The sequence below is a fragment of the Camarhynchus parvulus genome, chromosome 2 (assembly GCF_901933205.1).
Source record: "Camarhynchus parvulus chromosome 2, STF_HiC, whole genome shotgun sequence".
NCBI lineage: Eukaryota > Metazoa > Chordata > Aves > Passeriformes > Thraupidae > Camarhynchus > Camarhynchus parvulus.
Genome location: NC_044572.1, coordinates 121,615,003 through 121,687,091, shown reverse-complemented (window position 1 = coordinate 121,687,091; position 72,089 = coordinate 121,615,003). Strand labels below are relative to the sequence as shown.

General features: G+C 37.1%; 1 protein-coding gene across 3 annotated transcripts; it reads left to right on the top strand.

The window, feature by feature from the left end:
- Positions 1-27,590: 27,590 nt before the first annotated feature.
- Positions 27,591-50,710, top strand: PEX2 (peroxisomal biogenesis factor 2). Of its 3 annotated transcripts, XM_030971454.1 has the most exons (3): positions 27,591-27,837; positions 45,705-45,771; positions 46,237-50,710. In XM_030971454.1, exon 3 carries the CDS (start codon positions 46,256-46,258, stop codon positions 47,168-47,170), a length of 915 nt encoding a protein of 304 aa, XP_030827314.1. In that variant the 5' UTR covers positions 27,591-27,837; positions 45,705-45,771; positions 46,237-46,255; the 3' UTR covers positions 47,171-50,710. The 3 variants fall into 3 exon arrangements, with proteins under 3 accessions (XP_030827314.1, XP_030827312.1, XP_030827315.1); XM_030971452.1 differs by lacking the exon at positions 45,705-45,771; XM_030971455.1 differs by lacking the exons at positions 27,591-27,837; positions 45,705-45,771 and adding an exon at positions 27,848-28,350.
- Positions 50,711-72,089: the final 21,379 nt, after the last annotated feature.

Below are 72,089 nucleotides of genomic sequence, written 5' to 3'. Positions count from 1 at the left end.
TGGATATAATATATATATTATTTTCCAGAAAGCATTTTTAGAAATCCAACTTGCAGCAAGTCCATACAGAATCAAGAAGAGTCAAGGGTTAAGCAGGCCATAACCGGCTCAGAGGACTTTGAACCAAGAAACAGCTCACATGCACATGCAAAATGGCTCGTCTGGAAAGTAGATCATCACATTAGAAAAAAGGCAGGGGCATGCATAGATCTGGAAAATTTTGTCTATAAAGATTAATTATTTGTGATTGCTGAGGTTCTTATTTGTGGTAGCTTTTTTTAACTTTTCTTTGAGGAGCACCCTGTACTGGAGGCAGCTTCAGACATTACAACATGTAGGTTTTGACACTGTGCTAGCAACTAAGAAGTGTAAGTAAAAGTTCCAAAGCCAAGCTATGTTATTGAGTAAGGAGGCTGAGAAGCTGGATATTCTTTGCAAATTTTTGGCCCAAAGAGAACAAGTTCAGGATTCCCATTAAATTATAGACAGGCTGCTAGAGACAGCCAAACACTCCCAGTCGAGTAAGGCAGGGGGAACAAGAAGAAGAAGAAGCCTCCAAGAACAGTCAGTCACGGGCAGAAAAAAAGCTTCTGTTGAATGTTGTTGAGTATACTGAAGGGTAATAATATTATTCTAGAACAAGATATAAGTGACAATTTGGTAACATACTACCTTCCCCCAGGTTTGAATCCCACTGCTTGCATTTCTACAAAATATGCATGCAACAGTCAAGCTGCAAATGCACAATAGATTCACTGAGTCCAGACAATATTTGATTTGTAAATTTCAACTGTATTCCATGTGCATAGTAAACATCTAATCCTTTCTATAACTGAGGAGTATACAAAAAAGTAGGTAAGAGCAGAATGCCTTTCTCAAAATAATTAATTCATACCACAGCTAATTTTGGGCTGGCATCTTGACAACCTACCAAATTTCAGCAGCGGATGCAAGGTAGAGGAATAACACTGGTGACAGCACTAACCCTTTCCATCACTCCTCCACGTAGCCATTCCCACTGTGCTTCATAGGAGATAACTGAAAACAAACTACAAAGCAATGCAGCTGTATGGACATGTTGGACACAAATCAGTTTTGAAGGTGAAGCACCATGACACAGGTGGACCATTTTCCTTCCCTTGCTTTCAACTTCGAGCACTTCTGACCAAGAATCACATATTGGGTTTATATTTGTGCATCAGCTTCAGAACATAAATCTGATCCATGACCACTATTACTGTGGTTACTAGGTAGTAACCCACACCAATAATTTATTGTCATTGCTGAGAAGAGATCTCCCTTCCTGCTGATCTGGGGAGTGGGAGAGGATTACTTCAGTACTGCTAAAGAGCTAAGCTAATTAGCATTACAACTTCTCAGTCCTACCCAATGTATTACTTCCTATCACTTCAGTCAAGCTCTCTTGAAAGAATACTGCCTTTCCCAGATAGTAAGGAAGTGCTGGTGCGCTTTAATCTGTCAGAGTTTATGTTGGAAACCCCTACAAATGTTGCCCATGGCAAAACTAACATGTTCCAAGGCTACACTAAGATTTTACTTTGTATGGTTATTTTGTTAATAGCTGCCTAAAGCAACTTGAATTCTGTGAAGAGATCTTCAGTGTTAATTTCCTTTTGTATCCATAATCACCAAAATTTCTGCTTTTGCTTGGAAAGATCTACCAGTAAAAAAACAATTAACATGTAAAACACTGGGTATGTATCATCTTTCCAATGTGGAAATGTTTTAACTTAGACAGAACAATTACTAATAACAATTCACCATCAGTCAAAAGGACATATAGGTGTTCAATATTCACTAAATACTTATCAAATCCAGTAACCTTGTTGAAGAAAATGATAAAGATTTATACTTTAAACAGTGAAAGGTCAAATTATTTTTTCTGTTTTTCATCTCTCGATATAAATGCATACTTACAAGAAATATATTTTATGAGGGGAAAAAACAAACAAACCAAAAAGCAAAACACAAAAACGAGCCAAAAATCACACACACACACACAAAACCCAGAAAAACAAACAAAACAAGCAAAAAAAAAAAAAAAAAAAAACCACAAAAACCAGCACCCCAGCAGCAATTGAAACTTGCAGAGAAATTACCCTACAGATTCCTTCACCAAACCATGCTAAAATAACTCTTTTAACTTTTACAGCAACCATCAGCCATTAACAACTGTAGCAACAGTAAGGAAAATCTGTCAAAACATTGTATATTAATCAGTTTTTAAGCCACAGGTGCTTATGTATCCTAAGTCATCATTTTTGAAAATACTAGCAGTCTTTGTAAACATAAGAAATTCCAGTTTCATTTTCATGTTCATCTGCTGAGAACTAGCTCTGTAAAGTTCCACCCTTGGTAAAAGATACCAAGATATACTAAAATCAGCAATGAATGATGTGAACAGCACAGGTATAAAAAAGATGTGTTGAGAAAGTTCTCCCTAGTAAAAAAAGGAATTTGACAGTTAGATGTGAAAGATGATAATTCAATGCAAATATATACAAAATCTCTCTTTTTGGCATATTTTCTGTACTTAATAACAAAATTTTTAACAGGAGATCAAGAATCTAAATTATGTAAATAGCACCACCACATACCTGAGAATTTTGCTAAATGGAGTTTAGCCACTGGGTTCGAGTACATTTCAGTCTCCAGGGTAGGGACTGTAAGCTGCAACCAGGATACCAGGTTATTTCACTCTTTTTCATATAGAGGTTTAACACTTTTCCATTAGACTGAAAAGGTAAATATATATATATATATATATACACTTCAGTAAACACTATGAAGCTTTTCTCTCCCTCTGGCCTTCAATTCAGATAAAGTAAAAAGACAATATCCAAAGGATGCTGGATATATTAGCCAAGGTGAGGAGGAAGGACAGTATGTGGGGCAGTATTTTGGCATGTATAACAATGAGTAGGACTTCTGCCTACAGATTTTAGGTGCCTGATACCAAGAACGGAGACTGTGATTTCCATAGAAATTGATTATTTTTTTTAAATCAAGCACAGGAATCCCTCTAAGACCCCCAACAACCACAGCATGTAAAAGCCTTGTATTTGCTGATGTACATAGTCAGGGATGTCAGCTCCATTGGCCCAAGACTTCAGATTATATTATGGAAAGCAAACACATATAAGATTCCCAAATCTTAATATATTTGAGGGGGACCAAAACCACATAGAATACTTGGGTTTACTTGCCTTGCAATTATAATTTATAATTAGTGTTTTCATCTCATGTCTAAATGGGGCACAGAAGAATTGTGAAGACGTGGTTGAATGTAACCTGCAACAGACTATTAAGCAAAGCAAACAGAGGCAAAATGAAGCAAAATGAATTCAGAGGCACCTGCTGCAATTAATAGCTAGTTGGGTGGTTGGGTGTTTTTCTCAAAATCAAAAAGGATAAACTCTGTAGGAGGGGGCACACTGAGAATATGCATATGGCAGATTAAGACAGCCCAAAGATGGGCTGCCTTAAAAAAGCCCACAATGCTCATGTTCTAGAAGTGGTTTCAGAAAGTCCTTGTGCTGTAGCAGTCACCTTGTGCCCACATGAACAATATTGATTTTCATTTTCCTGGACCTTTAGCCTGAAAAGAAAGGTGCGCAGTATTACTGTGTAGATGGGAAGGACAGCAAGCAACATTTTAAGCTAACTATGAAATTACACCCAGAAATTGCTTTCCTTATTGTTACAGAAAATAGTCCTGCTGTTTACAGCAGACCTCTGTCTGCAGATGAAGAAAAAGAATCCACACATGTGACACAAATATTTTGCACTGGACATTACTATTCTACAGTTCCATGACTGTGTTAAATTGGAAAGAGATGGAATCAGCTGAAGCCTTAGATAAAGCACAAGACCACCATAAAGAAGGATCATAGTTCATGCAGGACCACAAATCGGGTCCATCATGACATGGATCATTGAGGCAGAATTGCACTTGAGCATAATTAAGGACTAAAAGGATGATTACAGCTAGTAATTCTGCCCCATTAAATAAGAACTGACAGACAGAGAGGTCTTGCGGCAAATGCCTGACATTTGAATCTGGCAGCTTGCAATTCACTCAGAAGGAACACAGAGTGGATGTGAGAAGCTAGAGAGTCCTAACAGGAAAAGGCAAAATTGCAAAAGAAAAAGTGCAACCATAGCTCAAAGCAGGATTGACAGTTTTGACTGTTGCATCTTGAAAGATTTTTTAAAGCTTGTAGTATAAAAAGGTAATGCATCATACTTAGAATTATGGAATATGCAGGGCTGAAAGGAACCCACAAGGATCAACTTCGAGTCCAATGTCTGGCCCTATAAAAGGGTCATACCATGTGCCTGTGAGCATTGTCCAAACACTTCTTGACCTCTGTCAGGCTTGATATTGTGACCACTTCTCTTGGGAGCTCCTTCTAGTGCCCAAACACCCTCTGGATGAAAAATCTCTTCCTGATACCTAGCCTAACCCTCCCTTCACTCAACTTCATGCTCTTTCCTTAAGTCCTGCCACTGGTCACTGGAGTGAAAAGCTCAGTTTTCTCAGTTTTTTGAAAAATTTTTCCCAACTTAGGACATTTATTTGAGGGCAGTTCTCACAAAAAGTGTCACTCTGGCCCTCTTACATCCCGGTTGTTCACAGAAACTGTTGGTAGCAAGTCCACTCACACCTCTGTAAGTTTTTCCTTAGAATTTTAAGGGTGGTGGGTTTTTTGGTGGTGGGCTGGTTTTTTGTTTGTTTGTTTTTTGAGTTTGTTTGGTTGTGGTTGGGTTTTCAGTTTGTGTTTGTTTGTTTGTTTTGGGTTTTTATTTTTTTTGTTTTTGTTTCATGGGTGGTTTTTTTTTTGTGAGAGGTTTCTTAGGTTTGTTTTGGTTTTATTATCTTTGAAACAAGAGTCACGTGACCTGGACTCAGAAAGTGGGTCTGCTTCAAAGAACACATTATAATTAGCAGTTTTTGAGTGGGTTTGAGATCAGACAGCTAAGTAAAATCAAGTCACTCATGGCCACAACAGAAATCTAAAAGGACAACATGAAGGCTTGGTCCAGAACTTTATATATTTAGGAATAACTGAATATATGTGGTCAACAAGAAAATCAGGATGATGGTTTTTTGAAGACAAAGTAGATAAGAAAGCACCACTGGAGCAGCTGCAGTGCATTCAAATATGAATTCATCATATGGAACTAAAACTTGACTGAGGCAAAATGAAAACATATTTGGAAACAGAAAGAAACATGAGAAACAAATGCCAAATTGCATGAATAAACAAGTAGTTTACAAAAGAACACCTTCCTTTCAGACCAGGCTCTGGAAAACAGTTTTGCAAGAACAGAATCTAAAATGTTATAAAGGAGATGGATTCTTCATTCTTCCAGTCTTTTTTTTTTAAGAAGTTAAATACCAGGATTTTCTAGTTTCAGCAGATTGTATTTTCTTTCACTGCCATTCTTTCTTGTGACTTGTACAAAAAGGCTTGTTAAGTCTCAATTTTACCTGACCACTACTCCCCAGTGATGCCTCACACCAAAACATGTTACAGTTCTTAATGTCAGAGAACAGTCAACAGTATCTAAAAACAGCTGATAAAACTCCTAATGGAGCCTAATTAATTAATCACCTCCCCATATAATAAACACATGTGGGAATTAATGTCTGTACAAAGTTTGAAAACAAGACACAGCTACTCTCTTTCAAGAATTATCATGCTTGACACTGGCATTACAAAAAAAAAAAAGTGCGGGAAAAGAGCTAACAGGAAATATTTGATCCCCAAATAAATGCCACAAAATCAGTTTGTAAGTATCTGTAACAGTGACAACCTACATCTAATCTTACAACTGTAAAGATTATATCTGAAGCTATTCAGCAACAAGTCATTTCTGCATTCAGGAGTTACTTGCACATTGCTGTTACAGAGGAATGTCACCAATGTACACACGACCTACTCCTTCCCTCTGTTGTACTGTCATTGCAAATCCTTGAAAAAACTAGAAACTCTAATCTTAGGTCCACACCAATGCACTCAAAATATTTCCTAGCATTTCATTTGGCCACCAGGAAATCATAAAAGTTCACTTGGAAGGTCTGTTCACACATGCACTCATTAAGTAAGTGTAAGTAAATAAGTGTACTCAGAAGGCCAATGGAAGTGATTGGAGAGTCAGCAATATAGACATGTAAAGAAAAACATTTGAAAATTAAAAATATCATTTCACAGCAGAGGATTAAGTGACATCACGGACAGCCACTGGGATACTAACAATTACACATAATATTTATATGACTGATTTTTGTAATTATTAAAGAATTTTAAATTAATTTTAAAAGGAGTAACAATAATAATTGTTATTTTTTTAAAAAGTAGAGAAAAGACTGTGTCTGAATATCATGAAACACTGGCAATAAGACCAGCAAAGCAGCACAAAAGCATCCCAGGGGAAGTAGTGGAATCTCCATTATTTAGGATATTTAAAACCAAACTGAACAAAATGTTGGAAAATGTTCTGTAGGGAATAGTCCTGAATTTGTAAGGAGACAGACTGGATGACCTAACAGGTCTCTTTCCATCTGTAATGTCTATTACTCTGCAATTGTCTCATGTCCTCAATCCACACATTAAGCAATCCTCACATAACTACAGAGCCAAATGATTTGGTTCCAAAGCTCCCACTTTCTTTACTCATCATTTAAGACTAGCAGAGCAGATGCTACTTAGCAATGAAAATGTCCATAGCAAGATCAACAACGAGGAATAAAATACAATTCTGAGGCCCAACCATGTAATTTCTCTCACGCCAGCAGTTCTCAAGCTGTGTTAGTGCATACAACGTAACAGGGTACCATTAGGGGAATGCGAACAGCTGGAAAATGGTTTGGAGCTCACCTCAGTGTTCTGCATTTTTGGTATGACTTGGATTTGTGAAATCAGCATTGTTAAATCCTGTTGCAAACTACTGTGCATCTCAGAAACTGATGAAAAATAGTTCTGTAAAATCTCAACCCCATTGTCTCAAGCTCTACATCAACAACAGTTTCTTTCAGCTACAATAATAATCTAAGCAGTATCTACCTCTGGCTTATTCTCATCACTCAATCTTGGCTGTGTTTATAAATCTTATTTACATACTGCAAGCAGCAGCAGGAAGAGAGAGGACATTCATTATTACAGACCTTACCCCTGAAGTTCCTTTCTACAACTCCATAATCTGCAGTATTACTTAAATTGGGAAAAATCAGAAAAAGCATTCTTTGATCAGGGATTGCTATTCTGTTTTCATAATGGAGAAACACATCAGGTTCCACACTTACTAATGAATGTGTTTCTGAGCATGAGTTTGCAAACTGTGAGAAAAACTCATATTTCTATCCCTCAACACAGAGAGGAAGGTTTATAGCACTGAGATAAACAGCAGAGTCACACCTTGCTTTTTACCAGAGGTGGGGCTTTAAATTTTTAAGGGCCCTGTTAGTCCCATGATAGCTCTATTTTGTTGCTTATCATAAGGAACATGCCATATGTAGAACATCTTAAAGTTAGAATTTTATTTGTTTTGAACTACATTTTATTTAATAAGAGATTAAATATATAGATTTGACTGGTTTCAGTTCTCTAAATATGAAAGCTTTACTTTGAAAAGTTTTCAAAATATTCAATTAAGTACTGTACAATCGAGTAATAACTTAATTATTTCTTTATTTGGAAATCACATAAAATTAAAAAAAATTTGATGGCTTTTACTTTTTATAACAATGTTAACATGCTTTTATACATTGTTTTTGACTTTGCTTCTTTTTATATTCACACAGGGACAATTAATTCATTAGCACAGCGAACTTGAATTCCTTCCTGGCACAGCATATGGGAGTTTGCACACAGCTCAGGTACCTCAAATCGTTTACATAATGTAATTTTGAATTTATACCACTAGAAGTTTATCTATGGCCATGTTTATTCCAGAATAAAAATATCCATACATAGACCCATAAAGATATGTATTAGTTATAAATTTAGGATATAACATTTTCTTGTATAGCCACAATCTGCATTGTATCTGGTCTAAATTGCACATTTTTAAAACAGGGATATTTCCATACAATGAGAGGATCCCAGAATGGTTTGTGTGGTGTTATGATCCACTCTAATCACAGAAGAGCAAAGTGGGCTCTCTATGGATTGAATCCTGAGGTTTGAATATTTCCCAAAATAAGATTAAAACCAAACAAAGTTAAATGAGGGAGGGAGGGAGGGAGGGAGGGAAGGAAGGAAGGAAGGAAGGAAGGAAGGAAGGAAGGAAGGAAGGAAGGAAGGAAGGAAGGAAGGAAGGAAGGAAGGAAGGAAGGAAGGAAGGAAGGAAGGAAGGAAGGAAGGAAGGAAGGAAGGAAGGAAGGAAGGAAGGAAGGAAGGAAGGAAGGAAGGAAGGAAGGAAGGAAGGAAGGAAGGAAGGAAGGAAGGAAGGAAGGAAGGAAGGAAGGAAGGAAGGAAGGAAGGAAGGAAGGAAGGAAGGAAGGAAGGAAGGAAGGAAGGAAGGAAGGAAGGAAGGAAGGAAGGAAGGAAGGAAGGAAGGAAGGAAGGAAGGAAGGAAGGAAGGAAGGAAGGAAGGAAGGAAGGAAGGAAGGAAGGAAGGAAGGAAGGAAGGAAGTGGCGGAAGGAAGTGGCGGAAGGAAGTGGCGGAAGGAAGTGGCGGAAGTGGCGGAAGTGGCGGAAGTGGCGGAAGTGGCGGAAGGAAGGAAGGAAGGAAGGAAGGAAGGAAGGAAGGAAGGAAGGAAAGGAAGGAAGGAAAGGAAGGAAAGGAAGGAAAGGAAGGAAAGAAAGGAAGGAAGGAAAGGAAGGAAGGAAAGGAAGGAAGGAAAGGAAGGAAGGAAAGGAAAGGAAGATTGGGAGACAGGACAGGAGGATGCTAGAAACATACCAGCACTCCATGGGTCCCAATAATGTCTTGTTGATCCCCACCATCTGGTCTTCTTGGTGGTGATGGTTCCCCACTAAAAAATACAGAATCCAATGGATTAATATACATTTGGGGCAAGTGGGGATGCCCAGGTATCTCCTGTGAAGGGGTGCAAATTTGACATTGTCTCTTACAAGACTTCAAGTCAGCTGCATCATTTTGCATCATGTGCAGTGCTCTGGTGCAGGGTCTGAGGTACCCTTTTGGGGGCCTTGGATAGACCAAGACACCCCCTCACCAGCCACTCATGTGAATGTCGTGTAGATGTGCCTTTCCCACGGTGGGGGGCCCTGCAGCTGAGCCAGTTTGTGTAAGAGAGGATGGGCGTTCACTGCCTCTCACCAGAGGCTACTTCACACACCCAAAACCTCTCCTCTTCCACCCTGGGCTGGGGGGCAGTCTGTGCAAACCTGGCAATGGATAAGCCTGGAGCTATGGCTTCCCCCCAGAAGCTGCTGGGCTTGGGTCTTCCAGTGTTCTCCCAGCCTTATCCATTAGCTTCCAGAACTGCGATGCTTTGAACAATAGTGTCCCTTTTTCTCATCTCAAACAGCCTTAGGCAGTTTGACTCACAGTTCAGGGTTTCAGTCAGGAGGACCATTCAGGTTGTACTTCCATGGGGCAGCTTCATTACACAATTTTGCTATAATAGGCAAATGCCTCATAAAAATGTTTAAGCCATATATCAAAACATTCCACTCCCTGACAGTTGGAAGGGACCTACAAGATAATGTAGCTCCAAATCCCCTGCCATGGGCAATGACACCTTCCACTAGACCAGGTTGCTGCAAGCCCAATCCAGCCTGGCCTTGACCTCACCACCCACACAGCAGAAAATTTCTTCCTAATATCTAATCTAAATATACTCTCTCATCTCAAGACACTTTTTTTTGCATTGCTATTATAAATTAATGTTACATATGCTTCTCATACAGTGTAAAGCAAAATCAAAAACCTATGTTTTCTAAACAGTGTTGCATATTTAACTACAAAGCTAAAATATTAAATTTAATTACACATTTATTATTTATATCTAAGCAAAATGGATAAAAATATTTTCTACTTCCCTTTGGAAGCTTAAAAATACAATTTTAAAAAATTTATCAAAAATACGAGATGTGTGACAAGTGAAAAAATACTGAACAAAATCTCAAGTTCATATTAAAAAATTTACAAAAGATGTACACAATGAGGTTATCTGCAGCACCTTGTTCGAAATAGAGAAACATTAGAACTCCTAAAATAAATCTTCTGATTGTCTTAAAAGAAAAGCAATACAGGAAGAAAAGCTATTATAATCTACACCAAAAAAAATAGTTTACTAAACCCAATTGCTATAAAAATACAGAATAGACTAAAACGGAATAAAAATGAAAACCCAAAATTAACTACTTAATTTACCTTTTCTATTTACCACCTGTGAAGGTTAAAAGATAGAAAAATAACTGGGATGTTATCTTGATTTTTAACAGCACGTATTCCAAATTACTGCATGATGTTAATTATGTGCTCCAGGAAACATTCTGCAAGAAGCAACATGCAATATGGTAATCACGGCTTACAACAGATGCCAAAAACAAACAAAAAAAATTACTACTCACAACATACAGAAACATGTAACAGAAAGTCTTCAGCTTTGTAAGCACAGGATGAAAATTATCTTAGTTTTAACAGAGTAGGACGAACAACAAATGTTGCCATGTTAAAACTAAACATTAAAATAAATAAACTAGCCATGTCTTGGTTTGACACTAAAGAATAAAAATACTGTTTTGTGTAGTACCATATTTTCTGCCCTTGATTTTGCCTTGTAGAAAGGAACACAGTCTCTTATGCTATCTCATTTATATATACTGAATTCCAAGTATAAATCACAGAAATAGTAGATACATATATGTTATTTATATAAGTTGTGGCAAATTTAAAATGTATTTAAAGTTTGAATTAATTTTTTACATACAAGTTTTTCACCTACTTGTCCTTTAAATGAAGGGACCTAAAGGAATGTTTCAATTTTTAAGTTTTTTTCAACATTTTTTACATTTTAAGTTTTTCTAGAGTTCAGGGCTGAAATGGACAAGCTGTTTTCTTATGCAGGGTATTGCCTTTGTAAATCCATCACTCCACCAGGATAGCTGGCAAAGCTACCTCCTATAATTCTAGAAAATGGTCTCAGGGTAGAAACATCAGACATGCCCAGGAGTGATACACTACTTGTCAGTTCAGCTAAAATTTACACAACACACAGCTAAACCTAAAGAAAACTCTAACAAATGATATAGCACTTGGATAGCATACTCTATCTAGTAATTTATAAGCACAATGAAAATTGCTTCAGATGGAGAACAATTTGCCTGTTTATGGTATTTCAGTTAGTTTTATAGATTCTTGTGTTCTTAGCTCTTCATTTTGAATATTTTATTTGAGGAAGCCACATTACAATTAAATGAGGTAGAGGTAGGCATTGGTACCCTTATGAAAATGCAAGTCAAGACTTCTTTATAATTTTTTTTGAGACACTTCTAAAAACATCTATTATCCCATATTCACATTTCGCTTTATGCATATGTAAAAGTTGTTGAGATGCTGCAAGACCTGGCTGACTATTGACTCTTGCTGCCTCCCCATGAGGAGGAAGTCGTTGTTTGAAAAAATGCTGCTTCTTGCAACTTACCGCTGCTTCTTCTTGCAGGGTTCAGATGGTTGCTTCTCATCTCTACTGAGAGTGCTTTCTATTTCGGGAGAATGAAGCAACTCCCAAGGAGGACAGGAGCAGTTCTCTCTTTCCCAGCATAGAAGAATGAGGGAGGATGACAATGAAACCCTTTTCAATGACACCAGAACTTAGCACCAACTTCTCTTCCCTTACTCCACACTCCCATCCTACATTCTCGTTCATGCACTGTGAACTTACAGACCAGGTTTCCCACCTTTCAGTAACATGATCATTTTTGGATACTTATCCACAGGAAACAAGGGAAAGGGTTCACTACACCATGTGAATGCCCTGATAAAAGCAGACATGCTCAGACTGTAAATGAATGATGAAGCAAGTGTCTTTCTACCTGCAGCTCAAGTACTTTGCTTTCTTATTGAAGAAAGACATATTAAAGGAACTAAAGGGATGTTGGAGCGATCACCTTACATTCTCACCTTCCATTCTTACAAACCTTTTACCTCTAAAAAGACAAACCAGATATGATTAACTATACTGGTAGTCTATACATTTACAAACTGCACATAAGTCAAAATATGAGAGGCAGAGTCATACTAGGATGTTAGCATATTAGCTGGTTACTCTTTTGTATTGACTTGACTGGCAGTAAAAATAAATTTGTCTGTCAGACACAACATAGATGCACAAAATCCATTACCAAACTAAACTAACAAACTCTAGTTAAAAGCGAGAACTCCCTAGAAAAGTGCTATAGGTGCTCCAAAATAAAATGGCATAAAAAAGGCATGATACATTTAATTGATGTTTCTTCCTTGCAGGAAAAGGAGAAATTCCTAAAAAATAAAATCCTTCCAAGAAAGTCAACTGCAACTCAAGGGCACAGTAAGGCTATGCAACACAATGTTCACATTAGAGACAACCAAATTAACACTACATCATCAGCTAATATATTTACATGCCATATTAAAATAATATATAGAAGCAGTAGTTTCACTCCTAATAACTTCATTAGTAGCACACTGTGAATAGGCTTGCATTGCAAGTTGCAGATATGCTTTTGAAATCCCCTTGCATATTCAATTTTCAGTATCTTCTTCCCATTAGCTGAGCGCCATACCAATGGAACATCATTCTGAGTAGCTATCTAAGAAATGAATGACAGGTCTTCTGACATGATATCATTCATGTTCAGGTCTACTGTGCTCTTCCTTTACTTGCCTTGATAATTATATTTGCTCTTTCTCACAGAGGTAAGAGGTCAAATTTTAGATTTAGAGAACCTAAGGCTATGAAAATCATCATGACCATCTATGCTGACCTCCTGAATACTGCAGACAACATAATTATATGATTCCAATTTAAATCTATAAAATCCTTCTAAAGGAACAGTTTATTCTACTGAATGACTTCCAATTCCTATTTAAAGGACTTCAGATTCTAGAGTCTATCATATTCCATTTTTCCACTGGTTAAGTACCCTAAGTATAAAATTCTTATCTAAATCTGCCTAACTTCACCTAACATGCATCAAACTGCTCTACCAGATGAAAGACCCTACTCCCAGAAACCTCCTCTATGTTGATAAAAGTTTTACTTAACTCTCTTCATAAACTTCTTTAGACAAATTAGCATTCTAATTTATCTCAGTCATGATGATAACATTAATCCAATTGAACAAATATTTTTGAGAAACAGTAAATCTAAGCTTATGGAGAAACACATGGGCAAAACATACATATCAAACACAGAAGCAGAAAGATAGAATAACAAGCAACCATAAAGCTGGAAAAATGATCTTACATTAGTTATCTAGTGTCAGGAAAAATCATTGAAGGGGCAACTTCATCATACTATTCTTGCAAAATGTTCATCTGTTTGAAGTTTGATCATTTAGGCAGTTTATAAAGACCTGAAATATTCTTACTCACAAACTGAAAACAAAAGAAAAAAATAATTTTAAAAGTCATTCAAAATTTTGGCATTTACTTTGATTTAATACTCTCATTTGTTCCTAATCTTTCAACATTATTTCATCACTCCTTTCTTCCTAATTGTCATAATAAGCATGACTTTGTAAGTTAATATCTACTGAAAAAAACCCAACTAAACAGAATGAAAATATTTAAAATGTAGCCCCAAGGAACAGCTGAGGAAAAGGGCAAGGTTTCATACTTTTATTAAAAGTTTAGACTGAACTACAGGTTAAAGGTTCTGTAACACACTAACAAAGTGGTTTCCGTTAGGGTATAGCTTTTGGATGGTTACCAAGACAAATTTTAGCTCCTTGTACAAGTCTAACCCTGTTTGCTATACAAACTTCTTTGCCTTATTCAACTCTTTCCATAAACTCATGACTGCCACCAAGACTGGGAGAAGTCAAATTATTTTTCTAACTCACAGTGAAAATACAATATTTATCATTTTCTACAGCTCCATCCTTTTCCCCATGTGAAAAGGATTTTGTCTCCTTTGCAAAGCACCAACATAGTTTCAAGTATATAATGAATAATTACTATATCAGTATTTTAAATCTTGAGGTCTAATGGGATTTTATAAATTTCCTACCAGTGAGCTAAAACAGTATTGTATTTGACCAAATCAGATTTCCATTAAGCTAATAACTATAAAGAGTTAGGCTTGAAGACTAAATGACTGAAAAAATGCTGAAACTTTACAATGACCACAAAAAAAACCAACCAACCAACCAAAATATATATATATATATACACACACATATATATATATATATACTCCAAAAGGTATGGAACCATAAAATTATTTTCTGGAACAAGCTAAAAATATTATCAGGATTAAAATATAAAAGCAAAGTGACCTAGCCAATTATAACCAATGTAGAAATGAGACACTCTGTTCAGACAGAGGAGTTTTTCTGAAGAGTTACATTAGTCACAATAAAGTAGGCAATTTGAGAGAAATCTGAGTGAACAAAAAGCTTCAATTTTAACAAGAAAATTCACACGTTGACCAGAACTTCATATTCCTAGAAACTCTGAACCAAATGTAAGTCTTAAACTTTATTTTTCCCAAATGAGGACAGTTAATTGTGTAATTAAGAATTATAACAGCTGTCCTATAAGAAGGAAGAACCACTAATTAAAAACATAAGAAAGACAGGACCTCAAATGCTGCTTCTCAGCTGGCTTCCCCTCAAGGCACTTCGCCATTATTATTGCCCCGCTTTGGACACTCTCTGTAACATCTTAATGTCTTTTTTTATATTGTGGTGACCACAACTGCCCCCAGCACTCGAGATGAGGCCGCCCCAATGCAGGGCAGAACAGGACAATCCCCTCCCTTGTCCAGCTGGCCATGCTGTACCTGATGCCCCTCAGGCCACATCTGGCCCTCCTGGCTGTCAGGGCACCGCTGACTCACATTCAACTTGCCAACAACCAGGACCACCAGATTCTCTTTCCACAGCACTGCTCTGCAGCCTCTCACTCCCCAGTCTGCACATCCATGCAGGGTTGTTCCATCCCAGTTGCAGAATCCAGCACTTTCCCTTGTTGAACTTCATATAGTTGGTGATTGCCCAGCCCTCTGATTTGTCAAGGTCTCTCTGCAGGGTCTCCCTGCCTTCAACGGAGTCAACAGCTCCTCCCACTTTTAGATAATCTGTGAACTTGCTCAGCATGTCTTCCAGTCCTGAGTCCCAAGCTTTTATAAAGACTTGGAAGAGCACAGGGCTGAGGATGGAGCCCTGCAGAACCCAATCAGTGACAGGTCAGTCTGATGTCATCTGTAACCCTTTGTGCCTGACTCATGAGCCAGCTGCTCACCCATCCCATGATGTGTTTATCCAGTTGTGGGCTAGACATTTCATCCAGAAGGATCCTGTGAGAGATGGTATCAAAAGCTTTACATAAATTTAAAAAGACTACATCAATTGGTTTCCCTTGTTCAGCTGGGTGGGTTACCTTGTCATAAAAGGAAATCAGGTTTGAAAAGAAGGACCTTCCCCTCACGAACCCATGGTGGCTGTGACCAATGACTGCATTGTCTGTTTTTCGGTTGTTGTGCAATACCTGCCAGAAAAATCTTCTGCATAACCTTACCAGGCACTGAAGCGAGCCTTCAGGCTGAGGCCTGTCGTTTCCAGGGTCATTCCTCTTGCCCTTTTCGAAAACTGGGACAATGTTGACCAGTTTCCAGTCAACTGGGACCTCTCCAGATTCCTAAGACCATTCAAAAATCATCAAGAGAGGCCTCATGATGACATCAGCCAGCTCTTTACCTATTGTCAGATAAATCCCATCATGCCTTATAGATTTACAGGGATCCAGCTAGAACAGCAGATCCCTTACAATTTCAGGGTCAACTTGGAGTTTATCTTTCTCACACTTATGGTCTCCAGCTCAGGGTACTGGGACTCTTGTAGTCCATCACTGGTGTTGGAGACAGAGGAAAATAAAGCAATAGACATCCCCACCTTGACTATATCCCTGTTTGTGGGGTAACCATCCTCTAATGTGCCCATGTAATTTCTGCATTGACTTTTGCCATTAATGTATTTTTAAAAACCGTTTTAAAAAAATGTCCCCCACATTTCTGACCAGCTTCAACTTCAATTGAGCTCTGGCTGCACAAATTTTCTCCCTAGAGTGGCAATCAGCATCTCTGTATTCTTGCCATGTCACCTGACCTTGCTTCCACAGACTTCCTTTTCTACCATATCTCCAAAAGAAAATCCCTGCTTAGCCAAGCTGCTTTGTCTGCTTGACTTCTGACATTTTGGAATTGCCTATTCCTGTGCTCTTAAGATGGACTTCAGCACCTGCAAAAGCATTTTCCAAGGGGACCTTACTAACTAATTTCCTGAGCAGCCTGAACTCTGCTCTCCTCATGTCCAAGGCTGAAGTTTTGTTGGCACTTTTCCTACCGTCAACAGAGATTTTAAACGTGACTGCATGGTCACTCTGTCCAAGATGGCTACCAATCTCGACTTTGCTCACAAGATCCTGCCATCTCTCCAGGTTGGCTGTCTTAGTATCTGCACCATGAAGTTATCATCCAGGTATTTTAGGAATCTTCTGGACCTGTTTAGACCAGACCAGAGGGAGGATAAGTTATTCATATAAATGCGTGTCTACTTGCTTGCCATTTTTTCATTATTAACTCTCAAAAGAGCTAACACATATGTTTGTTCACAGTAAATTACCTCAAGTAAAATTCCCCAATTCCAGATTGTCTTATGACAGTAATGCCTTAGATTTTAATACAGTGACTTAGTTCTACTAAATTTGAGAATGTGAATTCACAAAGATATTACAGCTGTTGCAGTAGTCAGTAAATGGGAAGGACCAGGGGATAGAAAAGTGAGAATAATCTCTATTAATTCCCCGACTGACGGCAGAACAGGGAGAGTAGATGTTATTCACTTTGACAAAAAACAGCAGCTCATTCAGCACATGCATCCTTTGGAATAAGCACCAGCACATGATGCCTTTTGCCCAGCCAACAGAAGCAGAAGGAAGCTGAGGGTACTAGAAGCATAAGGTTCAAAAAAACATGAGAAAGATATAAACAAATGCAGAAGGATTCAAAGTATTTCAGAGTGAATATATAAGGATATAAGCAGTACTGGTTTAGAAAGCTCCAAGGAGATCTAAAGGTACTACTAAAAGATACCAAAGGAAGAGGGAGGTAGCAGAAAGCTGGGTTTTACAGTGTCAGGATAGAGAAGATATACAATACTCACTCCCTGCCCCCACCCCCAAACTAAAAAAAGAAAGGTAAAAGAAAATTAATTCATTATTTTTGATTGAACAAAATATTACACTACTCTAACAATGGAGAAATAATATAGAAAAGGAGAGGTATGGGTTGTCTTGTCCATGTGAAGATGTATGCTTTAATTTCATGGTGCTCTGGCCACAAAGGATGGGTAGACAATGGGGTACCACTCACCCTTCCTGCAGCTGCCAGTGTAAGCAGTCAGGAATGCAGGACGCCTGGGACCAGGCATGACACCCTGAGAAGTCTGCTTTCACATCTTTGCTCCCAAGAATGCTTACTTAACTCTGCAAGATCCACTCTAAGATTTCACTGTAAAAATGTCAGAAAGTTATCTTTGATGACAATTATGGCATCTTCCTTCAAGACTCATTTGCAATTATTTTTTTCCAGTAATTTTGATACTACAGATTCTACCCTTACTATGGGCAAGATACTCCTTATAAGACTGTGTTAGATTCTTACCTTTTACTGGGGGAAAAAAAGAAAGTATTTTACGAATAGAATATTTTAACAAACTAATTAGTATGAACTTGAAAGCTATTAACTTGTTGAAAAAGCTATTAACATATTTTCATTACACTATCTTGCAAATTAAATATCTATGAGACTCCAGAATCAGGTCTTTATTCTGAGAGGAAATGTCTCTGCTAAGGAGATTAATTTTTTTCTGTTTAATTAGAAAACTAAGGTAACATGACAAATGTGTATGTTTCTCTCAGACATATTTGTAAGTGGTGTTCATTGCACAGTAAATGGTTAAAGACATTAGACTTTAACTTATTCTAAAACCTAATACTTCAGCTCCCCAAATAATAAATCCTTGCTTTTTAGCATGTTTCTATGCTCATGTGAGATTACACTTCTCCTTTTTGTTAAAAAAAGGAAATAATTACACATATGTATGGCAAGAAAAATGTTTCATTTACTTGAAAATGAAGTAGAAAGAAAATGCTTTGTCCTTATTGAAAGTGAGGAATTGCTTTGCTTGAAACAGTAAACCTCATCACAATTTAACACAGAAGTTTAAAATAGTTAATCCCATTATTCCCTATCTCAATACTGTGCTTTTATGAACCCTGCAAAAATTCTCCCACCTTTGGAGAAGCTGTGAATCTTTATAAAATATGTTTTGCATATGCTCAGCAGAAAGTTCCTTCCAAAAGCAAAAGTCTCTCAAAAAAAACTCCCTACTGGGTACTCTCCAAGCTGGAGATGAAGGAGCTAATCTAGCCCTTTGTAGTTGCCTCTGTTCCAGGCTCTTACAATGCCAAAGACAAGAAGAGACAGCAAGGGAACATTTCCTTCTGTGCCTTTTGCTCCTTTACTAATTGAGTACTGAGAGTTCATAGATGAGAGAAGCATAAAAGAGGCAAGGGAAGACCAAAGACAATTAGGTAGATTAGACAGACAACTGCTATTGGAACAATGATACAAAAGGTCAGAGGGGAAAAAAAATCATCAGAAGGGAAAGAAATTAAGATGAGACAGTTTTAGACCTGTATTTACTCATGAAGGACAATGAGCAAAATCAGGACACAAAGTAAGGTGGATATGATGTCAGGGAAAGAAAAACTGTGTTAAACAGATGTTGCCAGCTGAAAGGAGGTAGAGAACAATTCTGTACCAATATAACATGTCCTGCTCAGAAACTGGGACTCAGTCTGAGTTTGCAAACTCAACCATCGCCAATGGTCAGCAAAGCATGGCCTTTAACAACCTGTACAAGTTGGCCCCTCTATAGATGATTATCATTAGTGCTCTCTCAAATTAAATACCAGATGTCTGTGTTATCATAATGAGCTATGTGAAGGTCAAAATAATTCCACACCATGGATTTTTTTTTAGTTGACTTCACTTTAAAACTTAGCAGTCTATATTGATAAAACTACAATTTTTCTGAGGGATTGTTTTCTAACTAGATAATATTATATCCCAAATTACTTTTATCCCTTCCTTCAAATCATCAGTCACTGCTAGAGAAGTACTGGTATTACATCGAAAACTGACAGAGTTGAAATGGCACCACCAGCAATGGGGCAAATATTCTTTCAAGACCTTTTTAGTGCTTTGCTGGAAATATCATCATCACTGTCCCAAGCCAATAAATAATTCTCTTGTTCCATAAAACATACACTGAATTTGTCCTTCTACAGAAAAATAACATCTTGTTGAATAAATGTGACATACCAAGATCCCACTGATCGTACATAATGAGGTGAAACAAATAATCTATTTAATTCCCTTACCAAATACAAAGTCATTTAAGAAAAATATCTTTAACAGTAAGCCAATTTAAACAAGAAATCTATATTGTAAAAGCAATCTTTGTATTTATCATGTTTTCCTTATCTAGATAATAAAAAATATAAGAGGTAGATGTGTTTTGATCAATGTGACCCGATTTTTTTCCATTCAATTCTTTCTCTATTTTTCATTGTTGGGAGGTTCATAAAAGAGGATACCATCTTCTTTAGTTGCAACACTAAACTGCGGTTTACAGAGAAGTTTAGACTTTAATATTAATCTTTTTATTATCATCAAATACAATGCAGACACACAGTACTGCCCCTGCTCTTGTGAAAACTGACACAAAGTAGGAGACACCAGTATAAAGTGCTGCAAAAGGATGCCAAGAATTCAAAATGAATATTTTAAATTGAAAAGGATGGTCTCCCCAACATGAATGAGATCCAAATAAGAAAAAATAAGAAAAAATACCTTTCTTATCTCTAGCTATTGTTCTGAAGGAGAATCTTAAGTCTAATTTCAGAGAAATGTTGACTGCAAAGCACAGAAAGCATATTTGTTGCATTAATAGGTACCACTTTACACAGTTACTTTCTAGATTAAAACTGCATTTCACAGTGATGCAAAGAACTGCAAAGCTGAAAAGAGGGATTATAAAGCAGAAAGGGTAGTCTTCAGTTTAAGAAATATTTCTATTGCTCTCTGAGGAGATTTATTTCATCCATCATATAGCATGTGTCAAGAGTTATGCTGATCCTTCACCGGGAGCTAAGTACCCTGATAGTTTTTACATTACCATGCACCACAATAGCAAGCCTTGACATTGGTTATAAGTGTCAGATGCAGCCTTCATTAATTGTCATCATCTTTAAGACATAAAAGAAACCCTCTCTTCTTGAATGTTATTACACAAAAAGTGTACATGTTATCTATATACAGCAAGAGCAAAAATGTTTTGTATTGTAATAATAATCATTTAGAATATATGGGGTGGAAAGTGTACTATTGTTAAACTGTCAGTCAAAACCCTTGTTATACAAGGATAGAACATCACATCCATCTATAACAGCCTTTTCTGTCAGTCAAATGTGTTGTTCTATACAAATCTAGCATCAATTTGATTTTTAAATTGGCAGAGGCTCTAAAACATTATTCTTATGTGATACCAATGTGATCTAAGTTGCTGTTGATATCAGAATATAACACAGGTTTCCTCTAAAATCTAGTTCTGCTTCTGCTTTTAGACATCTGCAGAACATAAATGATTTCGCATATGTAAGTACATGAATAGTCAATTTAAATTTTTCTTCCAATATGTTCCAAATAAGTGTTTGGTGATAATCTCTAATTTTAAATAATAATTTGAAAAGTTTGTATAAGAGTGATGAAATTATTATTACTATGGACCCCACAAAACCCAAGAAATACTACTGTTTATCTATTACTTACCATCCCTCAGAATAAGATTAGTCCCTTTATCTCAGCTATGTGTCTTATGAAAATGGAGTTAAAAAGCACTGAAGTTCTTCAGCATTTTTTTGCGACATTAGCTGCAGAATGAATGGAATGGGACACACTATTCACTCACAAAAGAATGCAGAATTGGACTCTGTTCCTTGTACCATGGGAAAAATGAACAAAAATTAAAAGCATAGTGAAATTTAAATTTTATTGTATAAAAAATACAAAAAAATAAGACAAGCTCTGGCACTTTTTAACTTATTCCCGTGCACACCCTAACATCTACCATTTTTCCACTAAGTTACTAATTTTCCAACCTGGGTTCAACATAAGTCTGAGAAAGCTTAGCAAATCAATCTTTCTGTAGACCACTAAGAAATTTAACCACCCCATTTCTCCCATCTCTGAAGTGTCAAAGTAAAGGTAGTAAAAAGTACAGGTTACCAAAAGTAACAAAAGGGTTTTAAGTGATACTTTTTGATTATTTTTTTTAATTTCATACAGGAATCATGAATCTAGAGTGATTTATTAGCATCCTGAAAATTATTTGAGCATATGCAACATATCAGACCTTTTCCATAGCCATAATCAGTAGCTTTTAATATACTTGGTATTTAGAACAACTCTATGGAATACTACCTAATGACAAGGTTCTAAAATCTTCAAGAGCCCTGTGGGCAAGTGCAAACAAATTGCTATTTAGATGATATCACCAATCACTTTTACACTTGGAGCAAGTTCAGATGGATTGATAGTGAGATGGTATCAGAAGTCTGTTTTCCACTTGCACTGTTTCAGTAATTCCTACAGTGAAAAATCAAGGGTGCCAATGCCTAAACCTTTTCAGAACACTAAAGTTTACAACTCAGTTAAGGCATAAAATGCAAGCTCATACTTTAGTTTACCAGCCCAGCTGCCTTTTTAAAGAACTGAGATAAAACAGCTGGCTACACTAACCCTCAGTATATCAGATACAAAACTAAAATATATACAGAACTACTCAACAGTAGTTTTCAAAATCAGTTCATAATTAAAAAACTCCCAATATCTTACTTTTGTTCTTAGCTTCAACACGTTAACTTTCCAGTAAAGGACCTAGTATTTCCATGATTCATTTAAAATTTAACACAAAAACTCTCTTATAAGGTCTTACTATTTCATTCACGTCAGAACTGTGAATGCTTAATACAAAAGCAGTATCTAAGGCAATCAAGAGTTTACACATAAAAAGTAATCATGCATAATTAACCCAATTAATATTTACAGCAGTATTTACTTAGGTAGCACGTCAAAGGAGGCTAAAAAAACCAGGCATACTAGTACTATGTACTGTCTTTCCATTCTGAAAAAATTGTGCACAGCACATTGTATATATGCAATTGTTAGTCTCACATTTAATGTGGCCAGTAATGTTATGTTAACTGCTTGAGTTGATGTGCTTTTTAATTCAAGACTGAGTAGTTTTTATCCCTATCTCAATTATCATTTGAAATATCTGAACTGGTATTTGAAAGTGATCTACAATTAAAAAGTGTCAACAAGTCAACTACATCCTTTATAGAATCATGGAATGGCTGAGGTCTTGTCCAACTCCTGCCTTAAAGCAGGTTGTAAACAGCTGTGTCCAGTTGAGTTTTAACTGGATGGAGACTCCATAGCCTATCTGGGAAACTTGCTCCAGTATTTGATCACCCTTAAAATATGAGAGACAGAGTAAATTACTCACTTTCAGTTAACCATTACATTGACAATTCTGGAAAAAAAAGAACCAAACAACCAAACAACAAAAAAACCAACAAACCACAACCTATTTTTTTTTGTGCTGTTGCTTATTCTGCTTAGAAAATTGATCTTAGATAGTAGCAAAGCTTGGAGTTTATTTTTCCCCAAAAGAAGCTTCCGTCATAAGAGTGCAAGTTTTTGATATTGTAAAAATACATAGGACACAACTCCTATTTCTGGAAGTTTACAGCATGTCATCAAAACAGAATTTAGGTCAAAGAATCTTCAGCAAACAGAAACCCACATAAAACCTTGGAAATTCAGTTTCCCATGGTTACAAAATAGACCTGTTCATTCTTTTCTATGGATAAGCAAGAATAAAACAAACCTTAGCTAATTTCAGTTTTATAACTTTCAACTTTATTTAAAAATATCTTACATAGCCTAAAATATAACACTAATAAGATTAACTATTTCTTCTTTAAATAATACTGGAGAACTAATCACAAATTACTAAAAAAAACCCAAGGAAATTAATGCTTGAAATTTACATGAGGAAGAAAATTTTGATCTATATACATTACACACTGGAGTCAAATGTAAGGAAATATATTTACAAAACCATTCACAAGATTTTTCCAGGTATTTTAAATTCCAAATCTAAAGACATTATCACCACAGTTTCAGTAGATATTTGCTACTTTCTACTAGAAACTAAAAAATACATAAAGTAAAAAATAAAATAATTATATTATCAAAAAAAACCTCCAACAAATCAACAACAAAAAACTCCAAAATAGACCCTAGGATCTTTAACTTCTCAAATAGTAAAACTGAATTGTGAAATTGAGTTTATATAATACCTTAATCTGAAAAAAAGAAAACAATAAGCCAAGTTTAAAAGTGAAGGTTAGCACATAAATGCTTCTTCTTTTCCAGCATGTAAATATGAAGATTCATTCTTTCCCCAAATTTGTATTTTCAAAGAAAACTGCGTCATGGTTGATTTTCAAATGTACAGAGACAGTCACAGAATACGATGCATGGATCTCCACACTGACCATCAAATTCAAATTATTATTTTGATTGATGAAAATGTCAAATGTCTATACAATGTTAATTTGCCTGTGTACAATCACTTTCACTGAAAAACCTGGCCCAAAAGATAGATTATATGTATAAAATACCAAAATTTTTCATCACCAATACACTGTTTTATGCATCATAAACTATGGAACAGAATCACTCCTCTCAAGAGATCTGCATCATCACCAGAGCTTCTGCCTGGCTGTATCAGGTGGTTACTATGATTTTTTTCCTCGTTCTGTACTTCAGTGATTATGCCAGCAGAACACAGTTAAAACATACCAATCTTAAAATTTCAAAGCACAGAACAGATAATAATTTATGTCTGCAACACTAAGAAGCAAGCAGATATTTTACATATCTGGAAATCAAAGAAAGGTGAAGTGCTTTGTCTAAAGGCTCTTGGAAGAAATGAGTAACAAAGCCATAATTAAAATTCAACAACAAGCTTCATGTTAATCCTCTAGACCTAAATGTCTTTTTTCAAAGTGCATGATTTGGAACATCAAAATAAGAATCAATTCAGTCCCTTTTCTCAATACACGCTTTCATGATAAAATAAAAGCTTCTTCTGACATATTCACAAGAACAATCATCTTTCTTAGCAATCAAACTCATGAATTCACTTTGGATTACAAAAACAATTACAAAGAAAGTCAAGTCACATGTAAAATTTAAATTCTACATTTGATTTGGCTTCTACCTCTGTGCACTGAGGGGCCCACAGGAAAACACACATACGTGCCAGGTATGCTAGTAAACCAACTTGTACTAGACCAATTTAATTAGTTTGCTTTCAATGCAAAGGTGCAGCACCTCAGCAATTATGAGATCGTTAATACAAGAGAGCATAACAGTACCTTTAGAGATCTTGCCTAACCTCTAGGCACACATATAACTCCCATTAAGACTAATGGGAGTCACATGTGTGTATCCAAGGGAGAAGAGACCCATTAAAACTGATACAACATATCCATTAATCTTCAGGTCACTCTTAAGGTCAAACATTATAAAAATGTTTATGAACAGTACTTGCTAGGTATTCACAGAGGCTACTTTGGTTTGGTACAGACCTGTGAGCAGTTAAGGCCATGGAAAATGTCTGCATTAAAAGCATCACTGTGTTTCAAGTAGTGGCACAGAAATTTGAGAGTGCTTTTCTATAGTCAAAGGAGACATTTTTCTATCATATCCTGAAAGAATTAGAAGGGTAGAAATGACAGGGAAGGTTAGACACAAATGAAAACCTTGGACAAAGGTACGCTTTAGCTTTTCATTTTTCTTCCATCCCCCTCTCTTTCTTCATATTTCAGTCCCTTAGTTGTGGTTTTCTGCTTCAGGAAGAATATTAACAGCAGTGACTAAAATTCCCAATCTGTGCAGCCTACTACAAAGACACTACAAATAACATTTTGATAACTGAACCACCAGCAAACCGCACTAATATAAGTACTGTTTGCATGGAGGAAGGGGTGTTTAAAGTGTTTCAAAGAGAAAGGTAATCTTAGCTTTATCTCTTTCTTTAGCGAGCATACCTGAGAACTCCCTTTTTCATCATTGTAGTATATTTTAAACAAGCATGTTCTTTTCCAGTTTCCAAAACAGTAAGTTTATCCAGTCTTTAAAACCAACCTGTTCAGCAATGAAATTGCTGTATTAATCCACATTAAGGCCTGAGGAAAGAGAGAGAATTCTCAGCAGCATTAAGGCCAGATCAGCTCCATATGAACAGAGCAGATGTAACAGCAGGAGGAAATGTGAGTGTCAGATGAGTACAGAAATGAGGAAACCCTTCGGATATGAAGTACCCCTATTAATTTGCTGCTTATTTCAGCAACTGGAGTAAACAAGAAAAGGTGTCTTCATCGATGAAGAGTTACTCATGGACTATTCTGAAACTCAGCCTCCAGAACTCATGTTGAAACTCTTACTGTTCATGTAAGACTTGTTCAGTACTGCCCTATGATACTTCCTGTTACAGGGTCTGTAAGTATTCCAAGCATTGACAAGTTAGCCGTGAAAGCTTTTGTTCAGACCTCCTGTGACAGACACAGACAGCCAGCTGCCTCTGCAGTGTCAGGTCAAACAGAGGCAAAGGTTTCCCTAGAAAGCATGGCTCCCAGAGACAGCCACAGCATCAGCCCCACCAAGAAACCCCACCTTGCTTCACTCCTGAGCTGCAGGTCCTCTATCGCCTTCCTCGGCTGTGCCCACCTGACACAAAGTCTCACTTCACAAGATCTTACATGATAAGCTCTCCACAGTGCCCCACACAAGGAAGTGTTTTCCTTCGTTCCTAATTCAAATATGTAATGATTAAAAAAATGATAATAAATTAATTTCATGGTTCAATTAACTACTTCTAAGCAGAAGTAAATCATTACACGGTTTTGTTTTAAAAACAAAGCAAAGATTACCCCAAATACCTTGGTGTACATGGTACACTATTTAAATATTTGGGGGTGACTGGTTTTTATTAGTGATAATAAGCGTTCCACCTCAATGTCTTTCCATTAAACAGAAGAGTCTTTCTAGCTCAAAAGATAGTTACCTCATTTTGCTTCAAATGCACTTTTCATACAAAAAGATCTAACCCCCTTTTTGTGAAATCATGTGAATTAGCCCTATTCACTTCAAGCAGATATTCTAAAACAGGAATTACTCATTATTAACAAAGCTACAGATCTGTTTTGCCTAATTGCTTTATTACTGTGAAAAACTACATGTAAATATTGAACAGAACTGTTTTTTCAGGATCCCGATATTCATAAATGTCTGCATTTTATTTTGTGATACCTGAGGTAGTCCCGAGTGCTATTTAATTTCTTATGAGTTACAAAAAAGTAGTACAGAATCCAACAATATGTGCCTATGGAATGCCCCCTCAGCAGAGATGACCCCAGGAAGTTATCTGAGGAACTATAACCCTTAAGGTCACCTGTGAATCTGTGTTCATGAATATGTCAAAACTAAATATAGTTATAGTTTGAAAATTAATATATCACTCTTTGAGTATCTTTTAACTTTTATTTAATAAACATTGACAATTCCCCCCAACCTGTTCAGACAGAGTTCTCGTTAGTTTGCTTTCCAGAACACCAACAGCCAACTTCACAGTGCAGTTTGCCTCACTGTGGTGCACATCCCAATTAAGTTGTTATTCAGGTGATTTTGAATCACCTAAAACACTTTTGAGACCGTGAGGGAAGACCTGACACCGATGCCAGGTATTAACCGAGCAACCACATACGAACAGTGCAACTGCTGGAGAAACATCGCCTGCAGTGCCTTTGGGCTGCTGCCGCTCTCCTTCCCCACTCTGCTTGTTTCGCCCCTCACAAGCCTGTGAATCCCGCCCGCGAATACTCCGCAGGCCTCCCGCCTCCCCATGGACTCCACCCCAGACTGTCCTCGACTCCAAGCCGCTCGGTGACCACACCACCCCAGGCCACCCCGCTCGTCACGCCCACACAAGCAGCCCCCGAGCAGGAGCCGCTACAGGCGCCGGCCCAGCCGCAAACGGCGGCGCGCCTCAGGTCCCACCGGATCCCGGAGCCGCCCCACCTCCCCGCTGTCATTGGCTGCTGCGCCTCACCCCGGACCGCTGATTTGCTGTTTGGGTTGTCAGTCAAGAAGCGCGCGGCCCGCCCTGACGCGGCGGCCGTGTGGGGAGTCCTTCCCGCGCGCCGTCGCCGTCTCCCGGAGCGCTTCCTGCGCAGCCGCGCCGGGCGCTGGCCGGCGCAGTGCGCTCCGTGCGGCCGCCGCTCCGGGCAGCTGCCGCTGGCACCCGGCCGGCAGGACGGCTGAGGGGAGAGCGCCCGAGGCGGCTCCGGCCGCGCAGAGCTTCGCTGGGAGGCTCGAGGCTGTGCCCGGCGCACCCGCGGAGTCGCGCAGGGCCGGGCCCGGCAGCGGCGCAGGTCAGTCGGGACGCGGGGCGGGACGAGACGGAGCGGCTGCGGCGGGCGGGAGCCGCTGCAGGGGCCGTGGCCTTCGGCGGAGCCCGTCCAGGCGCCTCCCGCGGCCTGGCAGGCCGGGGCAGTCCCTTTGGCTCAGGCCCCGGAGTTCATGCAGGGTCTGCTTGTAAAAACTTGTGTTTGGCCTCCTGCACTCCCCGGCTGCCCCGTTCCGTGAGTCCCGCTGGCGTTCGGCCTCCTGGCACCGCAGCTTGCAGAGACGGGGAGCGAGCTTCCCAGCTAGGCCCAGGCGTGCGGTGAGAGAGGACAGAGCCTGGTGACGACCCCTGCGGAGGAGAAAGGGCATAATCTCCTCTCAGAGGGATATTATCATCTGAACTGTGATACCTGCTGAGAGACTGAAACATTTACAATCTTCGAGGGTCATTCCTCTGACTGCCTACTATAGGTGGCAAAGAAATCTAAAAATGAGGGTGGCAACTTTCCACTTGCTGTTAGTCCAGTTTTGTGCAGCCTGTAAGTAACAAGTCATTAGTTCACTACAAAATAAATGTGGATTTATTCTGAATGGCCAATGTGTTTGACAAACAGACAAACTCTGCTTATGACATAGTCCATACTGGAAACCACAGCACTGTATTTCTTGTATGATCTTTCACCTGTCAGTGTGAGGGAGGTGTTCCCTAAGGTCACAGATGTAGTATGACTAAAATGTGTACTAAATGAACTGAAGTTTGTACTAAAATTTGAGTCCAAAATACTTTGCTATTTGATTTAATTGAAAGTTAGTTCTTGTTAGACTTTTTTGGAGCTTTTTTTGACATGCAGTTTAGCAACAGTTGATAAAGTTTTCTTTTTAAGACTAGTACTATTTTTATTCTTTTTGAAAATGTGTTTTATCAGCCTTTTCTTCTTCAGATTTTTTTTCATCTTTCTGCGGCAGTTCCTCCTCAGCAGCAGCTTGTTCTTCAGTTCTTGGCTGTCCATCTTCAGTTTATCTAATGAAGTGATTAGTAGTAAAACAACTGAAAGTGTCATTGCTGGTACTTAGTTAAAGTAGTAAATAAGCTAATAAAGGGAGGAAAAATTAATGTTTTGAGGTTTTTTTTCAGTGCTTGTTTATACTGCACAAAGTCATCAATTTCTGTTATTTGCTATGGGGTTAAAGTCACATCTATAAAATGTATAAATTGGCTCATTAAAAGAGAGTACAGAAATAGATGATCATGTCAGTATTGAAACATCTACTTTGGTTGTTAGTGCCTCTAGCATTAGGTGTTAGTAAAAATACTTTTTTGGAGTTAGTGCTGTGTTGATGGTTGGTCTTGATGTTCTTAAAGGTCTCTTCCAGTCTTGATGATTCTAGCATTCTGTGATTTACTCTTTTAATTACCATGATGATTGTAGTGTTCTCTGTATCGTAAAGTTTTTGATTGAGTCAGTGAATTAGAAAGTGGAATACATTTAAAGCTGTTGTCTGTGAAGGTTTTGCAAGGTTTTATATGGCACCCACTTTCTTGCCTACTAGTCTGGATTTTTTGGGGAGAGTCTAAAAGAGGTGGGGTGTTTGGGCCTTTTTATGTAGTGAGAGTTTGTGTGTATATATCGATATTTCAAAAACCTTAGTGTTAGGTATACATATTTGCAGTTTTTAAGGTAGGAATTGAAGATGTTTATTATTGAGTATGGAGTGTTGTGAAATTGCATTAATCTGGGGCCAAGGCAATTGAAATAACTGCTTAGGATTTTGCCTCTATTTTTACATCCTTTTAACTCCTAGGCTTATCTTTGTTCAAGCTTGTAGGTTTTTATTTGTCAAGAACATCCTTTTCAGCAAATGAAAAAAACTAGTTCCCATTAATGTTGCATTAATTAAGTAAATAATTAAAATTAGCTCTCTTCATGAATGTCAAAATAGCTTTTACTTTTCTTAGAAATGTTGAAAACTGTAAAGTAATAGTAGCGAACTTACATGTATTTGAATCAGCTCATGCTTATGTATCTCACAGCTAATGCTAGAACTCTTAGTATAGTTCTACAGACATATAAAATACCATGTTCTGAATTTATTTTTCAAAAGATTTATTTCTTAGGTAATGGGCCTTCAGATGCATTATGGATCTACCCATTTACAAAAGGACCCCCAAGTAGGTAGAATGGCATGCCTCAGTTCATGTTTGTGGAGTATTAGGGACTAGGCTAGACATATGTCTGTTCTCTGCAAGGATATTTAGATTTTGGAGAGGATGTTTTGTTTGTTTGACAGCTGTTTGTCTCCTATTAGATTCTTGTGTTATTCACCCATGTCAGTAGGTGAAGACTGTAGGTTTAATTTCATTAAACACTGTAGCGACTCACAGAAAGGGTTTGATGCTTAAGATGATCCAGGACATGTAGGAAGTAAATGTTCCTGTAATGGACTAAATTAAATTAAACTAAAACTTTCAAACAAGTATTATTAGTATATAAAGACTTGATTGAACCGTTCATAGAGTAGGAAAGGTAATATTTGTACTCTGACACTATTACTAATCCAAGGACCTTAATTTGTTCTTTGACATCAAATGCTGTACTGTAAGTCAAGAAGGATATTTTACTTTCTCTGTTTATAGTCTTTGGAGGTGACAGTCTTGAAAATGGCTAAAAACTGCTACGGAGAGGATATTTGGGAGGGAAGGAAGGAAACAGGTTTATGGCTACATAGTATCAATACCAAGAATATGGTGTAAAATAAATGTCTCTTCAATATATAAATCATCAAAGTGTAGGGAGTGATATCTGGATCCAGTATTAACATATAGCTGGATGTAGTAATGAAGCACATGGTCTTTCAGGGAATAAAAAGCCCTAAAGGTTTAATTACATGTTCAAAATGTGAAATGGTGGGAATGTCTTTTCTTATTTTTTTAAACATATGAAAGTAGTTTCAAAGCCATGAGGTTCAGAGAGAAGGGAAGGGAGGACAAAGAAGGGAAGAGATGGACAGCTTCTTGAAGGAAAATTAGTAGTAAATTAAACAGTAGACAAAATCTGTCAACAGTCTGAGGCTACAATTTAAGTACCTTGTTGCCCATATGTTTTATTCTCTGTTGGTCATAATGGCCTGCTCTTGCAAAACTTTCAAAAATTCTACAGCACTGTTGTTGCACTTGGAATTTCTGCATTTATTCAGTGAAAATAACAATTAAGAGGATGTAAAGAAACAAATAAATTGAGTCCAGCTAACACTAACTGATAAGCTTCAGACATAAATACAATTTCATTGAATTAGCTTGTAAGCATGGTAAGCTTCAATAATAATAATTAAGATAATAATAAGAAATGTGAATAAACTTCTGAATTAAAAGATAGCACTGTATTTAATAAGAAATGTTCTGCATATACTACCAATAAATTCCTTCTATATTAATGTCAGTCTAACTGAAGAATAAGATATGTTATATTACTTTTTTGATACCTTACTTCTTAAACATTTTAGGTATTTAATGATTTTTTGGGCAGAGAGGGCTTTTTTTAAGACTCTCTAGGTAATAACATTTTCAATAAGGAAGTTCACCATGTTTGTGCCAGTTTAGCAATATTTCCTTTAAGCTTTATGGTCTCTGACAGAAACTAATGTAATCTATTTCTTATTCAGTCGGTTAGTGATATTAGTGCCGGCTTTCTCTGAGAGCCTGGTTTAAGAATAAGTAAGATCATTGCCCTGAAATTTAGGAAATTTAGGAAAGCAGGCTCTGGCCTCTTCAAGGATCTACTTGGAAGATTCCCCCAGGGTCAGGCCCTGGAGGGATGCAGCAAAGCTGTTTGATATGCAAGGATCATCTCCCCTGAACTGAGGAACAGTCCATCCCAGCAGTTAGCCAGTCAGGCTAAAATGGTAGCAGCCATGCACTGATGAACAAGGAGCTCATCATGAAAGTCGGACATTAAAAGTAAATGTGCAGAAGCAGGAACGCATAACCTGGGAGCATTATAGAGACAGTGTCTGAGCATGCATGGATGTGAAAAGCAAAGTCTGACTCTACCTGGAGTTGAATCTGCTGATGGATGTCAAAGGCAACAAGAATTGCTTCTCTAAATACACGAGTAGCAGGAGGAATACTAGGGAAAATGTGGTTTCATGGCTGAATGAGCAGGGAATGTGGAAAAGGCTGAGGTTATGCAGGCTGCCTTTGCTTCCATCTCTACTAGCAAAGGCCTTCAGGAGCTGTAGAACACAGAGAAAAGTCTGGAGCAGGGAAGATGTACACTTGGAACGGGTTTAGATCAAAGAATATTTAAATAAAGAGGGCATAGATAACACTCTGGGAATGAACTCATGAATGCTGAGGGAGCTGGCTGATATCAGTGTGAGGACAGTCTCAATAATCGCCAGACTGGGAAATTGAGGAACTGGGAGGACTGCTTGTAGACTGGAGGAAAGTCAATGTTTCTTCTGTTTTCAAAAGAGCAGGAAGAAGTCCTCAGGGAACTATAGCCTGGTCTGCTTTACCTTGATCCCCCAGAAGGATGGAAGGATGCAGCAGCTAATCCTGGAAACCCTTCTAAGACACATTAAAGAAAATCATCAGGAGTAGTCAGCATAGATTTACCAAGGGGACGCCATTCTTGACCAACCTGATAATTTTCTACAATGGTGTGGTAAACAAGGGGAGGGAGGAGAGTAGATACTTGCATGAGTAAGTCTTTCAGCAGTGTCTTCTGTGACATGCTCTTGGAGAAGCTGCTGCAATATGGGCTGGGTGAGCAAATAGTCCAGTCAGCATAAAATGTGCTGAACAGATGGACCACAGGGAATGGCAATCAGTGGTGTGAAGTCTAGTTGGAAGCTGGTAACTGCTGTTGTACCCCAAGGGTCAATACTGTGTTCAGCCCTGTTTAACATCTCCATTAAAGATCTGGTTGATGCAATGTGCAGTTAGAAGATGATAATTTTGTCAATTAAAATCAGTCTTTCAGTGAAATACCCTAATGTAAATTTCTCCCTAGCAAGGTCTGGTTCCCAAATGTTAGCTATTTAGGAAAAACATCTGAATTCATCCAATTTTTCAGAGCATCCAGAAAGTGAATTAAAATTTTCTACCTAAATTATAGTACTTTGTTTATGAGTTGAAATGGAAATGGCTCATTCAGTGTATTGCTGCTGGAGTTAATGAGGACAGCTGCTACAACTTGTTACCTCTCATGGACTGCTGAAGTTTACTTCAGTGTGGTGTTTTCAAGCAGGCTGCTTATGCCGTTTTGAGGTTTTTATTGGGTTTTCTTGGTCGGTTTTTTTTTAGGGATAGGGCTGGGCTTTTTTCCTTTTGACAGCTATTAGCATACATACTTTTTCACTTAGACTACTGAAGAGAGTCACACCCTTTCTGTTAATCTCATTTTAACTAACAAGTGTGCTCCAAACATCACCTGCTATATGGCACTCCCTGTAAAGTTAAACGCAGCAAATAAAATAAAAAAATTGAAAATGGCCAATGTGTTGTGCTAAAAAGATGCAGGCTCATAGTCAAATTATGCTGTATATGTACATAAAAGGTAGCAGGCTCTCTGTTCTGTAGCTTCTTCAAGAGCTAAATTGTTCCTGCAGCCATACAGCTGATTTACAAGCATCATCAGTTCAAGTCTAAACTTTACAAAAATCTTCAGGAAAGGATGCAGTCTTTAACATGCCTCTCTCAATGGTTTTTTTGGTTAGGAGGTGGAATATAAGAACTTCAGAAGTTTGGGGTTATTTCAGGCTCTTTTGAAAAGGAAATTAAATTCAGATTTTTCAGAGTAAGGGGGAAATATAAGAGAAATAAAGAACTTTGGGGTAGAGGAAAAAGAGGACGTGCACGCTATAGGAAGGAAGAGAAATTACAACAATGGTGCAACTCTTGATTCAAGGTTGATTCTAACTGGGTCTGGGCACTTTCTCCTCCTCCTGCAAGGGAGGACTTGAGGAGGTTTTTTGCCTTTAGGAGGAAGTTGAATTGAATGCTGCTAACATTCATTGTGTTTGTATCAGTAGCTGCCTGGGAACAATGTCCCTAAAAATCTTGTCCTTCACACTCCTTATCTCCTCTCTTGGTTTTTGCTAATATTGTGAATGGGGTTAGAAAAGAAAGGAGTTAATCAAAATTTAAATTCTAAGAAAACTTGAAAAAATACATTAAAATAATAGTATTCAAAAGTAATGTTAATTCTGTAGTCAGAGAAGCAGAAAAAAATGTCACAGGAGGGGTTTGGTAAGGAGGAAAAACTTTTCCTGAAAGGGAAATTAGTATAAGGCCATGACACTGTGGGGCATAACTAAATCATGAAGGGAAATACACATTGGAATTGCAGAGGGATTTCAGAAGCTGTAACAGCATACGAGTCAGGCTGCCTAGCAAGGAAATTATTATCCCTCTTCTAAACTGTTACTTATAATACATGTATGCAACCATTCAGTTGATTCTAAAGTTCTAATGAAGTTACAGGATTGAGGAGAAGTGTGGTGGAAGTGTATCAGTCTTCCGTTGTGTGTTAAAGTTCCCATCATTAACAAGTAATAAAATCGCCAAGGACTGGGGACACTGAGCACATCAAATTTCCCAGCACCCCTTGCAGTCATTGTGTATGCCAGATGTTTCAAGGTACAATCATACCAGAAAAGCTGAAGGTAGGGAGGAATTGCATAGTGTTACTTATTTTAACAGAGTAGCCTCTCACTTGCAAGTCTGCGTGAATCCTACAGTGGACTTGTACGAATAATTATTTGTCTTTTCATTTTTGCAAGACGGCTAAAAGTTTCATTATTTGTATTTGCAGTGCTGTGTTTTGCTTGCGCATTCAGCACATTGAGATTGAAGACAAAAAGAAACAGTTCTTCAAGTCAAACAAAAGCCTAAAGTTTCTGTCTTGATGTTGACTGGTGTTGGATGTAAGAGTATGATGCTGAGATTCAAAGGCAGCTGGTTTCACAATTACCTGGTTTTCCTGACCCTGTTGTTCTTTTTATTGGTACTGCATGTATCTGACCTGAGTCTGTGGCGACCTGTTTGTGTACTAAATCTGCAGAAAAATAAGTTTAAATAGGTTGGGATTTTGCCAGTTCAACATGCAAAACCAATTAAATTGAAGTTCAAATGAGTACTACTGCTAATCTGTAAGATAAGGACAGGATAGACAGTAGAAGGAAAATTGGAGACAGTGACTGTAGCTGTCAAAAATTACATTACCTTAGATTTTTAAAGAACACAAGCCTGAAAAAAGAGAAATTTATGTCAAGTACTGCTCTTTATCGTTGCACCACTTGAGAGTTTTTGATGATAATTCGATCAAATTATTCATAAGTTATGCCAGATAATACAAAACCAAAACTTAAGACATGAAGTGAACAGGTTTGTCTTTTTATTGATGCAGGACTTTATTGGTTCTAGCAAATCATGAATATATACAGTCTGTAACAATGTTTTTACTTAGAGTCTTCCTTTTGGTACAGATGTGGATAGGAGTTAATTATGATTAAAGCATTTAGGACAGCTTTTACCATTCTTATCTACTAAGTATTTCTAAGAAAGGTTAAAGGACCTTGCATTCCAGCAGTGCAGTACTTGGATTAGCATTGTTACACTTGCACATTGCTGAATATTCATAACTGTTCAGTTGGTATGCATATGTATGTGAAAAGGAAGAAAGTTGGAATAAAATCTGGGCAGTGACTGTGTTTCATAAATGATAAGCGTAAAGTGTTTAATGCAAAATTGCAGGGTTTTGTCATCTGTGGTAAATTGTATCAGAGTCTATAGAGCAGGTGTTGCTTCTGAATCTCTTGTATGTATCTTCTCAATCTTCATCCTGGCATCTCCGTACTTATCTGGTGATCCATTCGTATGAATCAGACAGGTTGGAGCAGAACAGAGACACAGAGCTATGAAATGAGAATTTAAGTTAGATGACTTTTTGTTTGTTTTTTAGGTAGTTTTGAATGGAAGAAATGTAAGGAGGGGCATGGAAAAGATGCATAAAATTGGGATTGACATTGAACTTGACAAATAAAGGGATGTGAGATATAGTGCCCTTAGAACAATGAAATGCAGATGTTTCATACATCATGAGGTATAAGACCAACTTTTCAGAAAGGCAACAGTAACCAGCAAAGGAAGAGTTATGGCTGTAACTGCCCTCAGTGTGCTCACAACTGTGCATTCATGTTCTGTCATTGGACTGTTCTGAAATGGAGCTGCATACCTCTGCCACCAGGTGACATTTCATTTTGCTTTACAGAAAAAATTGCACGTTTACTAAACCTTGTGTTCTTTTCACTGCTGCACAAGCATTGCAGTATTACTTAGCCATCCTTTTACCAGAGCCTCATATCCTTATCAAATGTCTTCATGTACCAGAGTCCCTTGGTCATCTGTTGATCACATCAGCAGGTGAGACCTACATTATTAACTTAATTCTTTGCTTAGCTTTTACACCTCCTGATACTGGTCTAGTCACAGATGTTTCCCCTTCCTTACAAAGGGCTGTTTCTTCCCAGCTAACCATCACTGTTGCCACTCTGTTCAACTGCTTTAACCATATCTCTCTTCACCATTTTAGTTCATTAACAGTAAAGGTAAAGCACTTCTCCAAATAATTGCCGTTACCTAGTTCCAAAAGAAAAATGTCTATTGTGTATGAGACATATTTTGGTAAGCATCTAGGTCGAGGGATTTTAACCTTGTTTTTTGGAAGTCTTCAAGTTACAATGCAGCTTTGTTTTTACACTTTCAGGTTTTTATCACTGATTGCTTTAAAAAAAAACAACAGCTAGATTTCATTTGGTGTGACAGAGGATGAGAATTTATAAATGAAACTGACATGTCCCTTTAGAGATGAATTTGTAATTTAATGTACTAAGGAGCAGGATGACAAAAGAGGAAATAAGATGAGGGAGGAAGAGAAAAAGGATATGGGATTAAGAATAATAGTGATGGAACATTAGCTTGTTATGTGTTTATCTTCCTGTTTATTCCAATAAATTAAGATTAGGGTTTATCACAAAAGTTGGTAGGATGATGCTGTCTCTGGCTTCCATGCTATGAGGAATACAAATGTACTTTGAGGTTTTGTAGCTTTGAATTTAGCATTGCAAATTTTAAAAGGTAGTATTTTAAATATTAGTTGTGAGGTAGCTATCAGATCTGGTTGTTTGGATCTAATAATCTGTCTTTTAAGAGTGCTGACTGATGACAAATTTATCTCAAGTCAGTAGAAGCTTGTAGCATTCAGAATATCGTAAGGAGTGGCCTGTAATAGTCTTGGTTTCTAGCATTCATTGGGGGGATGTGTTGCACTGATGTGGGATTTTCAGTTTCCATCAAATGCTGTCAGAAATGACTGATTTACAGTTTCTAACAGTGCAGCACTTTTCTGCTGCTCTTCATTACTGTTGTATCAATTCTGGCTCTTCTGAGCTGGTTTTGATTTTGTAACTTGAAGCCCTAATATTTTGATTCTGGCAGGTAGTTTATGGAAGATAAATCAATGAGCTACCGTTAATGTTTCCTTGCTGTCTCCAGGCATTCAGCAGTGGCTAATCTCTTGTATCTCATGTTATGAAATCTCAGTTTACTGAGTTAAAATTGAAAAAGCAACCTGTGACTTGAATGTGTCTTTGTCTTGTGCTTGGTCTTTGAACCTTAAATGTAACTGTAGCATTTTTAACCTCCATAATAAAATTCTTAATTTTATCTATGGGAATTGTTTGTTACACAGTCATTCAGTGTTTTCCTTGAATTCATCTATGTTGAGAAATAGTCCTTTCTCCCAGGAATATAAGAAATAAAGAACAGTTTCTGTGATTGCAGTGTGTTACTGACTTTTCAATTAGTGTTAGTAGTTATTCCAAACAGTTAAAGAATCAATTTATGTTCTTTAGAAAATGATAGGTATTTGTCTGAAGTATATAGAAATCCAGACAGTAATACAAAATCAATCTTTTTTAAGGTTATTTGAGGTAATGATATAGTGATAAGTTAATTTTACAGTGATTAAGAGACAACACAGTTGGGGCTCCTAATTAGACTTTGATCTGAGAATATTTCTCTCTGCACTTGATAAGCAGGAAAGAGATGAGATTTAATGGTGAGACATGAGGCTTTGAGCAGCTGGGATCCATGTTCTGTGTTATGAGAGTTGGTATAAAGGAAAATTTTAAAGTTAACTGAATATATATCGTTTGATTTCTCATCTTTAAAATTTATTGATTTTAAATTGACGTCTATTATCCTCTGCTATTGGGACTACCCAAAAAGAACAGTTAAATGATAAATTTTCACAAAGAAAAATGTAGAACACTCCACATTAAAAAAAATCTCAGCATTCTTGTGATGGGTGGAAAGTTAGTTTTCCTTGCTATCTGTTGATACCTTAACTTTATGAACATGAAAGGAGGGATAGTAAACCAAGGCTATGGCTTACTTCCCTGCTCTCACACACACCCAGTATGGCAATGCACAATAACAAATGTATTGTAGCTCCTGAAGAAAAAAGGGGCTGTGTGTTAGTGTTCTCTCCAGAGAGGAGATGATTTCTAACATGCCCACTCTACACCCTGCTTCCCCATCCTTGGACCATTGATCTCAATGCTGGGACTTGGCAGAGTCTAGTCTGTTGAAAAGGATGAAAAATTATTATCTTTAATGTATATCCTGTTGTTTCTTTGTGTTGAGATACTTTATAATAATAAAATAAAATAGTAATAGTGAATATTAAGAGGGACTTTATATCAGGAATTCTTCCATGGCCTGGAAATTAAAAGAGTTGTCCAGGCAGAAGTAATACAATATGATTAGCGATGAATATAAAGGAATAGCATAGGAATGTAAGAATAAAATAGATGACTCTGAGGAACAAAATAAGTTTCAATTTACAAAGCGCCAGAAAAGAATCAATGAAAGGGTCCAAAACTCTGAGTAAGAGGAGGCACGAAGGGATAAGTCCATTACCTAGCTCTGTTATTAAATAAGAAAGGAGAACAAGGAAAAGACTTTCAAAGACTGATTCTTCCCTTCATACTTTGTAAAAGAGATATATTGTGACCTGCTACTTTCATAAAATTAATCTTAGACAGGAAATAAGAGTGGAACCAAAGCATAGAAAAAATAGCCTAAGGAATCTTAATATAGATGTGCTCAAGTGGCAAATCCTAATAAAATTCATCCTAGAATGATTGAGGAATTAGGCACTACTGATTTTATTTATTTATTTAATATCCCAGAGGGTGGAAATAGTCAGCAAAATGGGTTTGTGTGTATCTGGTTTTGTGCCTCTTTATTCTTCTGTTAAGAGAATTATTGAAACTGTCAGTTTTGATTCCAAATAAAGGTTCAGGAGTAAATAGTTTAGCAATTAATTTGTATCTAACAGTGTGTAGAAGAGAAATGGTAAAACAGCCAGTATGGTTTGGTGAGACCTGTTTGTAGGAAACTTCAATATTTTTCTAAATAAGAATAACAAGTTTAGTAAGAGGAAAACTTTAGGTACTATGCAGCTTCATTTTAATACAGTCTTTTTCCCTACATGAGCAAACTAGGGAAGCATAATATCAGTATTGTCTCCATTAGATGTTGATGTTATCAGCATCGAGTTGAAAGATTGCCTTTACAGAGTAATTATCTATAGTACCCTGTCAAGATGAAAAGGCATTAGTGAGTTGGATGATGGAAGAGAATACATACTTAAAAAAGTTACTGATGGTACAAGCTAGAGAGAGGTTGAAAGTTTAGGATTTTCTTTTTTCCTTTGTTTTAAACATAAGGTCTGAATTCAAAATACTCTTGGTGAGTTTGGAAAGTGTAAAATCAACAAGATGAAAAGCAATGCAGGCATTTAACATGAAAAGCTCAAAATATGTGAATCCAAAACAGGAAATAATTATTCAGATAGAGAAATGAGAGAAAAAGACATGAAGATATTGCAGATCTCAAGGTGAATTGCTGCTGAGAAAAAAGTAAACTAGTTGTTTTGTTGTGGATTTTACTTGGGTTTTTGACTTGGATTGCTATTTCTAGAGGATCATACCAGGCATGTTGTAAGAAAGCACATTTTTCTGGTTTGGCAGATCTTCTGTGGGTAATTGGTCCTCTCACATGCCTTGCTGCTTTTTGCTCTTGAGAAGGTGCAGCAAAATGGAAGTTCTTTTTTGTTGTTCTTGATTTCTGCTATGGAGTGAAAACTGTCCTGGTTTTTACTAAACATGCTTTATACTAAATATGAGAAAAAGAGCCTTTGGGCCATAAAACACTGTAACAGACTACTTAGAAAAACTGTAGAATTAGCCTTCTTGGTAGACACATGTCAATATATTCTTGAACCCGTGTTCATGCTGTGTTAGGATTTGGTAGTCTCTTGTAGTCCATTCCATCTCTCTGTAAGTACAGTGTTAGACTACATGTTTTGTCTATACAGAAGAGATTGTGTAAAAGAATTAAATCATAAACTCAGTGAAGTTAGTGGATATGCTCCTTATGCATCATGAATGTAATTTTAAGTTCACAGAATGAACTAGGTTGGAAAAGATCTTTGAGCATCAAGTCCAACCTGTGACCTAACACCACCTCATCAACTAAACCAGGGCACTGAGTACCTCGTCCAGTCTTTTTTTAAACACCTCTAGGGATGGTGACTCCATCTCCCTGGGCAGATGATGCCCAATCTCTCTTTCGGTGAAGAATTTTTTCCTGATGTCTAACCTAAACTTCCCCTGGCACAGCTTAAGACTGTGTCCTCTCATTCTGTCAGTGGTTGCCTGGGAGAGGAGACCGACCCCAGTCTGGCTATGGCCACCTTTCAGGGAGTTCTAGAGAGTGGTAAGGTCACCTCTGAATCTCCTTTTCTCCAGGCTGAACACCCCCAGCTCCCTCAGTTGCTCCTCACAGGGTTTGTGTTCCAAGCCCCTCACCAGCCTCATTGCCTCCTCTGGACGCGCTCAAGCCTCTCAACGTCCTTCCCAAACTGAGGGGCCCAGAGCTGGACACAGCACTCAAGTTATGGCCTCACCAGTGCTGAGTACAGTGGAGGGATGACCTCCCTGCTCCTGCTGGCCACGCTATAGGCTAGGATGCTCTTGGCCTTCTTGGCACCTGGGCACGCTGCTGGCTCATGTTCAGTTGACTCTCAGCCAGCGCCTCCAGCCTGGGTACTGTCCAGCTACTCTGTCCCCAGTCTGTAGCACTGCAGGGGATTGTTGTGGCCAAAGAACAAGACTCGGCACTTGGACTTGTTAAACTTCATGTTGTCGGACTTGGCCCATCTATCCAGCCTGTCCAGGTCCCTTTGCAGAGCTCTCCTACCCTCCAGCACATCGACACATGGTCCCAGCTTGGTGTCATCTGCAAATTTACTGATGGTGGACTCAATCCCCTCATCCAGATCATCAGTGATGATATTAAACAGGACTGGCCCCAGCACCGGTCCCAGGGGGACACCACTAGTGACTGGCTGCCAACCATTAGGAACAAATTTTGGTTTTTAATTTAATTAATATGTTTTTATTTTGCTTCTCAAAAAGTGATTTGGCAGATCATACTTAAAATTATTTTAAGGTTTCTGCATATATGTCTATTTGTCACCTAATGATTATGCTAGAAAAGCGGGGAATGCAATTGCAGTAGCTCTGAGATAAACCCCTTGATTACTCATCCACAATAGAAAAGCCCTGTGGAAAAAATGGCACCCAAGAGATTACTTGGATTTGTATATTTCTTCAGGCAAAGTTTACAGACCTGTAAATATAAATGTAGAATTTTTGTGGGCAGAATGCATTGACAAATACGCCTGATGGTAATACATCTCCTACTGATAGTCCCAGAACAGGTCAATAATAATGCTTATATTGATAGCAGCAAAGCAGGAGATGTTACTTGGTATTATAGCTAAAATCCATGTTATCCCCTTAATTATAATTACATTAATATTGACAGGCTGTTGACAATACTCACATTACTATTGATAGATTTCTGTCAATAACATGTTTCCAAACAAAATATATTCATTCATAATTTCTACATTGCTCAATACCAGCACTAATATATACCAGGAGAAATTTCTTTTTTCCTAGTGATATACAGTAATTTTTTTTTGTACTGTACTAGTGGGGTTGTTGATTTGTTTGGTTAAAAAAGACAAAACAAAGTACAGGTTAGTTAAGAACGGAACATTTTAGGGTTTTTCAGTTGTTTGGGTTTTTTTTTCTGGCAGGCAATTTTTTTTTTTTCTATGCAATATCTTTGACAGTATAAAGGGAGAACCTTACAGGTACCAGTCTTTGCTACTTAAAGAATATTTATGTAAAGGTTCATCAAACACTGAGTTTATTACATATCTGAATGTTGGTATGTGCCCCTTTCATTACTGGGTCTGTGATTTGGGGTTCTTCTGTTTTAAAAGTGACTTAAAACAAGAGTTAACATAGTAAGGATGACAAATAGAGTTTAATTAAAAAAACATGGAGGAAAACAAACATTCTCTGTATTCTTTGTAGCTCAGCAAAATATAGAATGCAAAAATAACATTAAAAAAAGTACAAGATAAATGTCTTAGCACTTATAGGGTGTGTTTTTATCTAGTTTTAAGCTGCTATAGTTCCCATTTATTTCTACTGTGATACTACTGTGTGCAAAACCTATATAAACTGAAAAAGAACAAATTTCTAGAAGGACTTTGTATCGAAGTAATTTTTAAAGGGAAATATCCTACCACAGCAAGATTGAGATTAAAATTTAGGGCTCTTCTCTCAAAAAAACAGTTGCTCTTATTCAGATCATTAGGACATTTGAAGACAATTTCATAGGACAATGCAGATTTCAAACTGTCCCCTTTAATATTTGCCTATGGGAAATAAATATCTTCCCTTTAAGTGCAATAAAACCTTAGATTGATTCAGAAGAGAGTGGATAGCGGAACACTAAGCACACGGAAATGTGCTTACATGTTAAAATCAGAACTATATGGATATAATCTTTAGGTAACTTTCAGGGTCCAGTTAACAGCCATGGCCTATGGCAAGCTTTAAATGTTCTTAGCAGGAAAGAACTTTTTTTTTTTTTTACATAGCTATGTTACAAGCATAATTTAAAAGATAGCATCCTTATTGTTTTTTGGTATTCTTCCTTTTCCATATAGTGTGCCTGAACTTGACTAAAAGTTTAATCAATTTGATAGCTGGTAGTTCAGGAAGAGACATTAAACATGACACCATTAAACAGTATATATGGTGTTTATTCTGATTTTTTTAAAAAGAAGACTTGTTGGATTTGGCAAAATTTCAAAGGTTACCGAACAGTAGTTGTGCTGTTTTGTCACAAAAGTGGTTCTCATTTTCTGTATACAAAGTTCCAGTGCACTCTGACAGATTCATTGAAATTATTTCCTTCAAATACAGTTCTGTGTAGGATGATGGACATGAAAAAAAAATCAATTAGATTCTGCATTGAGGCAATGGGAAGGTCAAGCTTCAAATCCCAGAGAAGATTTTAGTCTGCTCTCCTGTGAAAATTGGGAATAAATTAATTGCTAAAACAAGTAGGTTCAGGCATCATTTGGCCAAGTTTCAAGAATTTCTGGGGAGAAATTTCTGGAGATTTCAGTCTTGGTTGACAAAATGTTCCAGCTTCCTCGTTTCCAATTGGAATTTCTTATGTAGTGACTTAACACAGAGTTGCCTCTCTTTATTTCATTGCATCTCACAGAAAACTTTGGTTTAATATTCTCTGCAACCCTTAGGAAGTAGAAGATTATTCATAGACCACTTCTTAGCTACCTTATCCTTCAAGTTGAACAATCTGAGTTCCTTCAGGCTCTTCTCATATATCAGGACATAGGGGTCCCTAATGGTATTAGTTACAGGACTCTTCTCAGTTTGTTGTCATTTCTTTTGTACCATTCATAGAAAAGAAGCTAAACTGGGCTTAGTATCCCAGGTGTAGACTCACCAATGCCAAGTGGAGGGTAATAAGCACATTTTTCATTCTGCTGGCTATACATATTCTAGTGTGCTCCAAGGATAAACTGGTGGCTTATGTTCAGCATGCTGCCTGTCCCCACATCCTCTTTTCCAAAGCAAGTGTGCAGTCATACAGGCTCCCAGCCTATGTGTATTTCATGATCCATCATAATCCTGTGGATTTGACACATTTTCCTTTGTCTTCAGAAAATTCTCATGACCCATTCTTCACTTGCTCAGGTTTCTTTAGATAATATAGCTATAATGAGAGAAAAAAAACCTGTAAATATTTAGTCTACCCTTATTTATGAGAAACCTACAATAGAAATTGCTCATAGCATCTGCAGTAATGAAAAACAGTTGGAAAGGATGGTTGAAATGATGTTGGAAAATAGTCTTAGTAGGTGGATCAAGGAAATTGTTTGATAAGATGTCCCTTTTGAGTAATTAGCATTTTTGAAGGAGGTTTTGAGTGTTGGGAGTTATATAGAACATTGAAACAAGTAGAACAAAGTGAAATGAGTAGAAGAGAAAGTGAAGAAGACATTAGACTTTCAGGGTTTATGAGTGAATAACCATTGGCAGGTTCCAGAGCAGGTGGTTGTCAAAGGCTCCGGTTCCTAAAATGACAGTGGAATGAAAAGATGAGGGATAGGAGGGTGGATGGTCATTGGTGCTGGAGTTCTTGAAGTGACGCAGTAAAATCCAGTAGGGGTTGAATTGACCCTTTGATCATAAATTAGAGGAGGGAAGTTATTTGAATCATACTGGAAAATGTTTCCTGTGCTTTGGTTTCTGCTACAGAAAGGACTAAGTGTGAGGGAGACAGGCTTGGTTATATAGGCTTTTTATCCTGGTTTTTCCAGCTGGTATGGGTTCATGCAATGAACCCTATGGCTGTTGGCTCAGATGAGGTGGCCTTATCCCACCTTGTCATGTTTTGCCTGCTAATAAGGAAGGAGGAGTTTGAAAAAGCTAAGTGGAGCTATTGTGTATGCTCTACCCATGTAGCAGTCTTAGTTAATTGGAAACTACTGTTATACACCCTACACTAAGGACAAAGTCACATTTCCTTGCAGTGATAACTAATTATGAATATGGAAAACAGTAGGAAAGCTACAGATGATGTTTTATATTGTGTTTTAAAACTTCTAGGGTGTTCTTTTTCAGTAAACATGGTTGTCTGTTAGAAGGATTTTTTTTCTTTAGTATTCTTGGCATCAGTAGCAACCATTGCTACCAAGAACCTCTACAGCATCTTTTACTCACAGTAATCTTTTATGGTTATTTTTCTCTTATAAATAAGAATTTGAGGCACTACCTCCTATACTTTCTCTAGAAGGCTGTGGATTCCTTGCAGGTCTGTTATGCAAAGAATCTGGTTTCGAAAGTGAAATATGTTGCATACTCTCTGAAAATACTTCTGAATCACTTTGGGGTTTAATCTGTTGACAAACAGAAACAAAAATTGACTACCCCACAATTTTACATTGAGGTGTTGCCTCTATTTTGCTTTGGCAATTTGCTGCATTTATTTCTCAGCCAGGCTTTCAGATGCAACAACATTTAAAAGAAGCCATTTTAATTTTTTTTTTCTATGATGCTTGAGCAAGAGGAGTATCCATTTGTTGACGTTGCTATTATACATTAATCATCTTGCCTGGAAATGTTATACGACAAGTAGCACAATCCCACACCTGTCAAAAACACTCTAGAAAATATATGCAGACTTCAGTGAAGTACTGTATAATAATTTATGTCTGAATGCTGAATATTTCTTAGATCTCATATGATTTTTCTCTAAACAACTCACTGCCTTTATTGAGAAAATTTTATTCATTCCCACCTTAATTTCATCCATATCTTTATGTAATTCCTAAATTTGTCTGTATTTCTATCATTTTGCTTTCAGCTGTAGCAATTGAAGTGTTCATATGGCAACACTTGGTCTGCCTCACTGTTCTTTTCCAGATTTTTTGGTTAGTATTTCATTTTCCCTATTTCTCCATAAAACACCATACAGTTCTTCTTTCTGATCTGTTTTAAGATTCAATTAAATATTACAGTTATGCCCTGCAATATTTTAATGTATATATAAATGTATTAATATGTATGTATGTGTATATAAATCTGTGGATTTTTCTGAATATCTAGATGATGTTGAACACTTGTTTATAACCAAATGTTAACATTTTGTGAGAAATGGTCAAGCATAATTTCTTCTAAAAATAAGATTTTAAACTAATTTAAATGTGTACTAATTTTATATTAATGTAAAGCTTCCTGAAACGAATTGTGGCATATTAATAACATATTTATGGAGCATTCTGAGAACTTTGTTGTTTCTTATCTACTGCTGGTATATTAAAAATTTGTTATTTTTAATAAAAATAGAAATAGGAAATACTCTGCTATACTAAAATCTATTTGTGTTTTATTTCTAGAAAGTTTATTTGTGAAGAAATGGCCTCCAGCCTTGGAAATGAAAAGAGTGTGAATCCTGTGCTCAGAATAAGTCAGCTTGATGCTCTTGAACTAAACAAAGCCCTGGAACAACTAGTGTGGTCCCAGTTTACCAGCTGTTTTCATGGATTTAAACCAGGGGTGTTGGCTCATTTTGAACCAGAAGTAAAAGCATTTTTATGTCTTATATTATGGAAATTCACTGTCTATTCCAAGAATGCAACTGTGGGACAGGCTATTCTCAATATTCAATACAAGAATAACTTATCTCAGTCAGAGAAATACCAACCTCTGAGCAAACACCAGAAGTTATGGTATCTTATTTTCACTGTTGGTGGAAGATGGTTGGAAGAAAGATGTTATGATTTATTTAGCAATCGTCAACAGCAATCCTTCTGCAAAATTAAGAGCTATATAGGTTTTGGATCTGGACTTCTTAAGCTTTGTGGACTTGTAAATTTTCTGATTTTTCTTCGGAAAGGAACATTCGCAACACTTACAGAACGCATTCTAGGAATTAGGTCAGTTTTTTGCAAGCCGCAAAATGTTCGTCAGATAGGATTTGAATACATGAACAGGGAACTCTTATGGCATGGCTTTGCTGAGTTTTTGATATATCTGCTACCACTCATTAATGTACAGAAACTGAAACTTAAAATTTCCTCGTGGTGCTTGCCTATCACAGGTCTTTCCAATAGTGAAAACACATTAGCGGCTCACTGCAGGGAATGTTCACTATGTGGGGAATGGCCTACCATGCCGCATACCATAGGCTGTCCACATGTTTTTTGTTACTACTGTATTAAAAGTAACTTTTTATTTGATATGTATTTTACATGTCCTAAATGTGGCTCAGAGGTACACAGTCTTCAGCCATTGGAGTATAAAATTGAAATGACAGAATTGCATGGCTGATATGGGGTTGATTTAGTTTTCATGATATATATTGAAGAGATTAGTGGAAGAATTCAGAAATTATTGAAGGCAGACTGCTGAAAGAGGCTTTTGGGGACTCTGTAATTTATGTAACATGTATTTTTACTGGTCTTAGGTTTTTATTGAGTAACAGTGCCATAATGCCCTACCTCACTTGGCAGGTGAGGGGAAGGTGGTTGGATTTACTCTGGATGGTGTGTGGGAGAAACAACAACAACATTCTCAGGAGGTTCAAGAAGACCTTTTACTTGCAAACTTTAGACCATTCCAATTGAATAAGGCACTTGGCAAACTTTGACTTGGCAGTCTTTGACTTACCCAGACACAGTGCCGTTACCAACTCACCTAGTAGATGGATTAAGTGGGAAAGATGTTCTTTTCATGCCTAAAGAATAATTTTAAATTTGAATTCCCAATATGATGTTACACTAAGAAAATACAAAGGTATAAAGAATGTTTAAGGAAAACAGTGCACCTTCTAGACCTTTGTGAGACGACAGCTAATTTTCTCAGGCAGACGTGTCTCTGAGCTTCAGTTACATATATATGTCTGCCCTCAGAACCTGAGGGGTGAAACCCATCATCCATTGGAATGTGGCAGAATGTTCAGGGTAACCCACGTTCTTTTGAGTTAGAAACACGGTAGAGAACTGTTCACTCACAAGATGCTGTCTATAGGAATTGCCACTCACGGTTTTTTTGGTGTGGTCTAGATGGGTGCCAAATCTCAGAGTTCATTTCCACACAGAAAAAGATCGAACACAATTATGTGCATGTTAACATATTCAAATAGGTAATTTGCATGCTTTTTGCTTTCGCTATTTGCTTTCTTAGTTGCCTTTGTAATGTTTTAATTGTTCTAACATTTCATCCATTTACACTTCCACCTGGTATTATAGGATTATTTTCTTTTTAATTGCAATCCTTTTTTAACAGGAAGAGTTATTCAGAAGAGTCTCATTAACACAAAAATACATTATGTCTGCTTTTGAATCTTAATTTGTCAAAAACATATACAGTTAAATTAAATAAATAGCTTTATGGTGGCTCTGTTCTTGATTGGCAATCATCAATAGTCAGTCCCAAAAATAGCAGGGTAACAGCTGATTTGAGTAACCTTGATCTACTTTTATGAAATGGTTTATTACATTCTTCATTCTACATTCTGATTAGAACAACCCACTAGTCTATTTGTTTGAAGATCTTAAATTCTAGGTTTTGATCTTTAGAGTGACACACAGTGCTTTCATCTGATGTAATTAGATATAGTTAGCGGGTGGGCAGCCAAAAACTTCATTAATTCTGCTACTGTTCTGTGAGTCAACAGAGACTTCAGAGCAAGTGCTTCCAGATCCTGTGCTGCAATATTATTTGTTGTCAAATGTGTCTATTAGTAGCCTGCCATATTTCTGTTATTTGCTGCTGCAATTAGAACCAGCAGGTACAAACCTGTTGTTATTAGAGTATGAAAACTGGCAAGTCGTTTGGAGAGCATCCTGAAGTTACTTCTTGATCCTAAAGGAATTCTGTATGAATTGTCCTTCCACATCACTTAATAGCTTTTCCCAAAGAAATGTTTTAGCAGCACTGACTTCAAGGTGATCTAATGTCTCCAGAAACATCATCAGCATTTTTGATATTTCAGCCTTTATCTGTGTTTATTAATAAATACTTGTATGCATCCAAAATCCAGTGTTCATAGCTTACAATTGTAGCAGACCTTTGTTTGCTGTGGACTCTTCATTTATTCTGAAGTTTCAGAGCAATATTTTATCAAAAGAATATGGATTCTCTGTTTTGGCCTCTGCTAGGTGTCATGCCCTTCTTATGTTGGAGTTCGCTTCTTTCCTACATAGAAATGTTTCATTTTCCTGAATATTAAAGAATGTTATCTTCCTTTTTCATTCCACCTCCCTCTGGCCTGCTGTTTGATGTGCATAAGCTGTATGAATTTCCTAGGGTTTGTTTTGTCTCTTGCAGCTTCATGCAGGTTAAGTTTGTGCTCTGTTTTTCATCCCAGTTACACTATCAATAAAAAAGCAGTTTAGTACCTCTATTGTACAGCTGGTTTCTGCTGGCTCTGCTATATCACACTCTACTGTAGTTTTGTTTTTTTTTTTTCTGGAATTAAACTTCTAATGCTTAACTTATGCTGCCTTATTATAGCGAAGCATTGGCCTACTTCTGTAGCACCTCCTCATCACTGTGTTGGGTTTGTAGCCCATAGTATTTACAAAGTTTGTAAAGTCTGTGTCTTGTGGCACAAACAGTTTTTGTTACCCTAAGAACCTAGATCTTTAAGTGGGAGTTTAGTTCTTTTATTTTCCATGCAAGTAAGCAGGTACCAAGCAACTCACAGAAGTAGGTGGTTTGGGAAAAGAATGGTTGTTTGTGTCAGATACAGATTTTTTTTTAATCTCCTATATGGTAAAACCTTTGCTCAGTTGTAGTCACTAATGGGACCAGAGTTCCAACTTGAATAGAGAAAAAGTTGCTACCAGCTTACCTTTTTAGTACTTCAATATTCAGCACTTTAAAATTAAAAATACACTTCTAAAAAGATTTTAATTCTTTTTTGTTGTGTCTTGTTATCTGTAAGTTGCAGAAGAGTCTTAGTTAAAGATATTACAGGAAAAAATATCAGATTCTTTGTAGAGTAATCAAAGAATAATTAGTTTTACATATTAATTACCTTGATAATTTGTCCTCATAAACATTATATTTTTCAGGTTGAAACTCTAACAAAGGACTGCTACATCTGGTCCGACTTCCTGCAGTGGAGGGAATAAATTTTGTTTTGGAATGTTAATCTTTAAACAAAAGGGGATTAGTATTCAGCTACCATTAGAATGTACTTGTGAGTAATCATATGTGCATCAGTGAAAAGGGTAAATGCTTAGAATTTAAGGAAGCTAAAGGACCAGATCTTCTGTTCAGGATAGGAGTTACAGCTTTGTATTACCAGTTTTCTTTGTGCTCTGTTGACTTTGTGTGCTACATGAACATTTTCATTATCAAAAATCAAAATATGAAGGCATAAATGAAACAGACTAATTACATTAATAAACATACTAGGAAACTTTTCATTTCTTCATTTGAATGAGAATTACCAGTTGCCACAAGGTGTGATGGGGAGGCCTTCTGATGAAAGGAGTCAGAGGATGTTGTTTTTTACTTCCACACACCACCATTCTATCTACTCTATGTTTTAAGGGAGGTTTTATATAAGTAATTTTAAAGAAGACTTGAAAGTGGGAGTTTCTGTGAAAAAAATGAGAGGGATAGTATTTGATTCCTGCCTTACCTGGAAATATTTTTTTTTTTTGTAAGTATATGATGATGGACAAGGATGATCTCAGCATTAGTAAAAAGACAATGTGAAGAAGGATGAAAGATACGTATTTACTAAATAAAATCTATTATAATGTCCTTATTTGAGAATACTAATGGAATTGTTATCTGGGATGTGTCATTCTTATGAAAACCAAGTTGACAAATAAATGATATTTTTTAACAGGAGGTTCTGAGGTTTGCCTTTTTCTTAAGAGTTTTTCTGGAAGGGTGGTTATTTCTTACTCAGTGGGTGACTTCATACTTTGTCATTTATGAGACCAAAATGCAAAGTGAGAAACTAGTTTAGACTTCTTTAAAAATTTCTTCAGTTTTAGGTTTAAGCAAATTATCTTTTCACAGTTCTTCTTTTGAGCAGATTACTCATAGCTGTTACGCTTTGCTGTGTGTTTGCTGGGAAGCTGTGTTGGCTTGTACTGAGAAGAGAATATTGTGGCATGACTGGGCTCAGGATAGGGTCGTGCTTATTGCCAGGACAGATAATAAACTGATGGTCATTTCTTTTAATACAGTATGGTAGCCTGAGCTGCTGCAAGTCACAGTGTATAAAACCAAAACAGCAGAAGCAGTTTCAGAGTGGTGCTTCAACCTCTTACCTATTCCCTGGAGGAACTCTTACTAGAATTGGTTGAATAGATTACAGCTGCCTGCCTTCAACCTCCCAAGAGCATTTTACATGCTGACAACATTAAAACATGCACCTAAATTGTTACCACAGTCAGTCTTAAGTTTCTGCCATTCCAGGGGAGTCTGCTTCCAAAGTGAGGAGCTGGCAAAGTGGCCTAATATCATTCAAGGAAAAGACATTTGTGGGCAGAACCCCTCTCAGGCTGGCACCAGATGAATCACAAACATGCACAGGCATGTGTGCACAGCATCTGCTAACGCCAACCAGTCATCTTTCCTGTTCTCTAGAGCATACCTGGGGTTTAGAATTCTCAAACTGTTGATCTGCTTACAAAAATGCAGATCTATTTCAGATAAGAGGTGTTGGCAGACTTGTACAGCAGCAGGTGCAGGTAGTTCTATATCTTGCAGGCAATTTTTAATAAGAACAAAATCCTCAGCTGCATACCTCTGATCTTGGATCTCCTAAGAGAACAAACTGGTGCAAAGTATAATAAAGTTGGCCAGTGTGCTACTATTGATCTCATATCTGTCTACTTTGAGGGACATATTTCAAGGACATTTCAGGGGGGAAAAAGGTTATCAGTCTTGTAAATGCTCTGCATTAGGCTGTTTTGGAAGGGCTGTGATGGAAAACTAAGCACGTTGGAGTAGCTCAGGAGAGGGCGAAAAGCTGACTCTTCTCTCTTCTGCCATTTTCTGTATTCATTGCAATCTTCTTGACTGCAGAACTGGCAACTTTCATTAATGTGACCAGAGCATCCCATCATGTTCCCTAGCTTTTAGTCACTTACCAATAGCTGGTGTGCCATCTTGTTTAAAGCCCTTACCTAAATAGTCCTTCAGGACACACTGTGCCAAGGAAATAACCCTAGATAGCATCTCCAGATTGTGCCATTGGCAGGGATACCTCTGATGCAATAACTGTGTCAAGGATAATCCTTGGAGATACATTGCCTTAATGAAAAAAGTCGCATCTTAAGGTTCAGTAGAAGTCTTCAGGTACCTGATTCTCTAACAAGATTACTCGCTTACTCTCTGTAGTTAATTCTCCTTTGTGGCCTGAAGACAGGGTGCAGAAAGGATCAGGGCTTTTTGCCTAGTACCAGGGTACTGCCTGGGGATAGGCCCCTAGCAGAGTGCCTGTTGCAGCAGGCAGAGATAGTAAATTGCATCTGTGGCAGTACTGACTCTTACATGGGAATATGTATTACCTCTGAAGACTTGCAAAGAGTTTGAAACTTGTCCTGTTTTATTCAGGTCTACTGCCTGTTACATGGTTACTCTGAATGAATTCTCTCCTATTGTACCCAGTTTTGATAGAAAGTCTTTTAGTCATGGTTGTGCATGGTGCAGTAAGGGACAACACGTTTGGTATTCTGGTTATTGATAGCCAGTTTGTCACTGGTGATCTTCATCTTAATTTCAGATACATTAAACCACAACAGAAACTACGAACATACTATGTGAGAGCCAATTATCTGGGTAGAGATGCATGACTTATGACAAGGCATAAGAAGCAGTGTGCATAATGCAGACCCAGGGCTAATTAAGCTTTTCTTAAAATGCTTTTGTGTCTGTTTGCACTGAAATAGGTAAGTTTCTCATGACTGGCTACCATAGCCACCAAACAGTCTCTGTAATTAATAAAAGCTTCTATGATATATGTGCGGTATTTATTGATAACTTCTAACTCCAGCCTCTTGATGCATGCTGCTACCAAAGATTGTGGATCCCATGGATTGTTCCACCTAATAGTCACATAGTTCAAAATAGTGGCCATTGCTTCAGGATACTTCTCATAAAGACTCTAACATCTCCATGACTGCTACACTGCCAATATTGACAGCCTATCCCTGATTTCTCTGTATTAAAAAGGATAAGAATAGGACAAAACTGGAGGCAGGTGCTGGACACAAGAATCAGAGCTCTAGAGGAATGTGGCTGCAAGGTAGACAACATGAGGATTTCAGAGGGCCTGTTATATGCAAAAACTGTGCACTCACTGCTGTTCATTCCATATACTGAGGACAAAATGGTCCCATGTGGTGGGTGGTATTTCTTCTCCAAAAGCAATGCTTGAATGGCCAGAGGATGCTGCAGATGCAAGCATGAGATGGGCAATTAGCCAAATGGCACAGCTTCTATTACATATGTTGTGGAAAACAGAGTAACAGTTCAGTTGTGTTTGGCTGGTTGTCTCCAGGTTTAAGCAAACTTTGGCCACTGCAGAAGATATAGATGGACCTGCAGCATCCTTTCACAATCCCCCTGACTGATAGCAGCAACAGCAGTCACCCTGCAACAATTTCAAAGGTGGTAGAGTGGCAAGGCACAAAAAAGTGCAGGTTGCTCATTGCATCATTGCTTAGTGCCACAAAAACCAACTTCATAAAAATACAAACTGATCCAAGAAAAACTGGTGCATTATCCATACTTGCAGAACCAGTATAGATATCAGGGCACAGAGACTAGAAGTATGAAGAAAATGGCACTTGAAAGTTTTTCACATGCACAGTAAAACAGCTTTTGCTGCAGAAATGGAAAATGCATTAGTCATTAAGAATAGATACTGCACATTTCCAGTCACCTAGAGCTATTCCTGGAAATACACAACAGGATCACAAAAGAAATAACATTCAAGCTGTGAAATGCTTCACTGAAATATCTCAATATTCTAAAGGAAATTTAAAGATTGTAACAATCAAACTCAACTCTTGCTGAATGTAAGAATAAAACAGTTTGGTAATTCTTAAAATTTACTCCATTAATTAATGTGCAGGCATAAAACTCTCTTAAGATACCTACGATTGTGAGAAGTTGCTTTTCACAGTGAAATGGTTAGTTTTTACACCTAAGCTATTACTTTAACTCATTCTTTGAAAAGGTTGTTAGGGAACATTCAAGGAAAAGCATGTAACTGATTTTCCATTATTACTTGCTTTCTTCCTGCTTGCTTTCTCAGGAACTACTCATGAGCATGATGTTTTAGATCTTCTTTTTGAAGTAGAACATGTATTTTTTGGTAAAAGCATTCATTTTCTTTTAAAATATATTAACAATATGTTATTATTGTCCTTGCTTTTTTTTGTTCTCTTGTAAGACCTTATGGAATGGATGGAAATTTTAATTCTATTACAGAAGTAAAAGCCCCTTTTTGGCATTTTGTAAGTGGATTATGATATTCTGTTAGTGACTGCCTTTTCAGTAATGTGGTGGTCTAAATTCTGAATTCTATTATTTTACATCAGCAGCAACTGAAAATATATTTTTTATAAACAGCAAACTTCACCTCATAAAAATTCATTACATAAGGGCATAAACAAGTACTTTTCCTTGCAGTCATTGGCAGTAAGTGATTCATCAGTTTTCCACAGAAAACCAATTTCATTGCAGATGTTCTGCAGACTCCCTGAATTGTAGAATCATATCATCCAATCCCAGCACAAGGAATGTAGGAATTTTTTTAAAGGGTGGAAAAAAGGCTGTGCTTAGTCTTTTTAATAGGATTGAATATCATTTGCTGTCTCATCAGTTTTGTGAGATAACCATAAGGTAATCAGCTTGCCATTCTTTCCTTCCCTGTACAGGCTATCAACTTACTCACAATGCTGATTTCATAGCAAGTGCATAAGTGAATAACTTGCAGGAGAGAAAAATCTTCCTTTGAGGTTAAACAAAATGTAACTGGGTTACATAGTTGTCTCTCTTTCTTTTCTTCATCGTTTCTCTTCTCCTTCATTTCTTCTTGCTTGCTTTTTTCATTCCTTTCTTCCATTCTTTCATTCTTGTTTAATACTTCAAAGTATAGAAATTTCCCATAGTAATCAGCCACTAATTTTCACTGTCCAACAAACCTGCCTTTTTTTTTCCTTTTAAAAAAAAATTAGTTTATTTTTCTAAGAACCAGTAATTAACTGGTTAATTCAATTCTGTTTTTTCACAATGAGCCAGAAATAAAGGATAGACCTAAAAACTGCTTCTTGCTAGTGTGTGCAATTTTGTTTAATTCTATTCTGTATAACATATATAATCCAGCCTACTATATTTCCACTGCATTAACTTATGTAGATACAAAATTCAATTCTGATAGCTGAAGGAGGGAAAGGAGACAAAGGAATATATTAAGATGAAAGTGAAAATGTATGGAGAAAGTTTGAAGCAGAGAAACCAGAAAAGTAACTGGCAAGCAGCAAGAACCAGAAAGAGATTTTTTTCCAGGAGGAGGAATTAATTTTATTGATATCTCCAAGATGGAGTTGAATTTAGCTCATAGAGGAGAAGCTGATAGTAGCAAAATGCACATTTTGGTAAGTGTTCTATACAGCTTTAGGTCTTTCTGTAAGTCTTCTATTTCTTATTTTGTTTTCTCCGTTGCTACTATTCTTAACATAGTATAGAGAGAACATTCCTCCAAACCTGTGAATCAGTGAACTAAAACCAACGAGATCCAGTATAGAATCAAAGAATTGTTTAATTTGTAAAAGACCTAAGATCATCAAATCCAACCATTGCCCTGCCACTGTCAAGTCCACCACCAAACCATGTCCCCAAGTACCACAAATACAGGTATTTTATATACCTCCAGGATGATGACTCTACCACTTCCATGGCTAGCCTGTTCCAATGCTTGACAACATTTTCCATAAAGAAATATGCAATCTAAGCCTCTCCTGGTGCAATGTGAGTCTGGTTCTTCATATCCTGTCACTGGTTGTTCAGGCAAGGAAACTACCACCCCCCCATCCCACCGTGCCACGCTTCCTTTCAGGGAGTTGTAGAGATCAAAAAGGTCCCCCCTGAGTTTCCTATCCCTCAGGCTATACAACCCCAGCTTCCTTGGCTGCTCCTCATAAGACTTGGGCTCCAGACCCCTCACCAGCCCTGCTGCCTTTCTCTGGACGCACTCCAGCGCCTCAGTGTCTTTTCTTGTAGTGAAGGGCCCAAAACTGATCACAGGACTTGAGGTGTGGCCTCACCAGTTCCAAAAACAGGGGAATGATCACTGCCTTTGTCCTCCTGGCCACGCTCTTGCTGCTATAAGCCAGGATGGCATTGGCCTTCTTGGTCAGCGAGGCACACTGCTGGCTCATGTTCAGCCAGCTGTCACTGTCCCGTTACTCTCCCTTCAGTGTCATCTTCTCCAGGCTGAACAGACCAAGTCACCTCAGCTGCTCCTCAAGGCCCTTCAGCATCTTTTTTGCCCTCCTTTGGACACTCTCTAACAGCTTAATGTCTTTCTCATATTGCAGCACCCAAAACTACACACAGAGCTCAAGATGAGGCTGCCTCAGCAGGTGGGACAAGGTCAAACAGGACCTGCCTTTTAAAAACTCAGGCTGGCTCAGCCTGATGCCCTGACTGTCCTGCACGGGCCATGTGATGGCACTCAAGATGATCAGCTCCGTGATCTTCCCTGGCACTGAGGTCGAGCTGACAGACCTGTAGTTCCCCAGGTCCTTTTTCAGTCCCTTCTTGGAGATGTGTCAAATTTGCCAACCTCCACTGAACAGGGACCTCCCTGGTTATCCAGAGCTGCTGGTAAATGATTGAAGGTGTTTCAATGTGCACTTCCTCAGTGCCTTATCTTGTATCTGTATCCAAAAAATAGTGTGAAATTTGATCTTGAAAATGAATGGTAAAAGTCCTAAAGAAGCAACCTTCATTCAAAGTTTGAGAAAACAGAAAAACACAGATCCCATTGTCTTCAGTTGACCAGATCAGATACAGGAGTTCAACATTTAACATCTACACTATACCTACACCAGAAAAACAAACCTGTCTGGGTTTTTTGGTACTCTGGCCAGTATACATGGTACGGTTCCCATCTATGTTAGTAAATTCACTACTCATCATAAGAAGATGGTTTTGAATGCTTGAGCCCAACCAAGTGCATTTATAAACAACCACAGAGTGTATGAACAGCCACAGAGAGTTAATTTCTAAATCATTTCAAATGCATTTCACATGGTAAGTATTCTCCATGTATTGCAAGTAATCTCAGATTGTTCAGTGTCACTGAGCTCAATAGTAGATAAGACAGGATGCATGCTGCCTTCTTCCACTAACCCACTTTAAAAAAAGACGTCATAGAATTAGGGAGTCATAAAAGCAGCATCAGTTTCAACTTTGACATCACTGGTGCTGCAGAAGGATCTGTGGGTGCCCCAGCATGCTCTCTACTTCCTTATTGCTTCTCCAGTTCATTTCTTTCCCAGGCAGAATCCAGGCATGGTTTCCTTCCTGTGACTGTTAGAATAAGCAAAGGAGCTCAAACTCCTGGGTGCTCATGTTTTCAGGCTAGAATCCATGATTTCTTAAAAGCAGTGCCACAGAAATAGTCTCTTCATTCCCATTCAAGTTCTTTCTCTGCAAAGACAATGGGGCAAAGGCTAGACTGGGTTTAAGCATGACTTTAGAGCCTGTCTCCTAGGCTCTTTCTTTCTAAACTTATATCATCTGGCTCCAAACCACACAGGACCAGGATGTTGACTGTCACAACAAAGAAAAAAATTAATTTGTCATACCTCCAAGAGGATAGTGCACTCAGGCTATCTGTATTTGCCCTATACATATTATAGAAACAAAAGCTTGAGCCCATACTAAAGCCCTGAGCATATGCAGGCTCTCACTCCTTCAAAAATCTCCAGAATTTTTCCTGCATGTCTGTATTAAATAATGTTGTAAAGAATATGGATGACTAGCAAATTTAAATTCAAGAACAGGATCAGATACTTAATTTCACAGCTTTGGTTTACATAGAAAGGATGAACACTGATGTTGTCATTAGTCATGCTTTCTCCTTGTGTATCCATAAAGATGGAGCTATGGAGTAAGTGCAAACAGTACAAACAGATCTGTTCAGCACTAAATTCAAGCGTGGTAAAAAATGAGAAATTGCACCCTGATAGCAAGGAAGAATGGGTTTCTTCATATGTAAGTTTATACATATATAAAGATATATGGTGGTTTATGAACTATTATTTTTAAGATCTACTCTTGTAGAATTACAGACTTCCCTCTTCTGAAAGCAGTGCAGCTGTCCCAGGGTGGGAGAGATTGTAAGATCAGGCACCTAAGGAGAAGAGTTTACACAATTTTGTAAGAATGAGCTGTGACAGAACACGAAAATATGTTCCAGGAGAAAAAAATTCTTTAGATATAGGGACATAAATAAAAAGAAGAGGAAGTAATTTCAGAGAAAAGCTTAAGGAGGACTTGAAAAAGGACAAGGCACTTGGCAACTGGGGACAAGAAAATTTACCTCATGCAGCCACTTGGATTGAGGACAGCAGCATGCAAAATGAAGAAAAGTTGATTCTTACTGAGGTATTGAAAAAACCTTTTGAATTAAGTTTTTCCTTTAAGATACCTTGCTGGAGTTTTCCGTGTGAGAAACAATCAGCCTGCTAACTGCAGGCTCCAAGGGAATATGAGGGAAAAGATTTTTATTTCTATGATATAGGTTACACTGACATGTAGAATAGAAGTTTAATATTGCACTTCATCATTAGTCCAATGAAATTACAGATATCAGCTCCTTTAACAAATTTAAGTTATACCACGTGGAGAAAAGGATTAAACCACATGCAGAATTAGGGTTATCTTCACTCCTCTCTGGCCTTAGACCATAGAAATGAAAAGGACAGGTTGGAGAAAGTTGCTAGGAGACTGTAATCACAAGTGTCAGAATAATACATTTTTATTTAAAATAGGAAATGTTGATTAATGAACATACTTAACAGATAATGAGTAAAGGTATTGAAAGCATCTATGTTCAAACAAATTTCAGATGAAACATTTAATTTATATGTTGAAAAGCCATTGAGAATTGAAAGTCTTCAAGGTAAAGCTAACCAAGTCAAGCAGTTAAAACTGAAGGACACAACAGTTTCAGGAGTACTTGATTAGAAGCCTCTAGATACTAAGAAAGAAGAGAAAATGTTTCCAATGTGTAAACCCAGTAAGTGTAAAACCAAAGAAGAAAAGAGAAAATTATTTAGCTTTTAGAGTCTCATGTAGACATGCTGTAGAAACTAAGGTAAGATAAGACAATTGCTTTGGAAGCAATGAGTTAATTAAAGGTAAGATACTGGAGAAGATGTTGAATATGTAGCACATTAAAATGAGAGAAAACTAAACAATAAATTAAATTAACAGTAAAGAAACTTCAGCCTAAATGAAAAGGTAACTTATTAAAACATGAACAAAAGGGTCCTAGGATTTATTATACCAAAACCTCCAACAGTGCCCACATGTTGATTTCATATGTGTCAATTTAAACAGGCATTACACCCTGAAAACACTAGTATGATATTTTACATGCAAGATTTATGAGCTTTAGGTTCTTGGAACCAGGATTCCAAGATTGTTACATAGCTTGGAATCTGAAGCTACACGACATTGGCTCTCCTCTCTCACATTTAGGTGTAAGTGGTAATGCATAATAAGCAGTTTACTGTGATGACCATCCCAGCTTCAGGAACATAGAATGGATTGTGTCCTTATTAATTCATGTCAGTGTCAAGGAAACCAGTCAACAAGATTGTCCATCCAAACCAAGTAAAATAATTTGACTGCCAGGAAGAAATTGCTTCCTATATGTCAATAGACACCTGCAGGAGACAGGAAATGAGATGCTGGTCCAATGTCTGGCTGCTGATCACTCAGCCTACTAGTAACAGCAAAATCTTATGCTAGATACAAATCTTGCTAACTCTTCTAGGGAAAAAAATCTGTAGCAACAGAACAGGAATCATGAAATGCTCTTGAAATAATGATAGTTTGAAATAAACTAATAATTCCATCTTAAATGAGGAATAATCATAATAGCATAAAATATTTCTATGGTGGTTTTATTTGATAAATAATAAATCCAGACATTCTTTTTACCAAGCCATCATTTAGCTAATTCTAAACTAAATATTTCTAATGAAGTATTATATGAATATCTAAATACTTATTATTTCTAATAAGCAAGAGTAGCTGCAAGCAATGAGAAAATAGTCATGCCTAAAACAGTTAAAGTGCAGGAAAAATACATTGTTGGTGATGTTAGCTGAAATGACAGCTTATACAGAGACAGTGCAATCTGAAATAGTGTTTCACTTCTTAAAAATTTTAAAAAACTATTTTAATAATCAGCTCAAATTTGAGAAAGAATATAAGAAACACAGTGTACAACTGATAGTTTGTCCACTATCCAGTAAAATAATACAGTTAGGAAAAAAATGTTTTGTTAATTTGTAATGGAGAGCAGCAAATGTACCTTGTGTGTACAAAAAAAAAAAGACTGAGCTAGCACTAACGTAGCAATAGTTTGTACATCCAAAGTTTATGGTTGCTTCCATTAACAGTTCCAAGCCTTGTTGCTTTTTACCCAACCATTTTATTTCTGATCTGAATAAGGGCTCCTGGCCAAATGGGAAAGGGCTGACGCTACAGATTCCTCTCTTGAACAGTGCTTTTATCACCTACCAGAAAGAAAAGTGAATAAGAAAAAAATTACTGTTTATTATTTTGTGAGAGAAATTAAAAACAATAACAAGATATATTTGTTTGAACTCTGATAGTATCACTATTTAGTCATCTTTATATGGTATGATAGTATTCTGAATTGCTTATTTTGTTTCTATTCCAACTTAATTTAACCCAGGTCTTGAATCTGTATATTAGTTAATGAATCCAAACTCACCAGAAATACAACATCAATAATTGCCAACGGCTAGCAAAAAGAATTAATTTCTATTGTGTAAAGGAAAAAATAAAGTAAAAGTCTGTATAAATTATTGCACTCTCTTTCCTCCTTCACCTTTGATGACTTATTTGCTGAAATACTGAGTTTCTGCTGAAATGCAGAGTTTCCTCTTCTCAGGAACCTTGGGGCAACAGTTACTGGATAAATTTGTAGTTTGGGTCATAGTTATCATATGGAGTCGGAAAGCAGATATTAGAAATTAGTAGTTTCCTACGAACATGTAAGGGAGACCTTTTGTAAACTTTATATTCACAAAAAAAGACTAAATAATAAATAAATGTGATTAGTTCTCAAACAGAAACAATTGGGCTCTATGGATATGTTCAAAAAAGTATTTCAGCACCTAAATCCAAGAGAACAATCTGGAATTACGATGGAATATGCCAGCATCCTGCTTTCTACCAATAATGTTATTACTACTGCAAATTTCTTAGATATGTCTTAGTCTGGTACTATGCATATCCCAAAGTACAGCTGCTTGGGGAGAGCAGAGCATGACAATGTCCAGCTTGTGTCTAAGAGAAAGATGTCAAGGATAACTGAGTCAACCATAAGAGATGATAGCATTTGTTGCATTGTTAAATGTAGTAGTTTCTGCATTTGTCTCATTTCTTCTTCATCCTTATCTACTGGACCTAAATTATATTCAATTGCATCATTTCCAAATGATTTTAAAGTTCACCACAAATGGTAAGATTTTATTTTACTGTGTGCTAATAAAAATTAGACTTTTCTTGTGCCTTTATTTTCAAATCTGAGAAATGACACAAGACAAAATACTTCATTTCGTTATTTTTTAGTAACAGCAAAAATTTAGCTTACAATACACCACTTTACTTGCTTTTGGGGCCTGAGTCGAGAAAACCTTTTCAAAATGTAAACTTTAATGTATTGTTTAAGAAAACAGTCATCTACTGTTCTTGAGAAACAAAGTCTTCTATTTTGTGCAATATCTGTTTTAACAAATTAAAGACACAATTTTACTTACTTATTTGCCTGATAGATTAGATCTGCTGTACAGACACATAGCAAACAAACAGGCTTTACATGAAAAGTTTAGAATTCTGGCTGAAATATCCTGCACATATATACCTAACATACAGTATATATGCTGCTGGATGAGTTATGGTGTAGAGCAATACACACAAAGGAACTTTGACTTTAAGATTTGGTGGCTGAGGAAAATGATTTGCTGTTGTGCAGTTCCTCCTCCACACAATGAATTTGTTCTGAGTCTTTATCTCCACTTGGATCAGAATACCCACAAAATCATTCAGATTGTCTCTGAGCAGCATTGGGAGCCACATGTCCTGCATTTAGGCTGAGTAGTGAGAGTTGCATCAAAGTAAATGTTGCTTTTTCTGCTATTTTCTTTCCACCTTCAAATCTGTTAATAGAGTTCAATTGTTCTCTTAAACAGCATTTACCCTCCAAACCCTGTGTTAATTTCATGCATAAAAGCAAGATGTGTAAGTTGATCTCTGTGAGACATGGAAGGACTGGCAGAGGGAGTAGCTGTGAGTGCTTAGTCAATGTTGGGGGCCATCAATACAGTTTTACAGGGAATATCACAGGAGTGGAATTAGACAACATGTAGACTCATGCCGGGTGCTATTTGGACATTTAATTTTGGTACTGTAATTTGTAATTTGTATATCTGTCTGTTAGGGACAGAAGAGAGAAAGAAAAGAAAGAGTTGCCACTTCAGGACACACTACTCTGGGTGACAAGCCTACCTCACATTTTCTCTCAGACTGATTTAATGTAGTGGGTTAGAATTGCAAGGGCATCTTCCAAGGACACATTGCATTTCCTTTTTTTTTTTTTTAACAAAACTTAAACATTTTCATGTTTATCCACAAATGTTTGTTCCTGCCCTCCGTATGACCAGAAGAGTAAAAACCATACTCGCCAATTGGCTCACCCAAATTGTTTCCAAATACAACTGCAATAATTGTACATTTATCTTTTTTGTTCCAGCATCCCAAATCCTTTTACACAGGCTTATAATTCAAGGAAGTTAAGGAAGACTGGAGAATAGAGACTGGTATATTCAATCTCCATTTTTACAGTTGGAAATCTTCTTGATAAGAATTTTAAGATTCCTCTTACATGAATTATTTGTACACATAGCTGTCTTCCCTTTACAATGTTCAAATGCAGGTACTAGATAAGATTTTAGGTGTTGCAGTTCCGTAAGGACCTACTTTTGAAATGGTAATGACAGTAGGAATGGTTCAAACAGCAGCAGAAGAAAAATCAAGCCTTATGTTCAACCCTTTTCCTTGTTTTTGCTTTATATCTGTTACTGTGTTACTAACTTTAATTTATGCTCCGTTCATGTGTAACACATATTAGGACTTTTCCTATCCTCAACACTGTTTTTTTACTGTTTTGTTTCATAAACAACTAAACCAATGAAATAGTACTGAGTGAGAAGGTCCTTCAGAATTTAAGAAAAGGAAAATAAAGTTTCATTCTCTGGTGTATGTGTTTCGTTCTCTTTTAAAAATGCAACACAGGTACATGCCCAGGATCTCCACAACTCTCATTCTGCAAAAGAGGAAACTGTATAGAACATTTTCCAGGCTTTTCTAAAAATTGGGTCTGTTGTAGTAAATACAGTACACACATCAAGGAGAGGTGTTTGATAATTTCCATGTTATCCACATCATCCACATCAGGGTTTTTCTTTGCCTCCACTTTTCTCCTGTTGGAAACCAAACAGTGGCTGGATGGAGTGGAGTGCTCAGGTTCTATGACAACACCAAATCCAACTAGAGTTTGTGCCCTTTCCAAGGGCTTTACAGAGTACCCTTGAATCTCACAACATAGTTGTAAACTGTAGTTACTAACCCACTTTAATGAGCTAGCAGTTTTGAGTAGTTATCTGCTCAGACATCAGACACATTTTTAAAACATCAGAGGAGGAAAAATGTCTCCATTCCTCCCTCCTCTGCCTGAAACTCAGGCATCTAAGCCCTAAACAATATGACTGGTTTATGTACAAAACCCAGATATATTCTCCAAGACTGTAAATTGCGTTGTCTCATATTCTACCAATGTTTAGGCAATAAAACCAATGAAATTTACACATTCACTAAATTTCTAAATGAAATTTCAAAGCAATAGTGAAAAGGGAGGAACTGTAAGGATTAACTTCTGCCTATTAATATTACAAACAAATACTTTATACTAAAAACCCATTCAAAAGTATTTATGTGACTACAATTCATCCTTATAAGGAAAATTTACATTCCATAATGTGCTACATATAACAGTATGTCTAACAAGACAACTCAACTGTAAGAGTAGTCCTGCTTGCTCTCTTTGGTTTTCTTTTTCCCAAGTCTAGCTAAATCCTTCTCAAAATATATTATTTTCTATTTTTTTGAGGCTGAAGAAATCAAATCTTTCTAAAACTGAAATATTTTCAAAAGGTGTCAGACGTGAGGATTTTGAAGTACTTCATAGCGGGGGGTCCCAAAGCCAAACACACAGACCCTATGGTCACTCCTGAAAATCTTGGCAATCTAATTTTAAAATTTTAATCTAATTTCCTGTGCTTATTTATAGAACAGCGCAAGCTAAGCCCTTTGTTGAACTGCAGCCATCCTATGAGCTTATGTTATCACTTATAAAAACGTACCCTGCCCCAATTTCACAAGTCCTTAATTACTCATCTCCTCCTACAGAAACCATTAACAAGTGATATATGATACATATTTCTTAAAATATAGCATGAAATGCAAAGCAAAGTGTCAGGCTGTTCAGAAGCTATGCATATTTTGGTGACTCAGAACAATGCACAACAGGGTAAGGAGATTAATAAAATTAAGAGTTCATTTTCATTCCCAGTTCCAATTGGTCTTATTTAAATGCTGGGCTGTCCTAAGGTTAAAAATAAGCCCTTCTAGTTTTAAGCTCTTAAATTGCAGCTTTAATCCTTTGTCTCGTTTAAATTTGATGGACTACATTAAAAGTAGGCAGATTATAAATATTCATGACTTATTTATTTATTTTTTAGATGTTAACCATTGCAAACCAAAGTGGTCAGCAAAATGCAATTTGATAACCTTCCACTGATTATTGAAATATATTTTCCATATGATCACAAAAAAGTATTGTTTAAGTTCTGTTTTTTATTTCAACTCATGATTTCCACACAGAAAATTGATTTGGTAGCAAGCATTTTTAAGGAGTCCATTGGACTGCAGATGATATTGTATTTGTTGCTGGAAAACAAACATGTTGTATATATTTAAGGAAGGGAGATATGTGATCTGGGTAATTACTGACATAGTAATCCTACCTCATGGAGATTTTTGAACAAATACGCATCATAGTATAATTAATTATATAAATCAGAAATGAAAAAAATTCTAAGTTCAGCAAAAGCCAATCATGCAGGGTAATTGTACCTTTCATGGCTAAATTAAAGGGTTTTCTAGGCAAAGAAAATGTACTAGCTAAAATATATCTGGGCCTCAGATTTACTGCAAAGTAATTCATGTAGGAAGTTGCTTACTAAGTTAATGAAGACTAGTGAAAGAATTGTAATATGGATAAGAAAAGAGCGCAGGTGATACTGCTCAGAGAAATTGTTAGTAGGACAAGTAAAATAGTTACAATGATACTAAATTAACAAGGGAGAGGTCCAGACTATCAGAGCAAAATTGACAACTGAACATGGAAGTAAAAGAGATGGGATGGCATACAATAGTAGTAGGTGTGGGATTTAGGACAAATAAGGCTTTGTTGTTTACAGAGTGGAAATAACAGAGGAAGAAGATAAAGTTTGGTACTATTTATCAGTCACATAAAATACATGAAAAAGCAGTGTGAAGAGGCTGTTGAAATGAAAAAATATTATGAGATTGTGGCAAATAAGATATCTGCAGTACAGAGAGGAAAGTAGGATTTCTGTTGTAGAAGACATTGGTGAGATCTCACCTCAAGTGCTAATTAAATTTTCTGCCATCTGTTTACCAGAAAGATGTATGTAAATGAAAAGAAGCATAAAGAAGTGGACCTGTAATATCTGCCTACAGAAGAGTATGCTTAGCCTTACCTATTATATGCAGAATTGCTCACTTTCCTCAGCTCATGAGATGACTTTACAGTCTTGTAATTGTGTTGAAGTATTTCAAGCTGACATAGTCAATCTCTGACGTGAGCATGCTCTTATAGAAATCCATGCATAAGAAAAAGAATGTAGAATGTGTAGGCAGAAAAGTGGTACTTACAAAGGTGGTCCTTACATTTTAAGGTTAATTTTTTCTTTTCCCTACAATCTCATAACTATTTTTTTTGTGAAAAAAAAAAATAGTTCCTTCAAGGAATGATTCAGAATGCATAAAATTAAGCTACTTTCCAAAATGGCTGAAATTGATGTCGTTGATATTTCTGTGTAGTGTTTCTTCTTTTGCAATGTTCAGACACTTCTATGTTTAATGTAAATGATTAGAAAAACTTCAGAGAACTGAAAATTATGGTTCTCAGTGGAAGTTTCTGGTATATTTTACTGCCTAACTGGTTGGGGAATGCAGACATGAGAGATATAGACATAGCCAGATTTTTTTAGAAGATGAAGTGTGTCAAGTTTTTTATCAGCACACTCATTTATAGTAAACCCATGACCTGATTCGTGGATGGACTGTATGAAATGTGAGCTGTTGGAATTGAGGGAATGGAATTTCTCCCAGAAGAGGGAAGATGAGCTGATATACCACTGTAACCTACATCAAAGTGAAAAATGTAAAGCTGCATGTAGAAGTTAAGGGACACTTACACTCAGATCAACCATACCAATCTATATCCACACCTCCTAAAAACCAGGATGTGAATCCAAGTGAAGTTCTACCAGCATTTTAGATTAGATAGAAAATAGCATAAAGCTTAGTATATAATGCTTCTGTGCAGTTAATTATATATTATTGCCTTGAAAATTTCTATTTCTTCAGCCAAACTGTTATTCTTCCTTCCACAAACTTTTAGGAAATAATTTATGTTGCAAGCTTCATTAGTGGAATTTCAATTTAGCGCAATCTGAGTGCTAACAGACCCAGCAAATAACTGAGATCACTAGCTGGAAGTATTTTGTTTTAAAGCATATTTTTATCGGGATATATATCAAAAACAAATAATCCTCAGGCCGAAAGTTTTTTATACTCTGGAGCTTTTTCTCCCATGAATACATGAGAGATTTGCCTTGATGGCTCCTATTAACACAAGTGGGAGTTGCAAGGCAATCCCCTATGCATTTTTTGAAGAACTTATCTCAAAGCATTGCCCAAAGCAAATTTTTATGATAGCTTAACACCCCTGGGAACAGGGATTTATAATGGCAACAACTGAAAAAGACCGTAATCTATACTTTAGTGATGGGAATAAGTGTACTGTTATACATTTTCAGTTATTATGCTGCTGAACTTGAACTCCAAATTGTTTCCTTCTTGAAGAAATATTTGAAGTAGTTTTATTGAAATAGCTATTATAATGCTTTAAAGTTTCTAAAGTATTTTAATATTGTCTCAGATTTCAACCTTTCTTTCGATTCCCCAGTCAAGCAACATGCATTAATAATAGAAACTATAAAAAATCCTTAAAAACCACTATGTAAAGAAACACTCTTGTAAGTGTAACTTTAAAATAATGTTTTCCTAATATCTATAAATTTAATCTATTACTGGTAATTTTCACTGCGATGGAGGATCTGACTTGTTCTTTGGGAAATCATCTCTGTTTTAAAAACTTCCAAAAGGAAATAAGAAACAGTGAAGACTTAATCTAAATGGCATGAGTAATGCTCTGCAAATTATCTTGTCAATATTAAAGCCCAACATTTAAAACCCAAGGATGATAAAAGCATCTAAATTAGAAATCTGTGTAAGTTGGGTACTTTTAAAAATCATTTGGCATGGTAAATGTTGCCATTTTGTAACTTCAATTTTTTTTCTAGGTTTCAGAAAATACTAATGAAAACATAACAAAAAAAGTTTCAAATGTTAATGAAACAAGTGGGAAGGTGGTACTAGGTTATTCATGGTCATGTTTTTCTCCTATAGAGAGGAAAGAAACTTCCATAAAATACATAATGATGAAGGATTTTTTTGCCATATTAAGTAAGAATTTTTATTTCTAGAGACAGGTTTTAAAGAACCTTGAAAAAACGGTCAAATATTGATAATTTTGATCTAGAGTAATATAAAATAGCATTGTTTTCAGTCTAATTAATACACTTTCAGTATAGTGAATTCCTTTCTCTCAAGGTCACAGAATCACTAAGTAGCTGAGGGTGGAAGAGACCTCTGCAAATCATCTGGTCCATGCCCCCTGTTCAAGCAGGGCTTCTTAAAGCCTGTTTTGCAAAATGGCCTTCGAAAATCTCTGAGGATGAAGACTTCACAGCCTCCCTGGGCAACCTGTGCCCCTACTCAGTCACACTCCCATTGAAAAAGTGTTTTCTGATGTTCAGGCAGAGCTTTCTGCATTTCCAGCTGTGCCCCTTGCCTCTGGTCCTGTCATGGGGCAGCACTGAGAAGACCCCGGCTGTCCTTTTTGTACCATCCTTTCTGCTATTTACAGATATGCATAAGGACACCTGAGACTTCTACCAGGCTGAAGAGTCCCAGCTCTCAGACTCTCCTCAGACTCTTGTCGTCTTTCTGGCCTTTTATTGGACTATCACCAACATGCCCATGTCTCACCTGTACTAGGGCACCCAAGACTGGGCAGAGTACTCTGGGTAGGGCCTCACCAATGTTGACGAAAAGAGAATGATCATATCCCTTGACCTGCTGACAGCATTTCTCCTGATGCAGCCCAGGACACCACTAGCCTTCTTTACTGCCAAGGTCTATTGCAGGATTCTGAGGTCCTTTTCTCCAAAGCTGCTTTCAGGGTGTCTGGCACCCAGGAGATACCAGCTCATGGGGTTGTTGCTTGGCAGGGCTTTTTGCTTCTCCTTTTTGAACTTCATGAGATTCCTGTCAGGCCTCTGGATGGCTGAACAACCCTGTGACAAACCAACCACTCCTCACTTTTTTAAGTCTTCAGCAAACTTGTCCCATCATCCAGATAATTTCATGTTAATGTTCTGAATTATCTTCTTTCATTGACAAGTCTATTTCCCTCTTTCTGTCCACCTTTTACTAGCTCTTTTGTGCTCCCAACCACAGCAGCTTTTGCTCTGAGCTCCCAGAAATTCAGGCATATAGGCTGGTGTGAATATTCAGAAATCAAAATGAGCCTTAGACTGTGTAAGGAGGAACAGAAAATCTTAAGTGAGTGGCAAATTCAATCTAGGTCATACTGCAATGGCAAGGAAAGATGTAATGGAAAGACTAAGTTAGCAGTCAGTTCATTACCTGTTGCCAGCTCATATGTATTCACACATAATACTCCAAACTGCACTATCCTTGCTGGTATCTCTATAAGGTGTAGAAAACAGTAGAGACATTTCATCATTCAGTACTGAGAGCAAAAAGTTTGGACTAGAACTGTACTTTCGGTTATTAATAAATTTTTTATACAACTCAGATGGAAGCTAATTTATAAATCACTTCCTCTCAGAACCAGTCCTGGTAGAACATAGGTTAAATACGAAAAAAAAAGAAATTGTGTACTCTCCTTATAGAAATGTATTGGGATGAAACAAAAACTGACCAAATCTATTTCACTTACTGTACAGTTAACAACAATGATGAATTTGTATTGGAATCAAGTTTTAGCTGGAAATCAGGAAAGATAAGATTATGACAGTATAAACTAATTTGGTCCACTAATATTAAATGTAAATTTGTAAGAATTTAATATCTAAAAATATCTGGAATAATTAGACTATATTAATGCATTGTTCAATTAACTTCCACTTATGGGAGTTTTGATACAACTGATGTGCTCTTTCCTGCCAGTCGTTATTGTTCTAAAATTATTTTAACCTGGCTTACGTATCTGTGCAATAAGGTTGAACTTTAAACAATGGTAAAAGCCAGGTGATTAATTTGGTTTTGTTTCAAAAAAATTACTCCCTCACTTCTTTGTCAAACTAATCTATGAGCTGTATGTTCTCTAATGTATGCATAAAATGCCACATGCCTTCAGCCTAAACTTGAATACCTGTGTATCACTGTTCCTTTCCCTAGTATTAGCTTCATATAGTATTAACAAAGGGTAATCTTTCTAACAGAAACTAACAGATTCCAGAGTTTTTCTGTAATGACAACCATATTTTTTCTCTCCTTCTAACAGTCAGAATGATAAAAAATGTTATGTCATAATGAAGATGACCAATCTCTTTATCATTGGGTGTTCGTACCTATACAAAATGTGAGGCACACATCCTTTTTTGCTATTCTGTACTTGTCTGAAATGGATTATAGGAGATTCATTTTTCTTGGTATCTACATTAAAGTAGAATACTATATAAATAGAAAAATCCCATTGACCCTAAATATATTTGCAGCACTATTTCATATTATGGACATATTCAGATTTCATTTACACTGGCCTCCCCCTAGGAAAGCTGCTCGCCAAGGGAATAAATTGAGAAAGAAACACAGCTCACTGTAATGAAAAATCAATGTTAATATATATCCCATACTTTCTGGGAATAGAAAGCAAACAGGTTGCTGTCTGTTTTGAATAGCTGCATAAAAATGTTGTATGCAAAATAATCTGTCATGAGCTTTCTGTATTCAGAATAAATATTTCTGAATTGTTTTAAATATAGTTCTATTACTTCTTGTACCAGTAGAATCCCAGCTTATTTATTAAAACCTGAGGGCCCATCACATGGTAGGTAGTAATCAATAAAACTTATGCCAACTGATGTTATTCTGTATGTCAAATCATATTGCTACAGTTCTGTCTCTAGGATGTTACAAAGCGGGAGCTTGTTTGCAGTGTTCTTTTCTACCTTCTTGGCAATGACTCAGGAATTGTTTCTCATAACTATAGCAACTGGAAAAAAAAACCCAAATCATATTCCATTCATTTCTAACAAAAGACAAAAAATCCCACACCAACAAAAGCAATAGAAAATTCTGCTCTAATGTACTGTTACTGCATTGCCTCAGATGCATTACGCAAACTGAATAAATTACCTTCTGGTAAGAATCTTGCATGATCAGTCAGTCACATCAGCATGTTGCCAGACCTGACTAATCTAAGCAAACAAACCAACCAACCAATCAACCCACAAACTGTATTTGACATTGTCAGATCATCTGAAACACTACAGCACTCATCCAGATTTATTTGGTATTTTAAAGAATGACCTAGATTTTGTATATAAGATTTTTTTTGTCTGCACTGAGGAAGCTAAGGGAGAGAGGGCTGTTTGGAAGGAAGGAGTTATAAGAAGAGAATAATCAAGGATAATATGGTAAGTTTTATGGTAGAGATTCATGAGGGAATGATGAGGCCAAGATAAGTACTGTCCTTAAAATGCACTACTGCCAGTTCTATGACTCTTCAGGGATCAGCTGTTTAAAGCTGGTTTTGTTAATCTAATATGTATTTACATATATCCAGAGACAGGAAAGGATTTCTGTTGCCATTTGGTTTTTGACAACTGGTCTGCTATTTGGTTCTCATACATTCCTTCATTAATGTCTTGGACATTGCAGGAAAAGAAGACAAGACACCAGGAATGTGGTTTAAGTAGGCCGTGACTTCATAAATAACACATCTGGGAACCATCTGGAAATGACTCGTCCAGTGCAGGTCATACTTCCTTTGTAATCCATACCACGTGGTGGCAAACTGCCATGAGCCCTCCACCCTGCTAACATGGCCTTAGCATCACTCCTGAGATCCATGGGCCCCCTTCCCCTGAAGAGGACTGAAAAATGAAAAAGGAGTCTGTATCTTAACTCAAATGTAGCCCCAACTTTCTTTGCAGTCTTCTGTTCCTTTCTAATTCTAATAAAATGTAAACTGTTTACAGTTTATCATAAACTGGAATCCTTAGTCAATAATTACCTTCACTGGAAATTTGCTGCAGTGAGGCAACAGCTTTTCTATCCCAGCCAAATTCCCACATTATCAATAATTGCTTCCATTAGAGCAACCAGCATATTCCTTCTCAAGTCAGAATTTGGAATAGAACATGGAATTCTATTGAAAGCACACTTCAAATGAATAGTTACTTAATTTTTC

Coding starts and splice junctions, on each gene's coding strand:
- PEX2 (XM_030971452.1), top strand. CDS start 46,256: ATGGCCTCCAGCCTTGGAAATGAAAAGAGTGTGAATCCTGTGCTCAGA.